The following is a 72,089-nucleotide window of genomic DNA, read 5'->3' as shown; positions in this document are numbered from 1 at the left end:
AAATTTCTTAATCATGCCCCCTACGTTTAAGTCCAAATCGTTAATGTGCACAAGAAAAAGCAAAGAGCCTAATACCGGAGCCCTGCGGCACCCCACTGGAAACAGCCTTCTAGTCACAAAAACACCCGTCGACGTTAACCCTTTCCTCGCTGCAACTGAGCCAATTTTGGATCCAATTTGCCACATTCCCTTGGATCCCATGGGCCTTTACTTTTTTGACCAATCTGCCATGTGGGACCTTGTCAAAAGCCATCCTAAAATCCATGTACACTACATCAATTGCGCTACCCCCATCGATCCTCCCGGTCACCTCCTCGAAAAATTCAATCAAGTCAGTCAGACGCAACCTCCCGTTAACAAATCCGTGCTGACTGTCCTTGACTGTCCTTTTAAATGACAGTTTATCCTGTCCTTCAGAATTGATTCCGATAATTTGCCAACCACGAGGTGAGAATGACTGGCCTATCTTTCGGTCCCTTTTCAAACAACAGTGCAACATTAGCAGTCCTCCAATCCTCTGGCAATACGCCTGTATCCAGTGAATTTTGGAAAACGAAAGCAGGAAGATATGAATGGACTGGTCAGGTGGGCAAATAGGTGGCAAATGGAGTTCAGTCCAGGGAAGTGTAAAGTTAATGCAATTGGGGAGGGCAAACAAGGCAAGGGAATACACAATAAATGGGAGGATACTGAAAGGTGTCGAGGAATTGAGGGACTTTGAAGTGCATGTCCACCGATCCCTGAAGGTAGCAGGACAGGTAGATAAGGTGGTTAAGAAGGCATACGGGATACTTTCCTTTATTAGAGGAGGCATAGAATATAAAAGCAGGGAGGTTATGCTGGAACTGTATAAAACACTAGTTAGGCCACAGCTTGAGTACTGCGCAGAGTTCTGGTCACCACATTACAGGAAGGATGTAATTACATTAGAGAGGGTGCAGAGGAGATTTAGAACGATGTTACCAGGACTGGAGAATTTTAGCTATGATGACAGATTGGATGGGCTGGGGTTGTTTTCCTTGGAACAGAGGAGGCTGAGGGGAGATTTGATTGAGGTGTACAAAATTATGAGGGGCCTTGATAGAGTGGATAGGAAGGACTTATTTCCATTAACGGAGGGTTCATTAACCAGGGGGCATAGATTTAAAGTGATTGGTAGAAGGATTAGAGCGGAAATGTGGAAAACATTTCCACCCAGAATGTGGTGGGGATCTGGAACTCACTGCCTGAGAGGGTGATAGAGGCAGAAACCCTCAACTCATTTCAAAAATACCTGGATGTGCACCTGAAGAGCCGTGACCTGCAGGGCAACAGACCAAATGCGGGAAGGTTGGATTCGGCTTGGTGGCTCGTTTCTCAGATGGCGTGGACACGATGGGCCGAATGGCCTCCTTCTGTGCCGCAAATTTTCTTAGATTCTATGATGGCTGTGTGTCTCATGTGTCTGTCTGTGTGTGTCTCACTTCTTCAAAGCTTTTCCGAGTGTCTCTCTATCGTTCTTTCCCTCTGTCACTCTTTCCCCCGCTCCCCACATCATTTCATCTTTACTGACAAAGAGATTGAAATGCGAAAGACAAGCCTTCTTTCAGCAGATTGTGTGCTCGCTGCCGAGAGTGCTCCCCACTGAGCGACGGCTGACAACTGGACCAGTTCTGCGGCTCTGTGTCATTTTTCATCACTTTGTCAGTCAAAGTCCTGACTAAAATGCTGTTGGGGATGAGGAAAGAGTGACAGAGAGAAGGAAAGACACAGAAGCACTCAGAAAACTGCAAGAGAAATGAATGCGAACCATTTAAAAGCAGCAAATGTATAATCTCCCCGTCGGGCGAATTGACCCGCGGTCCCCCGAGTGACAGGCGGGGATACTCAGCACTGTATTAACGAGGAGCCGACGTGGCCACAGAAAGGACACTCACCAGAGACGGCGTTAGACACGCTTCAAATTTCAGTGAACCTATTTTATCCATTTATTTGATGACCTTTCATCTCTGCGTTTCAATCTACGCGTGTGTGTCTGTCTCTCTGTCTGTGTACCTTTGTGTGTGTCTGTCTCTCTGTCTGTGTACCTTTGTGTGTGTCTGTCTCTCTGTCTGTGTACCTTTGTGTGTGTCTGTCTCTCTGTCTGTGTACCTTTGTGTGTGTCTGTCTCTCTGTCTGTGTACCTTTGTGTGTGTCTGTCTCTCAGTGTGTGTACCTTTGTGTGTGAGTATCTATCGGTGTATCAGTGTCTGCCTGTGTACATGGCTGTGTGTGTCTGTGCCTAAAATGAAAATGTTAGAATCCATTATTAAGGAAGTTATCTTTCCTCCCTCAACTAACACCACCAAAACGCAGATTGACTGACCATCCATTTCATTGTTGTATGTGGGATCTTTCTGGTAAACCTCCACTTGGAGATAAATTGCGAGAGAAATGAAAGTGAAGCTTTTAAAGGCAAAAAAACAATAACCTCCCGGTCGGGAAATTGAACCCTGGTTTCCACGGGCCACTGTTGAAAGAAGACTGACCTTTCACATTTCCATCTCTCTGTTCGTCAAGGTCCAGAATAACGTGATGTGGGGAGCGCGGGAGAGAGTGACAGAGAGAGAAAGACAGAGAAAGAGAGAACCACTCAGAAAACGTTGGAAAAAGTGAGACACACACACAAACAGGTATATTACACACACAGGAATGAACGTTAAATCTCTCCCCCCACCTTCATGTTTCAAGGTGTCTCTCAGGATCAGTCTTTGTCTCTCTCCCTCTCTCTCTCTGTATCTCTCTCTCTCTGTCTGTTTGTCTCTCCCCCTCCCTCTCTCTAATACCCGCAGATCTGAGAATCACATGGTCAAAGAAGGAAACAGATCGGATCACATTTGTGCTCTGCAACAGACGGGCCCCAAGAATTCAGTCCCCAAACAGTCTCCGCTCAATAATATTCTGAAAGTGACAATCACCTGTTTCATTCATTTTCTGTTCTATTTTTCTCTGTCGCTTTTGAAGACGAAGCGAGGCAAAGAAGTAAAATTTGTCGTTGGCGTCTTAAAAATGCTTCCTCCCCGTCGGGGAACTAAATCCCTGGCTGAGGGGGGATATCTCACCACGATGGAGAATATCCAATTGGAAATGATTTTTCCGAAGCCTTTTAATCGCCCCACGTCCCCGTGTCTCGCCATCTCAGGGAGGAGGTCAAACTTGCCGGAAAAACTTGGACCATTTAACGATTCAACCGGAGCCGTTTTCCTGGGAGTCGGTTTTGAAACAGGACACAGGCTCAATGTGTTCCAATCTGTTTCCTTCTTTGACCCTGTGATTCTCAAATCTGCGAGTATTGGACAGATGGAGGGAGAGAGACTGACACAGACTCAGACAGACCGAGAGAGTCTCTTTCTGTCCCAGTGTCTCTCTCTCTTTCTGAGTGTCTCTCTTTCCCACTCTTTTCCTCGCACCCCACATCACTTTATTCTGGATCTTAACCAACAGAGAGATGGAAATGTGAACGGTGAGTCTTCTTTCAACAGTGGCCCGTGGAAAGTTCAACAAACTGACATCAAATGGGTCATTTCATTAAAAATTGAAGCCGGCACGGACGGGGATCGCACGGACAGACACATCACACACTCACACATGGAGGTGTACCTGGCTGTGTGTGTCATGTGTCTGAGCGTGTGTGTCACTTCTTCAACGCTTTTCAGAGTTTCTCTCTGTCACACTTTCCCCGCTCCACACATCATTTCATCCTGGACTTTGACTGACAATGAAAATGAAGCAGTGAGACTCAAGAATATTACACACCACGCCAAACTGTGAAACGACCAGGATGACCGAGTGGTTAAAGCGTTGCACTTGAACTCCTATGGGTTTATACCCGCGTGGGTTCGTACCCCACTCCTGGTAGTTGTTGCATTTTGATACTGCTCACTTTAAATCTTCTTCAATTTGCATCAGAGAAACATGGAAAGGTGACAGCACGGAAGGAGGCGATTAGGCCATTCGGTCCGTGCCGGCTCCATGCAAGAGCATTCCAGTTATTCCCACTGCCCACCCCCCCCCCCCCCCCCGTAGCCCTGATTTTTTTCCCTCTGCAGCACAAAGACCATCACTCTCTGCAGCCCAAACACCATCACCCTCTGCCGCCGCCGACTCTCCACCTTCTGCAGCCCGAGTGTCCTCAGACGGCTGTGAACCTGTGGGAAGGAAGAACAAAATGTTCCACTGGTGAAGCATGTTCATCGGTCACATCACAGACGCCCACACGCTGCACGAGCATGGTCAGACTCGAATCTCCTTTTCCCATCCTTCAGACAACACGCAGGTTTTAAACATGCAGCTGGCCAATAGAGGAATGTGAAACTCACCTTTCCTCGCTCCAGTGTCTGATCGGGCACCAGGCACTAAACTGGAAGTGTTGCCCTGCAGCTGAGTGGCCCTTTCTTCATGCTCGGTCATCTCCCTCATAAAGGCTGAACCGCCGCCGGTCTTCGACCTCTCACGGTTGTTAAAAGCCATTTTACACGACAGGACATTGAACAACAAAAATCAGTTTGTGCTTGTTTGTGTGAGAGAGATAAGTTGGGGGTTTGGAGACAGGGTCTAATTCACTAATTGTAATTTAACACCTCAAATCTCTGGAGTAGGGATAAAAGATCTCGAAAAGCATTTAGTGAGGCCCGTCCACAATGGCAAATGAGTTTTACGACCAGTTGCCATTGGATTGAACCTTGATCACACCACCCAGAAACACCCTGTGTTTGTGCATTCGGAAAACTCAGCACAATTAAATCTGAACTTTTGAATTTCAAAAACGCTCTATACATCCTGGCCGACTGCATTAAATCATTGATTTTTTGCGGCCCTGTTCCGCTCTCCGTGACACGGTGCTGTTCGTGCTCAGAACCTGTGCCACCTCCTTCCACACCAACACGCTAACTTTCTGTGCCGCCCGAGACTTCCGTTCCCCAGAAGCCGCCGAAGCCTCACCTCAACCTCATTGAGGAGTGTGTAGAGGTCTTCATCACAACATTTGTTTCACCTCTTCTCATTCATCTTTTGCTGTTCCATCATTTTTCTCAGTGTAAAAACAGCCTTTTCAAAAACAGTTCATTTTATTTTACACTCCTTTTTAAAGACTGTTTATTTAAGTTTCCACTGCTTTTAGAAATGCATTTAAATTCGGCTTTTTATAAAAAGTTTATTTTGAATTTACAATTGCATGAAGAACACGAACTTTCAATGAGAAGTCTGTTCACCTCTTTGAGCAATGAAGGCTGGAGCTGTGGGCGTGACTTCACTTCCTGACAGATTTTGTGGGCGTGACTTCTCCTCTCACAGACATTTCCAGCCGCGGCAACGAACGCTGCTCAGAGGCTCGGGGGACAGAGCAGGATTGGATTCATGGTCCAATTCAAACAATTCGACGCCGAAGAGCCCGCCGGAAGGAATTTCGTTAATTTAAATCGAAGGAGCGGCGGTGAACTTTGATTCGACGCTCCGAACAATTTCTGGCAAGATCTGCCTCATGCTTCCTCACTGACCATTGTATTATCAGACTCCATGTATACTTACTGACCATTGTATTATCAGCCCCGATGTATCCTTACTGACCATTGTATTATCAGCCCCGATGTATCCTTACTGACCATTGTGTTATCAGACCCCATGTATACTTACTGACCATTGTATTATCAGCCCCGATGTATCCTTACTGACCATTGTGTTATCAGACCCCATGTATACTTACTGACCATTGTATTATCACTCCCATGTATCCTTACTGACCATTGTATTATCAGTCCCCATGTATACTTACTGACCATTGTATTATCACTCCCATGTATCCTTACTGACCATTGTATTATCAGTCCACGTGTACACTTACTGACCATTGCATTATCAGCCGCCGCGTATACTTATTGACCATTGTATTATCAGCCCCCATGTGTACTTACTGACAATTGTATTATCAGCCCCCATGTATACTTAAAAGACCATTGTATTATCAACCCCCATGTATACTTACTGACCATTGTATGATCAGCCGCCATGTATACTTACTGAGCATTTTATTATCATCCGCCATGTATACGTACGGACCATTCTATCATCACTCCCATGTATCCTTACTCACCATTATATTATCACTCCCATGTGTACTTAAAGACTATTGTATTATCAGCCCCCATGTATACGTACTGGCCATTGTATTGTCAGCCCCCGTGTACACTTACTGACCATTCAATTATCAGCCGCCGTGTAAACTTACTGGCCATTCTATTTTCAGCCCCCATGGACACGTACTGGCCATTGTATTGTCAGCACCCTTGTATACTTATTGACCATTGTATTAATACTCCCCGTGGATAATTACTGACCATTGTATTATCGGCCCCCATGTCTACACACTGACCACTATTATCGGCCCCCATGTATCCTCAGTAACCATTGTATTATCAGGCCCCATGCATCCTTACTGACCATTGAATTATCAGGCCCCATGAATCCTTCGTAACCATTATATTTTCAGGCCACATGCATCCTTTGTAACCATTATATTATCAGCCCCCATGTATCCTTGGTAAATATTGTATTATCAGCCCTCATGTATACTTACTGACCATTGTATTATCAGCCCCGATGTATCCTTACTGACCATTGTATTATCAGACCCCATGTATGCTTACTGACCATTGTATTATCAGACCCCATGTATACTTCCTGACCAGTATATTATCAGACCCCATGTATCCATACTGACCATTGTATTATCAGCCCTCATGTATCGTGACTGACCATTGTATTATCAGCCCCCATGTATATTGACTGACCATTGTATTATCAGCCCCCATGTATCCTTACTGACCATTGTATTATCAGACCCCATGTATACTTCCTGACCAGTATATTATCAGACCCCATGTATCCATACTGACCATTGTATTATCAGCCCTCATGTATCGTGACTGACCATTGTATTATCAGCCCCCATGTATCATTACTGACCATTGTATTATCAGCCCCCATGTATCGTGACTGACCATTGTATTATCAGCCCCCATGTATCGTGACTGACCATTGTATTATCAGCCCCCATGTATCCTTACTGACCATTGTATTATCAGACCCCATGTATACTTCCTGACCAGTATATTATCAGCCCCCATGTATCCTTACTGACCATTGTATTATCAGACCCCATGTATACTTCCTGACCAGTATATTATCAGACCCCATGTATACTTCCTGACCAGTATATTATCAGACCCCATGTATCCTTACTGACCATTGTATTATCAGCCCCCATATATCCTGACTATCCATTGTAATATCAGACCCCATGTATAGTCACTGAGCATTTTATTATCAGCCCCCATGTATACTTACTGACCATTGTAAATCCAGACTCCATGTATACTTACTGACCATTATATTATCAGTCTCCATGTATCCTGACTGACCATTGTAATATCAGCCCCCATGTATAATTACTGACCATTGTGTTGTCAGGCCCCATGCATCCTTAGTAACTACCGTATTATCAGACCCCATGCATCCTTAGAAACCATTGTATTATCAGCCCCTATGTGTCCTCACTGACCATTGTACTATCAGACCCCATGTATACTTACTGACCATTATATTATCAGCCGCCATGTATCCTTACTGACCATTGTAATATCAGACCCCATGTATACTTACTGACCATTATATTATCAGCACCCATCTTTACTTACTGACCATTGTATTATCGGCCCCCGTGTATACTAACTGGCCATTGTATTTTCAGCCCCCATGTATTTTCAGGCCCCATGTATACTTGCTGACCACTGTATTATCGGCCCCCATGTATACTTACTGACCACTGTATTATCAATCCCATGTATCCTGACTGACGATTGTATTATGAACCGTCATGTATTCTTACTGACCATTGCATTATCACTCGCATGTATTCGTACTGTCAATTGTAATATCTGTGTCCAATTATCTTTACTGACCATTGTATTACCACCACCATGTGTTCTTACAGACCACTCCATTATCAGCCCCCATGTCTCCTCACTGACCATTGCATTATTTGCCTAAAATATCCTAAATGAGCATGTAAATGTCAGATCCCATGTATTCTAACCGACTATTGAATTAAGGGCCCAATGTTTCCTTAATGAATATTGTATTATCACCCCCGTGTATTTTTATGGATCATTGTGTTATCACCCCCGTGTATTTTTACTGATCATTGTATTATTACCACCGATGTATCCTTATTGCCATTGCATTATCACACCCCATGTATAATTACTGACCATTGTATTATCAATCCCATCTCTCCTTACTGACCATTATATTATCAGCCCCCAAGTATCCTTACTGCCCATTGTATTATAACCCCCATGTATCATAATTGACCATTGTATCATCTGCATCCAAGTATCCTTATCGACCATTGCATTATCACATCTCAAGTATCCGTACTGACCGTTGCATTATCACCCCTACACATTATTAGTGATCATTATATTATCTGCCCCATTTGCAGTTGCTGACCATGGCAGTATCACACTCCACGCATCCTTACTGACCATTGTCGGATAAACCCCAGGTATTCTTCCTGACTGCTGTATTATCATTCCGCTGTGTTCATGCTGACCGTTACATTATCATACAAATGTGTTCTTTCTGACCATTGCATTAGCAAACCCCGTGTTTCCTCACTGATCATTGCATTATCTGCATTCAAGAATCCTTGAGGAACATTCAGTTGTCACCCACATGTATCCGTACAGGACATTGCATTATCACACCAAATGTATCCTTACTGACCATTGTATTATCAGTCCCCATGTATCCTTACTGACCATTGTATTATCAGCCCCCATGTATCCTTACTGACCATTATATTATCAGTCCCAATATATCCTGACTGACCATTACTTGATCTGCTTCAATCTATCCTTGTTGTCTTTTGCACTTTTGTTTACTCCACCCCAGAAAACGTATTTGAAACATTCTGAAATTGCCGGCTGAATTCATATCACAGAAATAATCTGAACTCTGTCAGTGAAGATGCTCTCTCTTCACATCAGCACTGCAAGACTGCGGGATTCAGATTTTCTTTTTTACGTCATTTTCTTTTACTAATATTCAGAACTTTCGGTAGCTTCACGTCACATCAGTAAAATGCTTGTTTATCTATAATTGTCAATATGGAGTGATGGTGTTGAGGGATTAAGCCGACCTGTTTGTTTACTGACCTTAATTAATGTCAATGTGTCGTTTAATTGTCTCACTGGAGAGTTCCCTCAGGCCATAAATAAGGACTGTTTCCAAGGCGTCACAGCAAATTGTTTGATGCAGCTTTGCCTCCAGAACAAACAGTGATCATTGGATCTCACAGATAATGAAATCATGTTCTTGTTTGTTCCAACTGAGCTTCGGATTCTGTGGGCAATTTATCATGTACAAAAGATTTACTATCCGCTCCTCGCTGCTGTTGGTGTTCCTGGTAAGTCATTATTTCAGCAATTAATTCTGTAAACCATATTTAACTGTATTTACTGTCCTTGTCCTTTAGACCCGGTTATTAATTGTATTCAGTGTAATCCTCTTGTTCAATGTCTGGTAATGCACCTTGTTTCCTTCATGTAACATGTGAACAGTTCCCGATTCATTGGTCCCAGTCCAATGAACAGTCTGTTCTTTTTATGACTTTCTTCAACTGATGGTCATTTTTTAGGATTTGCCTGTTATTTGAGTCTCGTACACAAGGAATGTTGGTGGACGATTCTCTTTATTGAACAGTTTGCCGTCTGCTCTCTGCACTGAACCCTAGTATCGGATCAGAAATATGTGTTCATAGAGTAAGACAGCTGCCTGGAGCTGAATCATTGTTGGATATTGTCCAATATTTCAGAGTGTATTGGTGACCTATCTGTTAGCGCTGCTTTCCACAGATCAGTGTCTTTAACTATAACCAGCAGACCTTAAAACTCCTGTTACCTGTGAACAAGTAACTTGAATTGTCTTTCCCAAGGGTTTCTAACTGTTTCAGCATTGTTTTTTCCAAGTTGCAATCTGTTAAGGTTCTGATCAGTTGTTTTGAGAAACAAAAGCCAGTTCGAAGCTTTTCGAAGCTTCTGCTCATCGTTACTTTCATTCAGATCAGTTGTTGTTGAAAACCGAAGCTTCTCAAAGTTTCTGCACATTGCTGCCTTTGCAGTTTAAACTTACAATGTCCAAATGTAATGTCCAAAGGGGCAAAGTTAACCCTTTCATTCACGGTTCTCTCTCGTCTCCTCTTCAAATCTGCCGTCATCACCCCATCCTCAAAAAAAAATCCATGACCCCTCGGTCCTTGTAAATTACGGCCCCCATCTCCAACCTCCCTTTCCTCTCCTTCAACGTGTTGTCGTTTCCAAAATCTGTGCCCATCTTTCCTGCAAATGCATTAGCAACCTCTCCAATCAGGTTTCCACCGCTGACGCAGCACTGAGACGGCCCGAATCAAAGTCACAAAAGACATCCCATGTGACTGACCGTGGAAAACTATCCCTCCTCTTCCTTCTCGACCTGTCTGCAGCCTTTGACACGGGTGCCCGCACCATCCTCCTCCAACGCCTCTCGTCCGTTTTCCAACTGGGTGGGACTGCCCTCGCCTGGTTCCATTCCTTTCGATCCAGGCTTGGCCAGAGAATCTCCTGCAATGATTCATCTTCCCGCCCACACACCGTTATCTCTGGTGTCCCACAAGGAACAATCCTTGACCTCCTCCGATTTCACATATTCAAGCTTCCCCTCGGTGACATCATCCGAAAACACAAAGTCAGATTCCACATGTCAATGACACCCAGCTGTCCCTCACCACCGCCTCTCTCCACCCCTTCACTCTCTCTGATTTCTCACACTGCTTGTCCGACATCCAGTACTGGATGAGCAAAAATTTCATCCATTCAAACATTAGAAAGACTGAAGCCATTGTCTTCGGCCCCAATCACAAATTCCGTTCATTCACAACTGATTCCATCCCCCTCCCTGGCCACAGTCTGAGGCTGAACCGGACCAGTAGGCGTTCTGTTTGACCCTGAGCTGAGCTTCTGACTCCATATTCTCTCCATCACCAAGACCGCCTACTTCCACCTCCCGAACATCGCCTGTCTCTGCCCCAGCCTCAGCCCATCTTCTGCTGAATTCCTGATCCATGGTTTTGTTACCTCCAAACTCGACTTTTCCAATGCTCTTCTGGCCGCCATCCCACCCACCACCCTCCATTAACTTGAGCTCATCCAAAACTCTGCTGCCCGTTTACTAACTGACATTAAATCCCATTCACCCATCACCCCTGTGCTTCCTGACCGACATTGGCTCCCGGTCGAGCAACGTCTCAATTTAAAAATTCTTATCCTTGTGTTACATAGAAATTACAGCTCACAAACAGGCCATTCGGCCCAACTGGTCTATGCCGGTGTTTATGCTCCACACGAGCCTCCTCCCATTCGACTTCATCTCACCCTATCAGCATATCCTTCAATTTATTTCTCCCTCATGTACTTCCCCTTAAATGCATCTATTCTATTCGCTTCAACTATTCCTTGTGGTAGCAAGTTCTGCATTCAAAACACTCTCTGGGTAAATAAGTTTCTCCTGAATTGCTTGTTGGATTGATTGGTGACTATATTATATTTATGACCCCCAGTGTTGACCGCCATCCACCTCAGCCCCCCGCGACAAATGGGAACATTTTCTCTAGGTCTACCTTACCAAGCCCTCAAAAATTTTCAAGATCTCTACAATGTCCCCCCTCAGCCTTCCCTTTTTTCGAGAAAAGAGCCCCAGCCTGTTGAGCCTTTCCTGATAACTATGTCCTCTCAGTTCTGGTATCATCCTTGTAATTATTTTTGCACTCTCTCCAGTGTATCTGAACCCTTCATATAATATGGAGACCACAATTGCGCACAGTGCTCCAAGTGTTGTCTAACCACTGGTCATAAATCACTGGTCAGGCCTCAGCTGTCCAATTGTGTCCAATTCTGGGCATCACGCTTCAGGAAGGAAGTCAAGGTCCTGGGGAGGGTGGAGAGGAGATTTACTAGAATGATACCAGGGTTAAGGGACTTCAATTATGTGGAGAGACTGGAGAAGCTGTGATTGTTCTCCGCGTGTTCAATTTCCAACAGAGCTACACCCCTCCCTGTCTCAGTAACTCTGCGTTCCTCCATCCCTGCCCCCTTGTATCATTGGTCTGGACATCTTTTGGGTCTATGCTGCTGGTGGGACAAGATGGAGATGGAGGAATCAGCGATGTTTGCTCATTGACATGATTCTGTGAGTACGATTATGTCAGGCTTGTGCTTAACTGGTCTTCAGGACAAATGTCCATCTTGAGAACTATCTCTCAGATATTATTGAAGAGAACTGTGAAATGCTGAACGGACTGAGATTGGTTTAGTCTTACCATCCCAAGGTCGCTGATGGCAGATCCATCTGAATTTATTGCAATCATTGAAACTTGGAGCGATTGTTTACAATTGGCTGCCTTGCTGGACAACATCAGAGGGCATCAAATGTCAATCACTCATTCGGGAATGGAGTTACATGTAGGTCGGTCTGGGTAGAGTGGGATGCAGTTAGGTTTTAGAGACCGTTTCGCAGTTTTGCATGGCTATTTTTGCGATAGAATTACCAGATTTCTTCAATTAAATTTCACGATTTACGTTGGTGGGATTTGAAGTACAGACCCCAGGGTTAGTTCCCCAATACCAGGACAAATAGCCTGCAGAAACCGCTTCTTTCCCACCGCATTTATTCCGCATCACAAAGACCGCCGCTGTGACATCACCTGCCTCCACCCTAACATCAACATTTGAAAGCCTCATTCAAATCTTTATCACCTCCAGACTCGATTATAAAAATACTCCCCCGGCTGGACTCCCATCCTCCATCTTCTGTAAACTTCAGTTCACCTAAAACAATGCTGCCTGGATCCCATCGTGCACCAACTCCGGCCCGCCCTTCAATCTCAACACTCTATTCCTGTGACTCCAGTCTCTTGTCCATCCTCCTCTCCCTTCACTCCATCAGTGGTGACCGTGACTACAGTCTCTTGTCCACCCTCCTCTCCCTTCACTCCACCAGTGGTGACCGTGACTCCAGTCTCGTGTCCACCCTCCTCTCCCTTCACTCCATCAGTGGTGACCGTGACTCCAGTTTCTTGTCCATCCTCCTCTCCCTTCACTCCACCAGTGGTGGCCGTGACTCCAGTCTCTTGTCCACCCTCCTCTCCCTTCACTCCACCAGTGGTGACCGTGACTCCAGTCTCTTGTCCATCCTCCTCTCCCTTCACTCCATCAGTGGTGGCCGTGACTCCAGTCTCTTGTCCACCCTCCTCTCCCTTCACTCCACCAGTGGTTGCCCTGACTCCAGTCTCTTGTCCACCCTCCTCTCCCTTCACTCCATCAGTGATGGCCGTGACTCCAGTCTCTTGTCCACCCTCCTCTCCCTTCACTCCACCAGTGATGGCCCTGACTCCAGTCTCTTGTCCATCCTCCTCTCCCTTCACTCCACCAGTGATGGCCGTGCCTCCAGTCTCTTGTCCACCCTCCTCTCCCTTCACTCGATCAGTGGTGGCCGTGACTCCAGTCTCTTGTCCACCCTCCTCTCGCTTCACTCGATCAGTGGTGGCCGTGACTCCAGTCTCTTGTCCATCCTCCTCTCCCTTCACTCCACCAGTGGTGACCGTGACTCCAGTCTCTTGTCCACCCTCCTCTCCCTTCACTCGATCAGTGGTGGCCGTGACTCCAGTCTCTTGTCCACCCTCCTCTCCCTTCACTCCACCAGTGGTGACCGTGACTCCAGTCTCTTGTCCACCCTCCTCTCCCTTCACTCCACCAGTGGTGGCCGTGACTCCAGTCTCTTGTCCATCCTCCTCTCCCTTCACTCCACCAGTGGTGGCCATGACTCCAGTCTCTTGTCCATCCTCCTCTCCCTTCACTCCACCAGTGGTGGCCGTGACTCCAGTCTCTTGTCCATCCTCCTCTCCCTTCACTCCACCAGTGATGGCCATGACTCCAGTCTCTTGTCCATCCTCCTCTCCCTTCACTCCACCAGTGGTGGCCATGACTCCAGTCTCTTGTCCATCCTCCTCTCCCTTCACTCCACCAGTGGTGGCCATGACTCCAGTCTCTTGTCCATCCTCCTCTCCCTTCACTCCACCAGTGATGGCCGTGACTCCAGTCTCTTGTCCACCCTCCTCTCCCTTCACTCCACCAGTGGTGACCCTGACTCCAGTCTCTTGTCCACCCTCCTCTCCCTTCACTCCACCAGTGGTGGCCGTGACTCCAGTCTCTTGTCCATCCTCCTCTCCCTTCACTCCACCAGTGGTGACCGTGACTCCAGTCTCTTGTCCATCCTCCTCTCCCTTCACTCCACCAGTGGTGGCCATGACTCCAGTCTCTTGCACTTCCTCCTCTCCCTTCACTCCACCAGTGATGGCCGTGACTCCAGTCTCTTGTCCACCCTCCTCTCCCTTCAGTCCACCAGTGGTGGCCGTGACTCCAGTCTCTTGTCCACCCTCCTCTCCCTTCACTCCACCAGTGGTGACCGTGACTCCAGTCACTTGTCCATCCTCCTCTCCCTTCACTCCACCAGTGGTGACCGTGACTCCAGTCTCTTGTCCACCCTCCTCTCCCTTCACTCCACCAGTGATGGCCGTGACTCCAGTCTCTTGTCCATCCTCCTCTCCCTTCACTCCACCAGTGGTGACCGTGACTCCAGTCTCTTGTCCATCCTCCTCTCCCTTCACTCCACCAATGATGGCCGTGACTCCAGTCTCTTGTCCATCCTCCTCTCCCTTCACTCCACCAGTGGTGGCCGTGACTCCAGTCTCTTGTCCACCCTCCTCTCCCTTCACTCCACCAGTGGTGACCGTGACTCCAGTCTCTTGTCCACCCTCCTCTCCCTTCACTCCACCAGTGATGGCCGTGACTCCAGTCTCTTGTCCATCCTCCTCTCCCTTCACTCCACCAGTGGTGACCGTGACTCCAGTCTCTTGTCCATCCTCCTCTCCCTTCACTCCACCAATGATGGCCGTGACTCCAGTCTCTTGTCCATCCTCCTCTCCCTTCACTCCACCAGTGGTGGCCGTGACTCCAGTCTCTTGTCCACGCTCCTCTCCCTTCACTCCACCAGTGGTGGCCGTGACTCCAGTCACTTGTCCACCCTCCTCTCCCTTCACTCCACCAGTGATGGCCGTGACTCCAGTCTCTTGTCCACCCTCCTCTCCCTTCACTCCACCAGTGGTGGCCGTGACTCCAGTCACTTGTCCACCCTCCTCTCCCTTCACTCCACCAGTGATGGCCGTGACTCCAGTCTCTTGTCCACCCTCCTCTCCCTTCACTCCACCAGTGATGGCCGTGACTCCAGTCTCTTGGCCACCCTCCTCTCCCTTCACTCCACCAGTGATGGCCGTGACTCCAGTCTCTTGTCCACCCTCCTCTCCCTTCACTCCACCAGTGGTGACCGTGACTCCAGTCTCTTGTCCATCCTCCTCTCCCTTCACTCCACCAGTGGTGACCGTGACTCCAGTCTCTTGTCCATCCTCCTCTCCCTTCACTCCACCAGTGGTGACCGTGACTCCAGTCACTTGTCCATCCTCCTCTCCCTTCACTCCACCAGTGGTGGCCGTGACTCCAGTCTCTTGTCCATCCTCCTCTCCCTTCACTCCACCAGTGGTGACCCTGACTCCAGTCTCTTGTCCATCCTCCTCTCCCTTCACTCCACCAGTGGTGGTCGTGACTCCAGTCACTTGTCCACCCTCCTCTCCCTTCACTCCACCAGTGGTGACCGTGACTCCAGTCTCTTGTCCATCCTCCTCTCCCTTCACTCCACCAGTGGTGGCCGTGACTCCAGTCTCTTGTCCACCCTCCTCTCCCTTCACTCCACCAGTGGTGGCCGTGACTCCAGTCACTTGTCCACCCTCCTCTCCCTTCACTCCACCAGTGATGGCCGTGACTCCAGTCACTTGTCCACCCTCCTCTCCCTTCACTCCACCAGTGGTGACCGTGACTCCAGTCACTTGTCCACCCTCCTCTCCCTTCACTCCACCAGTGGTGGCCGTGACTCCAGTCTCTTGTCCACCCTCCTCTGCCTTCACTCCACCAGTGGTGGCCCTGACTCCAGTCTCTTGTCCCCCCTCCTCTCCCTTCACTCCACCAATGGTGGCCGTGACTCCAGTCTCTTGTCCACCCTCCTCTCCCTTCACTCCACCAGTGGTGACCCTGACTCCAGTCTCTTGTCCATCCTCCTCTCCCTTCACTCCACCAGTGGTGACCCTGACTCCAGTCTCTTGTCCATCCTCCTCTCCCTTCACTCCACCAGTGGTGACCGTGACTCCAGTCTCTTGTCCACCCTCCTCTCCCTTCACTCCACCAGTGGTGACCGTGACTCCAGTCTCTTGTCCACCCTCCTCTCCCTTCACTCCACCAATGGTGGCCGTGACTCCAGTCTCTTGTCCACCCTCCTCTCCCTTCACTCCACCAATGGTGGCCGTGACTCCAGTCTCTTGTCCACCCTCCTCTCCCTTCACTCCACCAGTGGTGACCGTGACTCCAGTCTCTTGTCCCCCCTCCTCTCCCTTCACTCCACCAGTGGTGGCACTGACTCCAGTCTCTTGTCCCCCCTCCTCTCCCTTCACTCCACCAGTGGTGGCGGTGACTCCAGTCTCTTGTCCACCCTCCTCTCCCTTCACTCCACCAGTGATGGCCGTGACTCCAGTCTCTTGTCCACCCTCCTCTCCCTTCACTCCACCAGTGGTGGCCGTGACTCCAGTCTCTTGTCCACCCTCCTGTCCCTTCACTCCACCAGTGGTGGCCGTGACTCCAGTCTCTTGTCCACCCTCCTCTCCCTTCACTCCACCAGTGGTGACCGTGACTCCAGTCTCTTGTCCATCCTCCTCTCCCTTCACTCCATCAGTGGTGACCGTGACTCCAGTCTCTTGTCCATCCTCCTCTCACTTCACTCCACCAATGATGGCCGTGACTCCAGTCTCTTGTCCACCCTCCTCTCCCTTCACTCCACCAATGATGGCCGTGACTCCAGTCTCTTGTCCACCCTCCTCTCCCTTCACTCCACCAGTGATGACCGTGAGTTGAGCCGCGGACGTCTCACGCTCTGAAATGTTCTCCTTGAACATTTCATCCTCTCCACCTCCCTCTCCCCCTTTAAGACCCTCCTTCACACCCAAGCTTTCGCTCAGTGCTCCAAATCTCTCATTCTTTGGCTTGACGTCCATTTTCCTCACGCCTCTGTGAAGTTCCTTGGGATGTTTGTTGAAGCAGCTGTATGGTGCAAATTGCAGTGAAATTAATTATTGATTGAATCACACTTCAAAATTAACCCATTGGCTGTGAAGCGCTTTGGGACATTCTGAGTTCGTGAAAGGCGTGGTACAAATATAAGACTTTCCTGTTTTCAGGTGGTCATTTTAAAAATGGAACAATTTCCCCTCGGAGGGAATCACAGCCCAGTCCAAATATGTTCATCCATAGTCCAGACATGCGCAGTTCCCAGCAGGGTCACAGGACTGTGACCAGGACGAGGAACCCTGTCCGATTTCCCTCCAAACACAAGGTCATTGAGGCCATTGGAGCTTCGAACTGCCGACCCAGTACAGGCCCTGGATTGGAGCTGGGACCTGCTGGTGGTTTTGGTTTCCTGCTACACCAGGGCGGTGTTTTACAATAAACCCTCGACAGAGCAGAAAGTTCTTTCACAGGTAAAGGAATAAGATTCTGTCCCTGGATTCAATAATAATTGAACATTTCACCCTGAATTCGACCAGGCTGCTGCTTTTAATCTCAGTCTGAAGTATAATTCCCTGTTTTTCTTCCTTACAGTGAACTTAGTGACGATTGTGATCCTGTCTCGAGGAAGATGTGGTCTCTCCAAATGTGTCACCCGTTACCTGGTGTCCATGGCAGCGGCGGATCTACTGGTCGTTATCACTGATCTGATATTCAGGCAGATTCCTATTCTTTTTTGGACTCAATTTATGTTCATGTGGAACTTTAAAGTGTGTAATATCCACGCCGTCCTGCTTTACGCAGTCACAGACTATTCTGTCTGGTTCACAGTCACTTTCACCTTTGATCGATTTGTGGCCATTTGTTTCCAGAAGCTGAAAACAAAATATTGCACCGAGAAAACGGCGGCTGTGGTTCTGGGAACAGTGAGTGTGCTGTTCTGTGTGAAGAACACTTTCTGGTACTTTATGCTTGGAGGTGAATATTGGATTCGTAATTCTCCCTGGTTTTGTTTTGTATCATTGGATGTTCTTGATTCACAGGTATGGGCAGTAATTGAATTCCTTCATTATATTGTAACCCCATTTGTTCCATTTGTTCTGATTCTGCTGCTCAATGCTTTAACCGTCAGACACATTTTAGTGTCGAGCAGAGTCCGCAGGAAACTCCGGGCCCACAGCAGTGGGGAGAGTCCCAGTGACCCAGAGATGGAGAAGAGAAGGAAATCCATCATTTTACTGTTTGTTATATCGGGGAATTTTATCCTGTTATGGGCGGTGTTTCTGTTGTTTTTTGTGTGGTACCGATTATATGGGTTAGACTTTATTCCTGTGTATCTACCTCAATACGTACAAGAACTGGGATTTATGCTCCAGCTCCTGAGTTGCTGCACCAACACGTGTATTTATGCCGTGACCCAGACTAAATTCAGAGAGGAGTTGAAGAATGTGGTGAAATATCCCTTTACTGGAATTGTTAAATTCATTAAATAATGAGAAGACTTTCCATCATCACAAGGTGTTGGTCTGGTGTTCTGCCCAATCCCCTCATCTCTGGGATACAAACACAGTGAGGCCGGTTTTCATCTTTCACCGCCCTGATTTAGTGACTAACAGGGACGGTCGAGGTGGGGAAGTCCGCGGAGATCAGTCCCGCTTGATTCCTGCTGGTTTTTAGCCCCGCGAAGTCCTCTGGTGCGGGCTGGGGCGGGTGGATGAAGCTCCCGTCCGCCAGGCTCTTGTTTCATGTGTTCACACAAGGCGGGCGGGCGGGGCACACATTCAGCCCGTGGTGTGAGGACCAGAGAATCATATTTTAAGAATCATTTTCCGTCTCCTTAGGAACAGAGGAACAGGAGTCGGCCATTGAAACCCTCGAGCGTGTTCCCCCATTCTATTAGATCAAGTTCGATCTGTATATTAACTCCATTTACCCGCCTTGGATTTGAACACTTAATACCCGCCCCTAACAAAAATCGATCAATCTCAGTTTTGAAATTTTCAATTGATCCCCAGCCTCAACAGCTTTTTGGAGGAGAGGGTTCCAGATTTCCACTGCCCTTTGTGTGAAGAAATGATTCCTGACATCACCCCTGAACAGACTACCTTTAATTTTAAGGTTATGGCCCATTGTTCTGGACTCCCCCACCAGAGGAAATAGTTTCTCTCTATCTTCCCCATCAAATCCTTTAATCACCTTAAATACGACCATTAGATCAGCCCTTAATCTTCTGTACTGAAGGGAATACAAACCTCGTCTGTGCAGTCTGTCCTCATAATTTAAACTTTTTAGCCCCGGTATCATTCTGGTGAATCTGTGCTGTACCCCCTCCAAGGCCCATATATCCTTCCTGAGGTGCGCTGCCCAGAACTGAATTCAGTCTCCAGATGGGGTCTAACCAGAGCTCAGCACAGCTTTAACATAACTTCCACCCTTTGTGTTCCAGCCCTTTTTGATCAGGCTCAAAGTTCCATTTGTCTTTTCAATTATTTTTTGGACCAATTCTTCAGCTTTTAGTGATTTCTGGACTTGGACCCCACAATCTCTCTGCTCTTCCACAGTTCCCAGCATCTCACCATTTAGATACCCTGATCTATCTTTCTTCGGTTGAAAGTGGATGACCTCACACTTTCCCACATTGAACTCCACCTGCCACAGTTTTGCCCATTCATTTAATCTTTCAACGTCCCTTTGCAACTATCTGCTCCCATCTACAATATTTATTGTGCTTCCTAACTTACTGTCGTCAGCGAACTTCGATATACGGCTCTCTATTCCTTCATCCAAGTCATTTATAAATACAGTGAAAAGCTGAATCCCCAGTGCAGATCCCTGGGGACACCACTGGTCACATCCTGCTGATTTGAGTCCATACCCATTATCCCCACTCTCTGTCTCCTACCTCCTAACCAATTACCTGTCCAAGCCAATGGGTTGTCTCCAATTCCATGCACTCTCGATTTTGTCAACAGACTCTTATGTGTAACCTTGTCGAACGCCTTCTGGAAGTTCATATAAATAACATCCATAGACACTCCTAATCTACCACATTAATTAGCTCCTCAAAAAAATCAACTAGCTTCGTTCGACATGGTAGCAGGAGAGGTCGATAAGGTGGTTAAGGAGGCAGATGGAATGCTTTCCTTTATTAGCCGAGGCACAGAATAAAACAGCAGGGATGTTATGCTGGAACTGTATAAAACACTAGTTAGGCCACAGCTTGAGTACTGCGCACAGTTCTGGTCAACACATTACAGGAAGGATGTCATTGCACTCGAGAGGGTGCAAAGGAGATTTACAAGGATGTTGCCAGGATTGGAGAATTTTAGCTGTGATGACAGATTGGATAGGCTGAGGTTGTTTTCCTTGAAACAGAGGAGGCTGAGGGGTGATTTGATTGAGGTGTACAAAATTATGTAGGGCCTAGGTAGAGTGGATCAGAAGGACCTATTTCCCTGAGCAGAGGGATCAATAACCAGGGGGCATAGATTTAAAGTGATTAGTAGAAGGATTAGAGCGAAAATGAGGAAAATATTTTCAACCACAGGGCGGTGGGGGCCTGGAACTCACTGCCTGAGAGGGCGGAAGAGGCAGAAACCCTTAACTCATTAAAAAAATACCTGGATGTGCACCTGAAGAGCCGTGACCTGCAGGGCTACGGACCAAATGCAGGAAAGTGGGATTCGGCTGGGTGGCTCGTTTATCAGCCGGCGCGGACACGATGGGCCGAATGGCCTCCTTCTGTGCCGTAAATTTTCTATAATTCTATGATTCTAAGAGGTCCAGGATCAATTTACAGCTTATTGAGTTAGACTTGTCACTGTCCCGGAAACTCCCTGTCCCTCACTATCTGTGTCCAGGGAGAAGCTGATGGATTTGTGTTACTTTCTTCAGGTGAATCTTTGTGCTCATCGAGGTGATGGATGTCAGAGCCTGGAAATGGGACATTTAATCAGTCCGAGCACCTCTTGTCAGTATCCAGGACTCCCAGGTCAGGCACAGAGCAGTTTACATACAACAACAACAACTTGCATTTATGTAGCGCCTTTAACATAATAAAAGTTCCCAAGGCGTTTCACAGGAGCGATTATCAAACGAAATTTGACTCCGAGCCACACAAGGAGATATGAGGACAGGTGACCAAAAGCTTGGTCAAAGAGGTAAGATTTAATGTGCGTCTTAAAGGAGGAGAGAGAGGCGGAGATGCGGAGAGGTTTAGGGAGGGAATTCCAGGGATTCGGGTCAAGGCAGCTGAAGGCACGGCCGCCAATGGTGGAGTGATTTAGGACAAGGGCAGAAATCTCGGAGGGTTGTAGGGCTGGAGGAGGATACAGAGATCGGGAGGGGCGAGACCATGGAAGAATTTGGAAACAAGGATGAGAATTTTAAAATCGAGGTGTTCCCAGACCGACCAAAAGCAAGCACAGGGGTGATGGTTGAACCGGAATTGGTGCGAGTTGGAATACGGGGAGCAGAGTTTTGGATCAGCTCAAGTTTATGGAGGGTGGAAGATGAGAGGCCGGCCAGGAGATCATTGGAATAGTCAAGTCTAGAGGTAACAAATGCATGGATGAGGGTTTCAGCAACAGATGAGCTGAGGTGAGCTGGAGCTGCGCAATGTTACGAAGGTGGAAGGAGGCGGTCTTGGTGATGGAGAGGATATGTGAGTAAATCTCTCTACACTGTCCCATCAAACACTCCCAGGGCAGGTACAGCACGGGTTAGATACAGAATAAAGCTCCTTCTGCACTGTCCCATCAAACACTCCCAGGGCAACGACAGCACGGTTTACATTTTTTTTTCGTTCATAGGATGTGGGCATCGCTGGCAAGGCCAGCGTTTATTGGCCATCCCTAATTGCCCTTGAGAAGGTGGTGGTGAGCCGCCTTCTTGAACCGCTGCATTCCGTCGGGTGAAGGTTCTCCCACAGTGCTGTTAGGTCGGGAGTTCCAGGATTTTGACCCAGCGACGATGAAGGGACGGCGATATATTTCCAAGTCGGGATGGTGTGTGACTTGGAGGGGAACATGGAGGTGGTGGTGTTCCCATGTGCCTGCTGCTCTTGTCCTTCTAGGTGGTCAAGGTCGCGGGTTTGTGAGGTGCTGTCGAAGAAGCCTTGGCGAGTTGCTGCAGTGCATCCTGTGGATGGTACACACTGCAGCCACAGTGCGCCGGTGGTGAAGGAAGTGAATATTTAGGGTGGTGGATGGGGTGCCAATCAAGCGGGCTGCTTTGTCCTGGATGGTGTCGAGCTTCTTGAGTGTTGTTGGAGCTGCACTCACCCAGGCAAGTGGAGAGTATTCCATCACACTCCTGAATTGTGCTTTGTTGATGGTAGAAAGGCTTGGTGGAGTCAGAAGGTGAGACACTCGCCGCAGAATACCCAGCCTCTGACCTGCTCTTGTAGCCACAGTATTTATGTGGCTGGTCCAATTTGATTCTGGTCAACGGTGACCCCCAGGATGTTGATGATGGGGGATTAGGCGAAGGTAATGCCGTTGAATGTTAAGGGGAGGTGGTTAGACTCTCTCTTGTTGGAAATGGTCATTGCCTGGCACTTGTCTGGCGCGAATGTTACTTGCCACTTATGAGCCCAAGCCTGGATGTTGTCCAGGGCTTGCTGCATGCGGGCTCGGACTGCTTCATTATCTGAGGGGTTGTGAATGAAACTGAACACTGTGCAATCATCAGCGAACATCCCCAATTCTGACCTCATGATGGACTGTAGGGGAATCAACGGATATGGGAATCGGGCGGGAAAGTGGAGTTGAGGAAGAAGATCAGCCATGATCATATTGAATGGCGGAGCAAGCACGAGGGGCCGAATGGCCTACTCCTGCTGCTATTTCTTATGTTCTTATCTTCTTATACAAAATCACAGATGGCGTAATGAATGTTGATTTCAGACAGTAAGGATGGAGGGAGGAGGGAGAGTGTGTAGAATGGGGAATTTACAGATTAGGAGGGACAGGAGGGGACAGAATATTCGACAGAAACACCAACAACTTTTATTTATACAGAGCATTTAACAAAGTAAAACATCCCAAGGTGCTTCACAGGAGTGAAATCAAATAAAATTTGATGGTAGAATTTGAAACTGGAGATATGAAACGAGAATTGTCTGTTCTGAAATTCTATCCTGTAATTAAAGTAGGAACTTTGGTAAACTCCTTTTACAGGATGTTAGAAGGGGAGGATTTACAGATGGGAAACTCAAACCAAACATCACGTCAAGGTCTGACAGTCACTCGATTCATCAGGACCTGAATATCATCGGCCTTTGGATATAGAAGGAAAAATCACCAATCACAGCAGTGAGAAACTGTACACGTGTTCTGTGTGTGAACATCCTTTCAGCCAATCGTCGAGCCCATGAGACACAAACACAGACGTGCCGGGAATCAACAGTGTAAATGTGGGGACTGTGGGAAGGGGTTCAGTTGTTGGAAACTCATCGACCCAGTCACACGGGGAGAGGCCGTTCGCCAGCTGAGTGTTGGAATGGATTCACTCGCTCATCTCACCTACTGCCACACCAGAATCTTCGTAATGGGGAGAATCCGTTCACCAGCTCTGTGTGGAAAGGGATTCACTCGATCATCCCATTTACTGACACACCGGCACAGTCACACCGGAGAGAGACCGGTTAGAGAAAAAGTACGAGGTAAACTAATGGGTCTTAAGGCTGACTAGTCCCCGGGAACTGATGGCTTGCATCCAAGGGTCTTAAAGGAAGTGGCTGCAGAGATAGTGGATTGGAAAACCGCAAACGTAACGCCCCTATTCAAGAAGGGAGTGAGACAGAAAGCAGGTAACTATCGACCAGTTAGCATAACATCTGTCATTGGGAAAATGCTAGATTCCATTATGAAGGAAGTAGTAGCAGGACATTTGGAGACTCATAATACAATCAAGGAGCGTCAACGTGGTTTTATGAAGGGGAAATCATGTCTGACAATTTATTAGAGTTCTTTGAGAATGTAACGAGCAGGGTGGATAAAGGGGATCCAATGGATGCAGTATATTTGGATTTCCAAAAGGCATTCGATAAGGTGCCACATAAAAGGTTACTGCACAAGATAAGAGCTGATGGTGTTGGGGGTAATATACTGGCATGGATAGAGGATTGGCTAACAAACAGAAAACAAGGATAAAAGTGTCATTTTCAAAATGGCAATCTGTAACTAGTGGGGTGCCGCAGGGCTCAGTGCTGGGGCCTCAACTATTTACAATATATATCAATGACTTCAATGAAGGAACAGAGTGTCTTGTGGCCAAATTTGATGATGATACAAAGATAGGTGGAAAAGCAAGTTGAGATGAGGACACAAAGTGTCTGTAAAGGGATATTGACGGGTTAAGTGAATGGGCAAAAATTTGGCAGATGGAACATAATGTGAGAAAATGTGAAGTCATCCACTTTGGGAGGAAAAATAAAAAAACAAACGATTATTTGAATGGAGAAATACTACAGAATGCTGCGGTACAGAGGGATGTGGGTGTCCTTGTACATGAAACACAAAAAGTCAACATGCAGGTGCAGCAAGCAAACAGAAGATTGGCCTTTATTTCGAGGGGGATGGAGTATAAAACCAGGGAAGTCATGCTACAACTGTACAGGGTGCTGGTGAGACCATACCTGGAGTACTGCGCACAGTTCTGGTGCCCTTATTTAAGGAAGGACATACTTGCATTGGAGACAGTCCAGTCTGCCAGGATAAAGAGAGAGTTTTTGAAATACAAAAGTTCAGATTTAAATGAGCTGAGTTTTACGAATGCATGAACACAGGTTGTTTCTGGGTGGTGTGGTCAAGGTTCAATCTAATGGCAACTGGTCGGAAAACTCAGTTGCCATTGTGGACGGGCCTCACTGAATGCTTTTTGAGATCTTTTATCCCAACTCCAGAGATTTGAGATGTTAAATTACAATTACTGAATTAGACCCTGTCTCCAAACACCCAATTTATCTCTCTCACACAAACAAGCACAAACTGATTTTTATTGTTTCATGTCCTGTAGTGTAAAATGGCTTGTAACAACCGTGAGAGGTCGAAGACCGGCGGCGGTTCAGCCTTTATGAGGGAGATGACCGAGCATGAAGAAAGGGCCACTCAGCTGCAGGGCATCACTTCCAGTTTCGTGCCTGGTGCCTGATCAGACACTGGAGCGAGGAAAGGTGAGTTTCACATTCCTCTATTGGCCAGCTGCATGTTTAAAACCTGCGTGTTGTCTGAAGGATGGGAAAAGGAGATTCGAGTCTGACCATGCTCGTGCAGCGTGTGGGCGTCTGTGATGTGACCGATGAACATGCTTCACCAGTGGAACATTTTGTTCTTCCTTCCCACAGGTGCACAGCCGTCTGAGGACACTCGGGCTGCAGAAGGTGGTGAGTCGGCGGCTGCAGAGCTTGATGGTGTTTGTGCTGCAGAGAGTGATGGTGTTTGGGCTGCAGAGGGTGATGGTGTTTGGGCTGCAGAGGGTGATGGTGTTTGTGCTGCAGAGAGTGATGGTGTTTGTGCAGCAGAGAGTGATGGTGTTTGTGCGGCAGAGAGTGATGGTGATTGGGCTGCAGAGAGTGATGGTGTGTGTGCTGCAGAGAGTGATGGTGATTGGGCTGCAGAGAGTGATGGTGTTTGTGCTGCAGAGAGTGATGGTGTTTGGGCTGCAGAGAGTGATGGTGCTTGGGCTGCAGAGGGTGATGGTGTTTGAGCTGCAGAGGGTGATGGTCTTTGTGCTGCAGAGGGTGATGGTGTTTGGGCTGCAGAGAGTGATGGTGTTTGGGCTGCAGAGGGTGATGGTGTTTGGGCTGCAGAGAGTGATGGTGTTTGTGCTGCAGAGGGTGATGGTGTTTGGGCTGCAGAGAGTGATGGTGTTTGGGCTGCAGAGAGTGATGGTGTTTGGGCTGCAGAGGGTGATGGTGTTTGAGCTGCAGAGGCTGATGGTGTTTGAGCTGCAGAGAGTGATGGTGTTTGTGCTGCAGAGGGTGATGGTGTTTGAGCTGCAGAGGGTGATGGTGTTTGGGCTGCAGAGGGTGATGGTGTTTGTGCTGCAGAGGGTGATGGTGTTTGTGCTGCAGAGGGTGATGGTGTTTGGGCTGCAGAGAGTGATGGTGTTTGGGCTGCAGAGAGTGATGGTGTTTGGGCTGCAGAGGGTGATGGTGTTTGAGCTGCAGAGAGTGATGGTGTTTGTGCTGCAGAGGGTGATGGTGTTTGAGCTGCAGAGGGTGATGGTGTTTGGGCTGCAGAGGGTGATGGTGTTTGTGCTGCAGAGGGTGATGGTGTTTGTCCTGCAGAGGGTGATGGTGTTTGTGCTGCAGAGGGTGATGGTGTTTGTGCTGCAGAGGGTGATGGTGTTTGTGCTGCAGAGAGTGATGGTGTTTGGGCTGCAGAGGGTGATGGTGTTTGAGCTGCAGAGGGTGATGGTGTTTGAGCTGCAGAGGGTGATGGTGTTTTGGCTGCAGAGGGTGATGGTGTTTGTGCTGCAGAGGGTGATGGTGTTTGTGCTGCAGAGGGTGATGGTGTTTGGGCTGCAGAGGGTGATGGTGTTTCAGTTCCTGACTCCACCTGCCACCCTCAGGGTGTTTATGTGGGGGGAGCGCTTTACTATGAGGAGCCTCACCTCACCGCCTCTCCAACTCCCGGCCCCTCTGGCTCTGTGCGAGATACACACAATCCCTGAGTCCGACCTGTCGGGGTGTGAGGCACCGATGCGAGTTAGGGTGGATGCGCCCCAGTCCCACGTGAGTCGACGTTGACGTAATCCCCCCTTCCCCATCGCCCCCCATGTAGATGATGAATTGGGAGAGGACATCAACGGTCAACAAGTGAGACGATTGACGGCTGATGAGAGCGACAAGTGCCGTGACTGTTTCGTCTCCATGAGACAGGAGATCAAGGATGCTGGACACAACATTCGCGCCCAGCTGGCCCATACTGGACTGAACATTGCCCAGCTGGCCCATACTGGACTGAACATTGCCCAGCTGGCCCATACTGGACAGAACATTGCCGAGCTGACAAATATTCACAAGGCTCTCGTACATTTCATGGAGTTGAATACGAGTACGGCTATGCTGCACCCGAAGCCCGTGACACACCCCGTGCCACTTCCTGCCGCAGACAGAGTACAGGCCCAAGAGCCAGGAGCTGTTCCTGCACCTGACGCTACTTTTATTCATGTCCCCGTGGAACAGCAGCACTCCAGCTCCGAACTCCCTGATTACAGCCATTTTGTAAGGCACAGATTTCGTGCCCTTGGCTCAAGAGGGGCTCGATCACAGGGAGGGATGGGGGCCAGGAGGAAATAGGATGCTCCTCGAGTGAAGAGTTCGCCTCATCTTGTTCAGAGAGTCACAGCGACCCTCGAGCATGCCGCAAGGGGGCGTCTGTAAATCTCATTTCTGTTTGTTCGGTTGGTGTTTTGGTTGTTTGTTTTCATTCGCTTGTTGATATTTTGTGATGTATTGAATCTCTCCTGATTGTTTGTCTGATAATTTTTGTTGGTGCTGCTGCTGCCCTTCAAACTTAATCTGAAGTCATTTGTAATTGTTCGAAGATTTTCTGAATATAAACCATGTTAGCATCACAATTGCTTTCAAACAAGAAAATTAATGAGTTAACGTAATTTTTATTTAAAGTTTTTCAATACACACCTCAATGTTCACAATAAAGTTTTACAATAATTAACTGCCTCAAAATGTTAATGTAAAGTTTTGCACTAATTTTTTGATGCTGCAATTAAAGCTCACTGTTTCACTTTCAATCTTGCTTGTCCTGTTATCTGCTTTCCTGGGAGGGGGCGAGGAGGTAATTACCCATTTTCATCGATGTCAAAAGCATCAGCCAGTGGGTGCTCTCCCGCTGCCCTGTCCCCTGCAGCCACGGTTTCCTCGGGGGTGGGGGTGGGGGAACCAACAATGGCCTCAGCAACATCCGGGTTGTCATCATGCATCTCATCCATTCCCAGAGGCATCTCGTCTTCCTGGTCAAAGGTCAGTCCTTCCCGCAGGGTAAAGTTGTGCAATGCGCATCGGACAACCACAACCCTGGACACCTTGACAGGTGAGTACGGCAAAGATCCCCCGACCTGTCCAAGTCTCGAAAGCGTGATTTCAGCTCCCCGATTCTCCTCTCCATTACTTGGCGTGAGCACACGTGGGCACGGCTGCACCTCTCCTAAGCTGGACTATTGGTCCTGTGGTCGGGTGTCATCAGCCACGGCTTCAGCGGGTAGCCCTTGTCACCTGATATCCATCCAGATCCTTGCTGCTCTCCGGTGAAGGTATCATTGCAAGTCTGAGAGGCGAAGGACGAAGGCATCATGGGCACTTCCCTTGTGATCTGTATTTACACTCATGATCCACAGGTCGGCATCGCAAAGGATTCTCACATTTAAACAATTAAACCCCTTCCTGTTGTTGTTAGTGACAGGTGCCTCATTGGGTGCCTTGAACGTCACATGGAATCCGTCGACAGCCCCCTGTAATCTGGGAATCCAGCGATCCTGTGGAACGCGGTAAACCTTTCCCTTTGAGAATCCAGCGATCCTGTGGAACGCGGTACACCTCTCCCTTTGGGGAAATCAGCGATCCTGTGGAACACGGTAGATCTCTCCCTTTGGGGAAATCAGCGATCCTGTGGAACGCGGTAGACCTCTCCCTTTGGGGAAATCAGCGATCCTGTGGAACGCGGCAGATCTCTCCCTTTGGGGAATCCAGCGATCGTGTGGAACGCGGTAGACCTCTCCCTTTGAGAATCCAGCGATCCTGTGGAACACGGTAGACCTCTCCCTTTGGGGAATCCAGCGATCCTGTGGAACACGGTAGATCTCTCCCTTGAGGGAATCCAGCGATCCTGTAGAACGCCGTAGACCTCTCCCTTTGGGGAAATCAGCGATCCTGTGGAACACGGTAGATCTCTCCCTTTGGGGAATCCAGCGATCGTGTGGAACGCGGTAGACATCTCCCATTGGGGAATCCAGCGATCCTGTGGAACACGGTCGACCTCTCCCTTTACCGCGCTGGGGACATGTCAAGTTTGATCAACTGGGAAACCGCGCGGAATATCGCGCCCGTGACCTCATGAATCCACTCTCGCAGGGCTCTGGGTGATTGTGTATCTGTGACCTGATGAATACAGACTCCCGCAGGGCTCTGGCTAATGGTGTATCTGTGACCTGATCAATTCAGACTCCCGCAGGGCTCTGGGTAATGGTGTATCTGTGACCTGATGAATTCAGACTCTCACATGGCTCTGGGTGATGTTGCACATGTCACCAGGGCGTGACTGAATTGACCCACATGCCACTGACGAGGCCCTGCAGGAAGTAGAAGGTGGCTGAAGCTCCTCTTGTAACATCTCACAGAGGCGGCCGATTGCCTCCTTGCAAAAACGAAGTCTCCACACAGATATCTCTTCCCATACCAATGCAGTTGGTGTGGTGTGTTTGGACTTTCAAAAGGCTTTTGATAAATTGCCGGTAGGCTTATCATCAAGATTGCGGCCCCTGGAATGAAGAGGGCAGTAGCAACATGGATACAGAATTGACGAAGGGACAGCAAAGAGAGATAACTGGTGAACGGTTGTTTTTCACACTGGAAGGAGGTGTACAGTGGTGTTCCCCAGGGGTCGGTGCTGGGACCACTTCTTTTCTTGATATATATTAATGACTTGGACTTGGATTTCCAGGGCACAATTTCTAAATTTTCAGATAACACAAAACTTGAAGGAGTCGTAAAGAGTGAGGAGGATAGTGATAGACTTCAAGGGAATATGGACTGGCTGGTGGAATGGGCGGATGCATGGCAGGTGAAATTTAACGCAAAATAATACGAAGTCATACATTTTGGGAGGAAGAATGAGATGAGGCAATATAAACTAGAGGGCAAAAGTCTAAAGGGGTGCAGGAGCAGAGAGATCTGGGGGTGTATGCGCACAAATCGTTGAAGGTGGCAGGGCAGGTTGAGAAAGTGGTTAGAAAAGCATCCTGGGTCTTTGGCTTTAAAATAGAGGCATGGAGAACAAAAGTATGGAAGTCATGATAAAGCTTTTTTAAACACTGGTTCGGCCTCAACTGGAGTAATGTTTCCAGTTCTGGGCACCGCACTTTAGGAAAGATGTGAAGGCCTTAGAGAGGGTGCAGAAGAGATTTATTGGAATGATTCCAGGGATCAGGGACTTTAGTTATGTGGATAGACTGGGGGAGTTGGGATTGCTCTCCTTGGAACAGAGACGGTTGAGAGGAGATTCGATAGAGGAATTCAAAATAATGAAGGGTCCAGTCAGAGTCGATAGAGAGAAAGTGTTCCCATTGGCGAAGTGTCAAGAATCTGAGGACATAGATTTAAGGTGATTGGCAAAATAACCAAAGGTGACACGAGGGAAAACTTTTTTGCACAGAGTGGTTGTGATCTGGAGTGCACTGCCCGAGGGGGTGGTGGAGGCAGATTCAATCATGGCTTTCAAAAGGGAACTGGAAAAGTACTTGAAAGGAAAAAGATTGGAGGGCTACAGGGATAGGACGGGGGAGTGGGAATAACTGGAATGCTCTTGCATGGAGCCGGCACGGACCGAATGGCCGAATCGCCTCCTTCCGTGCTGTGACCTTTCCATGTTTCTCTCATTCAAATGGAAGAGTGAAAATGAGCAGTATCAAAATGTAACAACTACCAAGAGTGGGGTTCGAACCCACGCGGGTATAAACCCATTGGAGCTTAAGTCCAACGCCTTAACCACTCGGCCATCCTGGTCTTTTTGCGTTTTGGTTTGGTGTGTAATATACTTGAGTCTCACTGCTTCATTTTCATTGTCAGTCAAAGTCCAGGATGAAATGATGTGTGGAGCGGGGAAAGTGTGACACAGAGAAACTCTGAGAAGCGTTGAAGAAGTGACACACACGCTCAGACACATGACACACACACACACACACACAGCCACGGACACCTCTCTGTGTGAGTGTGTGATGTGTCTGTCCGTGCGATCCCCGTCCGTGCCGGCTTCAATTTTTCATGAAATGACCTATTTGACAACAGTTTGTTGAACTTTCCACGGGCCACTGTTGAAAGAAGACTCACTGTTCACATTTCCATCTCTCTGTTAGTTGAGATCCAGAATAAAGTGAAGTGGGGTGCGAGGAAAAGAATGATAAAGAGAGACACTCAGAAAGAGAGAGAGACACTGGGACAGAAAGAGACTCTCTCGGTCTGTCTGAGTCTGTGTCAGTCTCTCTCCCTCCATCTGTCCAATACCCGCAGATTTGAGAATCACAGGGTCAAAGAAGGAAACAGATTGGAACACATTGAGCCTGTGTCCTGTTTCAAAACCGACTCCCAGGAAAACGGCTCCGGTGGAATCGTTAAATGGTCAAAGTTTTTCCGGTGATTTTGACCTCCTCCCTGAGATGGCGAGACACGGGGACGTGGGGCGATTGAAAAGGCTTCGGAAAAATCATTTCCAATTGGATATTCTCCATCGTGGTGAGATATCCCCCCTCAGCCAGGGATTTAATTCCCCGACGGGGAGGAAGCATTTTTAAGACGTCAACTACAAATTTTACTTCTTTGCCTCGCTTCTTCTTCAAAAACGAGAGAGAAAAATAGAACAGAAAAAGAATGAAACAGGTGATTGTCACTTTCAGAATATTATTGAGCGGAGACTGTTTGGGGACTGAATTCTTGGGGCCCGTCTGTTGCAGAGCACAAATGTGTTCCGATCTGTTTCCTTCTTTGACCCTGAGATTCTCAGCTCTGCGGGTATTAGAGAGAGGGAGGGGGAGAGACAAACAGACAGACAGAGAGAGAGAGAGAGACAGAGGTTGAGAGGGAGAGAGAGGCAGAGGGAGAGAGAGAGGGAGAGACAGAGGGAGAGAGAGGCAAAGACTGATCCTGAGAACCCTTGAAACATTGAGGGAGTGGGAGGGCGAGGCAGAAATTTAACGATAATGCCTGTGTGTGTAATGTGCCGAATTGTGTGTGTCTCACTTTTTCTAAGCTTTTACGAGTGACTCTGTTTCTCTGTCTTTCTCTCTCTGTCACTCTCTCCCGCTCTCCCCACATCACGTTATTCTGCACCTTGATTAAAAGAGAGATGGAAATGTGAAAGGTCAGTCTTCTTTCAACTGTGATCCGTGGAAACCAGGGTTCAAATTCCCGACCGGGAGGTTACAGTTTTATTGACTTTAAAAGCTTCACTTTCATTTCTCTTGCAATTTATCTCCAAGTGGAGGTTTACCAGAAAGATCCCACATCCAACAATGAAATGGATGGTCAGTTAATCTGCTTTTTGGTGGTGTTAGTTGAGGGAGGAAGGATTACCGTCCAGGTTTCCAAATTCGTGCACAGCAAGATCCCATTAATATCAATGAGAATGTACCATGTACATAATGGAGATGTAAAAAGAGTGTCACTGAACAGTATGAAAGTGTAAATTAAAAAGCGACCAGGAGTGGGCTTCAAACCGCAGAACTGGTCGAGGTGTCAGCAGTCGCTCAGTGGGCAGCACTCTCGGCAGCCAGCACACAATCTGCTGAAAGAAGGCTTGTCTTTCACATTTCCATCTCTTTGTCAGTCAAAGTCCAGAATCGAAAGGTGTGGGGAGCGGAGGAAAGAGTGACAGAGAGAAAGCGTTGAAGAAGTGAAACACACACACAGACACAATACACACACACTGACACAGCAGACACTGATACACATGCGGACTCTCACACACACCGATACACACACTGACAAACAGACACACACGTATAGGTTGAAACGCAGACGTGAGGGGTCTGAATATAAAGTTCTGAACCATAGTCGGCAGGAATTCGAATCTGCCTGGGGAGACCCCAATGAATTTTTTTATCCATCGCCCGAAACAACTCGGCCACGACTGCTTGAGTTTAGCTCAATTTTGCTCACTTAAAATTGCCACGATCCATCGCTCTGCAACAGACGGGCACCAAGAACGACCGTGTCTCTGTGTGTAATGTGTGTGTCTCATTTTTTCTCAGCTTTTCTGTGTGCGTGTCCGTTTCTCTGTCTTTCTCTCAATAGTCCAATATTCCGTTTGCCTTTGGATTACCTGCTGCACCTGTATGGTGACTTTTTGTGTTTCGTGTACGAGGACACCCGGATCCCTCTGTACCGCAGCATTTTGTAGTATTTCTCCATTGAAATAATATTTTGCTTTTATACTTTTCCTCCCAAAGTGGATGAATTCACATTTTCCCACGTTATATTCCATCTGTCAAATTTTTGCCCATTCGCTTAACCTGTCAATATCCCTTTGCAGATAATTAGCGCCACCCTCGCAACTTGCTTTTCCACCTATCTTCGTATCATCAGCAAATTTGGCCACAATACATTCATCCAAGTCATTGATATATATTGTAAATAGTTGAGGCCCGAGCACTGATCCCTGCGGCACCCCACTAGTTACAGATTGCCATTTTGAAAATGTCCCTTTTATCCCGACTCTTTGTTTTCTGTCAGCCAATCCTCAATCCATGAGCTCTTATCTTGTGACTGTTATTCTCTGCGAGGTAAAGGCCAGAAGCAGTGGCTGCAGCGTGGCAGGAAGCGGCAGAAGGCACGGGTGGGTGCAAGTGTGGAGAATAACAAGCAGCGGGGATACCACCTTTTATGTGGCACCTTATCGAATGCCTTTTGGAAATCCAAATATACTGCATCCATTGGTTCCCCTTTATCCACCCTGCTCGTTACCACCTCAAAAACTCGAATAAAATTGTCAGACACGATTTCCCATTCATAAAACCATGTTGACTATTCGAGATTGTATTATGAGTCCGCGAATGTCCTGCTCCTACTTCTTAAAAATGGATTCTCGCATTTTCATTTCACACACACTCGGATGGGTTGAAACGCAGAGATGAAAAGAAAACGCTGAACCGTAGTCGGCAGGATTCGAACCTGCGCGGGGATATCCCAATGGATTTCTAGTCCATCGCCTTAACCACTCGGCCACGACTACTTGCTCGAATTATGATGCTGCTCACTTAAAATCGCAATAATCCAGCGCTCTGCAACACAGAGCCACAGAACTGGTATTGGTGTCAGCCGTCGCTCAGGTGGATCGGGTGCTCAGGCGAGTCACTCGTTAGTATCGTGATGAATAACACAACCTATCAGACAATTAAACCTCGATTCAAATCCACGTGGGACAATGAATTTCTACTGCCTTCAAAACCTTCGTTTTCATTTATCTCCAACATTGGATGTGTGAAAAAACACTGATAAACGAACTCGGACAATCCCACTTTCCACAATATAATTTCACTGATATTTCAGCGATTTTAAATCTTGCTCTCTGCGTCATCTCGATGTCAGAACCACAATAATGAGCAAGAAATGAAAGGCAGAGTCGCGTTGTGAACAGACCCGGGCTAATTCAGCACCCCGAGGGGGTGATGGAGGCAGATTCAATCATGGCTTTCAAAACGGAACGGGAGAAGGACTTGAAAGGAAAAAATTGCAGCGCTCCAGGGATACGGCGAGGGAGTGGGACGAGCTGGATTCGTCTTGCATCGAGCCGGCACGGACTCGATGTGCCGCAAGGCCTCCTTCCGTGCTGCAACCTTTCCATGATTCTGTGATGCAAATGGAAGGAGAGTCAATGAGCAGCAAAAAAATGTCACGGGAAAAACAGCTACCAGGAGTGGTGTTTGAACCCACGCGGGTATAAACCCATTGGATTTTAAATCCAACGCCTTAACCACTCGTCCATCCTGGTCCCTCCAGACGTGCGTTTTATGTGTAATGTACTTGAGTGTCACTTCTACTACGCTTTTCTTTGTCATCAAATAAATGCTGAAAACAGATTCACTGAAATTCGAAGAATGTCCAACGCCACCTGTGGAGTGTGTTCATCACCAGACGACACCAGCTCCTCGTTTGTATCGTGGTGAGTCTCCTCGCCTGTTATTCGGACACCCGTTAGTGTCGTGTTGAGGGACAGAGAGAGTCAGGCATCGGAAAGGGCGCAGAGGAGGTTTATCAGAAAGATCTCACATGCAGCAATGAAAAGGATGACCAGTTCATCTGCTTTTTGGTGGTGTTGATTATCGTCCAGGTTTCGAAATTTGAGGAAAGCAAGTTCACACAAACAGCAATGACAGAGTGACAGGTGCATGAGGCAGATGGAACAAGAGTGTCAATGAGCTGTATCAAAATGTGACGAAAATAACATTTACCAGAAATGGGATTTGAAACCTTCCCGTTACAGAACCAGATGGATTTTGAATCCAATGCCTTGACCACGCGGCCATTCTATCCGTTGAGTTGACGGAATCGTGAGTGTCCCCGAGTGGTTCAGGCGATGGACTAAAAATCTATTGGGATCTCTCCGCGCAGGTTCGGAACCTGCCGACTGGGGATCCCATTATCTGCATTTCAACATGCAGCAAACTTCTTGTAGAATTACTCATTCTTTCGTGAATTAAAAATGCCCGGCTTTTAACACCTCGAGATTTATACTCATTGGAATTGATCTGCAAGATTTCACGGAATCTACGATAGAAATAGAAAAAAAAGTGCCAAATGATCGATCGTCTGTCTCTCTCTGTCTGTTTGAGTCACTCGATGTGTGTCTGTCCGTGTGTGTGTGGGCCTCACATTTTCTCCGTTTTTCTGAATGGGTCTCTGTCTCTTTCTTTCTCTCCCTCACTCTCTCCCGCGTTCCTCACATAATTTGACTCTGGACATGGTCCAACAAAGAAACGGAAAAGTGGTCGCTCAGTCTTCTTTCACCAGTGGCCCGTGGAAAGTTTAATAAAATGTCATGAAACACCAGATCGAGTGGTTAAGGACTTAGATCCAATTGGTTTACACCCGGGTGAACCCCACCCCCGGTAGCTCTTTAATTTAATCCCGATACACGTTCATACTGCTCAGTTCCACTCGTTTTCCATTTGCATTCTGTACCTGTTATTTTGTCATTGTTGTTTGTGGGATCTTGCTGTGCGCATATTTGGAAACCTGGACGATAATCCTCCCTCAATCAACACCACCAAAAAACAGATTAACTAGCCATCCTTTTCATTGCTGTATGCGGTATCTTTGTTCTCAGAACGACAATAATAAGCAAGAAATTAAACTCTTTAATTTAATCCCGTTACACTTTCATACTGCTCAGTTCCACGCGTTTCCCATCTGCATTATGTACCTGTTACTTTGTCATTGCGGTTTGTGGGACCTTGCCATGCGCATGCTTGGAAACCTGGATGATAATCTTTCCTCAAACAACACCACCAAAAAACAGATTAACTGTTGGTTCTGACATCGAGGTGAAGGGTGAGGCAGAGAGCAGCTTTTAAAATCGCTGGAATATCAGTGAAATTAAATTGTGGAAAGTGGGATGGTCCGAGTTTGTCTTTCAGTGTATTTTCCGCATCCAATATTGCAGATAAATTGCAAGAGAAATGAAAGTGAAACTTTTAAAGGCAGCAAAAGCGTAACCTCCCCGTCGGGGAATTGAATCCCGGTGTCCCACGTGGATTTCTCTCTCTGAATAAACAGATTTCAATGCTGAAAAGGTAACAGAACCATTCTCTCCAACTCGAATTAAAGATAAGAAACTTGGAAATCCATGAACACACATTGATAGCCTCATGGTAGCACTGGGGCTGGATATGGAATGGCCGGTTCAAATCACTGGAGAATGACAAGAATCCCATCGTTTTAATTCTGTTTGGGAAATAACACCCTTCTTTAACATTTGAAAAATATAGTATCGAGCAACATAGGAACATAAGAAACAGGAGCAGGAGTAAGCCATCCGGCACCTCGAGCCTGCTCCGCCATTCAATAATATCATGGCTGACATTCGACCTCAACTCCACTTTCCCGCCCGATCCCCATATCCCTTGATTCCCCGAGAGTCCAAAAATCTATCGATCTCAGTCTTGAATATATTGAATGAATCAGCATCCAGAAAGACCTCTAGGGTAAAGAATTCCAAAGGTTCACAACCCTCTGAGTGAAGAAATTCCTCCTGATCTCAGTCTTGAATGGCCAACCCCTTACCCTGAGACTATGCTCCCTCGTTCCAGACTCTCCAGTGGGGAAAACAGCCTCTCAGCATCGACCCTGTCTAGCAACCTCAGAATGTTATATGTTTCAATGAAATCACCTCACATTCTTATAAAATCCAGAGTATAGTCCCATTCTACTGAATCTCTCCTCACAGGAGAATCCTCTCATCCCAGAAATTAATCTAGTGAACCTTCATACACCGCCTCTAAGGCAAGTATATCCTTCCTTAGATAAGGAGACCAAAACTTTCGCAGTACTCCAGGTGAGGTCTCACCAATGTCCCATACAACTGCAGTAAGACTTCTTTACTGTTGTACTCCAACCCCCTTGCAATAAACGGCAACATACAATTTGCCTTCCGAATTGCTTGCTGCACCTGCACACTCACTTTTTTGTGTTTCTTGTTACAGGACACCCAATTTTCTCTGAACACGAACATTTAATAGTTTCTCACCATATGAAAACATTCTGATTTTCTATTCTTCCTACCGAAGTGAATAACCTCACATTTCCCCACATCAGACTCCACCTGCCACCTTCTTGACCATTCACTTAGTCTGTCTATATCCCTTTGCAGACTCTTTGTATCCTCTTCACAGCTTACTTTCCCACGCAGCTTTGTATCATCAGCAAAGTCGATACAATACACTCGGTCCCTTCATCGAAGTCGTTGATATAGATTATAAATAGCTGAGGCCCAATCACCGATTCATCAGGGATCTCATTCGTTACAGCCTGCCAACCTGAAAATGACCCGTTTAACCTTATTCTATTTTCTGTCCGTTAACCGATCCTCTATCCATTATAATATGTTACCCCTACGCCATGAATCCTTATATTGTGTAACAACCTTTTCGGTAGCACCTTATTGAATGCCTTTTGAAAATCCAAATATACGACATCCACTGGTTCCCCTTTATTTCCCTTCTCGTTGCATCCTCAAAAAACTCTGATAAATTTGTCAAACACGACTTCCCTTTCATAAAACCATGTTGACTCTGCCTAATCACATTATGATGTTCGAAGTGCTCTGTCGCCACTTCCTTAACAATGGATTCCAGCATTTTCCCGACGACCCAGGTCAGGGAACTGGCCTGTAGTTCCCTGTTTTCTCTCTCCCTCCCTTCTTGAATAACGGGATAACATTTGCTGCCTTCCAATCCACTGGGACCGTTTCGGAAGCTGGAGAATTTTGGAAGACCATAACCAATGCATCCACAATCTCTGCAGCTACCTCTTTTAGATCCTTCGGATTTAGGCCATCAGGCCCAGGGGATTTGGCGGCTTTTAGTCCCATTAGTTTGTCCAGTACCTTTTCTCTAGTGATATTACTTGTTTTAAATTCGTCCTTCTCATTTACCCATTGGAACCCCCTTATTTTTGGGATGCTTTTTATGTCTTCTACTGTGAGGACAGAGAAAAAATACTTGTTTAACGCATCTGCCATTTCCTGATTCCCGATGGGAATTTCTCCTGTTGCAGCCTCCAAGGGACCAACGTTTACTTTTGCTGCTCTCTTCCTTTTTACATAGAAAGATATAAACATAGAAAATAGGAGCAGGAGTAGGCCATTCGGCCCTTCGAGCCTGCTCTACCATTCAATATGATCATGGCTGATCCTCAGTCTCAATACCATATTCCCGCTCTTTCCCCATACCCCTCGATGACTTCTTTGTCTAGAAATCTGTCTATCTCCTTCTTCAATATATTCAGTGACTTGGCCTCCACAGCCTTCTGTGGTAGAGAATTCCACAGGTTCCCCACCCTCTGAGTGAAGAAATTTCTCCTCATTTCAGTCCTAAATGTCTTACCCTGTATCCTGAGACTGTGACCCCTCGTTATGGACCCCCAACCGTGAAAAACATCCTCCCTGCATCCAGTCTGTCTCGCCCTGTCAGGATTTTATACGTTTCAATGAGATTCCCTCTCATTCTTCGAAACTCTCGTAAATACAGGCCGAGTCGGCCCAATCTCTCCTCATGCCACAGTCCTGCCATCCCAGGAGTCGGTCTGGTGAACCTTCGCTGCACTCACTCTGTGGAAAGTATATCCTTTCTTCTGTAAGGTGACCAAAACGGCACACAATACTCCAGGTTTGGTCTCATCAAGCACCTAATTAACTGCAGTAAGACTTCCTTGCTCCTGTACTCAAACCCTCTTGCAATGAAGGCCAACATTCCATTAACCTTCGAAAGACTTGATGCACCTGGATTCTTGCTTTCAGTGACTGGCGTACAAGGACATTCAGGTCCCTTTGTACATCAACATTTCCGAATCTATCACCATTTAATTAATACTCTGCCTTTCTGTTTTTCCTTCCGAAGTGGATAACTTCACATTTATCCACGTTATACTGCGTCTGACATGTATGTTCCCACTCACTCAACTTGCCTAAATCGCCTTGAAGCCTCTTTGCATCCTCCACACAACTCACAATCCCACCTAATTTTGTATCGTCAGCAAACTTGGAAAAATTACATTTGGTTGCCTCATCCAAATCATTGATATATATTGTGAATAGCTGGGGCCCAAGCACTGATCCCTGCGGTACCCCACTAGTCACCGCCTGCCACCCAGAAAAAGACCCATTTATTCCTGCCCTCTGTTTCCTGACTGTTAACCAATTTTCAATCCATGCCAGTGTATTGTCCCCAATCCCATGTGCTTTTATTTTTCACACGAACCTCTTTTGTGGGTCTTTATCAAAGGCATTCTGAAAATCCAAATGTACCACATCCACTGGTTCTCCCTTATCTATTCTACCAGATACATCCTCAAAAAACTCCAGTAGGTTTGTCAAACACGATTTCCCTTCATAAATCCATGTTGACTTTGTCTAATCCCGTTGATATTTTCTATGTGTCCTGTTATCACATCCATTATAATGGTCTCCAGCATTTTCCCTACTACTGATGTTAGGCTAACTGATGTTAGGTTCAGTGTTTTCTCTCTCCCTCCTTTTATAAATAGTGGGGTTACATTTCAAAGCCTCCAATCTGCAGGAACTGTTCCATAATCTATAGTATTTTGGAAGATGACAACCAGTGCATCCGCGATATCCATGGCCACCTCTGGGATGCAGATTATCAGGCCCTGGGGATTTATCGACTTTCAGTCCCATTAATTTCTCCAGTACTACTTTTTTTTACCAATACTAATTACGATTTTTATCTCCTTCTCATTGGACCCTTGGTTCCCTCCCATTTCTGGGAAGTTATTTGTGTCCTCTTCCGTGACGTCAGAACCAAAGTATTTGTTTAATTGCTCTGCCATTTCCCTGTTCCCCATTATAAATTCTCCCGTTTCTGACTGTAAGGGACCTTCTTTTGTCTTCACTAATCTTTGCCTTTTTACATAGAAGCTTTAACAGTTCGCTTTGATATTCCTTGCAAGTTTACTCTCATACTCTATTTTTCCCCTCTTAATCAATCTCTTAGTCCTTTTTCTATCAATTCTAAACTGTTCCCAATCCTCAGGCTTGCTGCTTCTTCTGGCAACTTTTTTTGACTTCTCTTTGGATCTAATACTATCCTTAATTTCTTTTGTTAGCCATGGTTGGGCCGCTTTTCCTTTTGTGTTTTTGCGCCAGAAAGGAATGTATAACTGTTGCAATTCATGCATTCGTTCCTTAAATGTTAACCATTGCCTATCCACCGTCATGCCTTTTCATGAAGCTCACCAATCTATCATAGCCAACTCACTCCTCATACCTTCGTAGTTTCCTTTATTTAGATTTAGGACCCTAGTGTCGGATTGGACTACTTCACTTTCCATCTGAATGAAGAATTCTATCATGTTATGGTCATTCTTCCCTAAAGGACCCGCACAACAAGATTATTAATTAACCCCTTCTCATTGTACCATACCCAATCTAGGATAATCTGTTCCCTCGTTGGCTCCTCAACGTGCTGGTTTTAAAAAATCCATCTCGTGCACACACCAGGAATTCATCCTCCACAATATCATTGCAAGTTTGGTTTGGCCAGTCTATATGTAGATTAAAGTCACCCATGATTACTGTAGCATCCTTGTTACACGCATCTCCAAATTGCTGTGTGTTGCCGTCCCCTACATTACAACTAGTCGCATTGATTCATGTTATTAAGAAGGATCTCTTTTTTGATTTTATTCCGTTTAGCTTCTTTCTGTGGACACTGTACAATTGGCGGATGAAAATAAAATCAGCAATCATTTTGAGAGAAATGTTGGAACCTGGAGTCCAGGTTGCACAAGCTGGTGTCTGATTTCTGAAGCCTTAAATTTAATATATTGATTGGTAAACTTTATTTAACCAAGTCATGGTCCTTGCCTGGGCACAGTTTACACTCCAGGGATTTGAGCTGAAAATCTAGGCTGACAATCCAGTGCTGTACTGAGGGAGTGCTGCACTGTCGGAGGTGCCGTCTTTCGGATGAGACATTAAACTGAGGACCTCACAGGGGGATGTAAAAGATCCCATGGTACTATTCGAAGATGAGCAGTGGCGTTCTCTCCCATGTCCTGGCCAATATTTATCACTCAACCAAGACCTGAAACAGATTATCTCATCATTTTCTTCATTGCTGTTTATGGGAGCTTGCTGTACTCAAATTGGCTCCCTGCATTACAACAGTGAGTACAGTTAAAAATATTTCATTGATTATAAAGAGCTTTGGGACGACCTGACACTGTGAAAGGTGCTTTAGACATGCACGATTTTCTATCCTTCTTATTCTGCATGCGGTCATTTGAATGAGATAATCTGATACACCCCTCTATCCATGATTCCTCTCTTGCTTTGTGTTTTTCAAACAAAAATACAGATTTTTTATATGTATAGATACGTGCAGATATCCCACGCCTTTTCTGATTGGATGATTTTTTGCTGAACACAATTCTCCATGCCCGGAGCGATAAGCTTTGTTCTTTCAGATTTAGAATATTTTGCTTTTTGTTACAGTGCTGTGGGACCCTGACCAGTTTACTAACACAACAGAAGGGGTAAGAGTACAGGCTGATTTATTACAGAATACAGCAGGTCAGTGGGAAAGTTGCACACTCTACAGAGCAGCTGGTAAAACTCCTGCTGTAAATAAAGGGCAGGGTCAGTTATACAAGACTGAGAGACTTTATTGTGCAGCCTCCAGGCATCATATTTACAACTGTCAAAATTAAACCCGAAATCTGTTCCCCCAGAACAGACATTAACTGGCTCGCCTGCTTCATCTGCTGCTGTTCTGCTCGTCTGCACTCACCCACTCCAAGCCGATTACAATGAGTTGTTTTATGATAATTTCGTGCTCTCTGTGTGTTAATCACATTCCTGTCTCTACCTTGCTGGTTTTTTTGTATCTGCCTGTCTTTCATTGGTTCTGTCTCTCTGTCAATATATTTATCTTTCTCAGTCTCCTTTCTGGCATTTTTCTGTCTTGTTGCTTCACCCTCTTTTAATTTCTATCTCTGTATCGCTGTTCCATCTGTATATTTTTTCTCTGTCACCCGTTGCTTCTCTCTTTATATCTCTATGTTTCTGTCTTTCATCTTTCTATCTTCTTCCCATTTGCCTCGCTGTCCCTCTCGCTCGTTCTCTCCCCACTCTCTCTGTCTATCTCTGTCTTTTTTGCATTCTCAGCACCAATTCAACTCTTTCTCTCTGCCTTTCACGCTCTTTGTTCTGTCTCTCCTTTTCTCCATTTCTCTCTTCACTTTCTCCGCCTCTTTCTTTTTTATGAATTCACAAACAACTTTAATTTCGTTGTACGCAGACTACGTAAATGCATCATTAATTCTTGCACATTAGTCCAACATTATCTTTTATGCAAATGAGAAAAAATTAACAGTACAATTGGATGTTTGGATAGCAACATAAACACACCCGCTTCTTCTGTTCAGACATATATATAGTAATTATATTCATTTACACGTGTGTTTACATAGCTGTCTCCGCAGTTCAGAAGTAATTCATTGCGTGAAGTGTTTTGAGATGTGTTAATATAAAGGGCACTGTACTAATTCCGTTTTGATGAATTACATTGTCCATTTGTAGACCAGAAAATATCCGCCTCTTTCTTTTGTTGTCTCACTTTGTCACCTTTGCTGTCTGTCTCTCTCCCGCACTGATTCTTTCTGTGTCTCCAATTACCCTTGTTTCACTTCTTTTGTCTCTTTCGCCCTGTTTCAATCTCTCTTTGTAATTTTCCCTGTGTGCCTCTCACTTTCTGTCGACTTTCCATCTGAGTCTCTTTCTCCATTTGTCTACCTGTTTCTCTCAACTTTCTCTCACTGGTAAACTCCCTCTCTTTCTCTTAATCTGTGTTATTCACTTCCTGTCTCTGTTTTCTAATTTATACTTGCTCCTTTCCTGTTTGTACTTTTTCTCCGTTTATTTCTTTCGCATTATATTTTTCTCCTTCCATTTTATCCATCTCTCTTCTCTTTTCTATTTATCTTCCTGTCCCATCTCTGTTTCTGCACTTTATTCTTTCTCAATCTCTTGCTCTCTTTTCTGTTTATTTGTTTTTTTATTGTTTCCAGCTGTTTCTCCATCAAAATCTCTTACTCTGTTTATTTACACCTTTCTTTAACTTGTTAACTGTTCTTTTCTCTCTGCCCCTTTCGGCTCTTCAGTCACTTTCACTTTTTTTTCTCTAAGTCTTCCTTTCTTTCACTTTTTTCACGATTTCTTTCTCAATTATATGCTTTTCTCTCAGTTTATGGCTCTAACTATCTCTCATTTCCCCTTTCTATCTGTCTCTAAATGTAAGTTTATCTCTATGTGTCACCATGTCTCTTCCTCTCCTTGCCTCTATCTATCTATCTATCTATCTATCTATCTATCTATCTATCTATCTATCTATCTATCTATCTATCTATCTATCTATCTATCTTTCTATCTGTTTGTTGATCTGTCTGTCTGTCTATCTATCTCTGTCATGCGATCTCTCCATTTATGTGGAGTGCACCCATTCTGATCAGGCCCACAGCAGCTCATTTGATTGACAGGTTTGCCCATTTTGCAGGGCGGCCATTTAGTTGAAGTCCAGCTGAGCTCTTCAGTGCCGCCTCTTTGAGCAACAATTCAATTCATGTGTTGTCTGCAGAGCGAATCACGCCTCAATAGGTCAGATTATCAATTAAATGCAATATTGGAATCAGATTTAAGATTATTTCAGCTGATATAAAATATACTTTCCACCCGGTGGGAAGTGCAGGAGGTGGAGTATGAAATGGCTAGAAATAGTTCTAGTGCATGAAACCCTTCAGCTCTTTCTATGATTTCACTAATTTAACAATTAGATTGAGTGGGTATTTCACCGCGTTCTTCAGCTCCTCTCTGAATTTAGCCTGGGTCAGGACATAAATACACGTGTTTGTGCAGGAACTGAGAAGCTGCAGCATTCCTGATGTGGCTTGTGTGATAAAACGAGGGTCAGTGTAGGAATTATAATACCGAGTGTCTGTCATTCGCCGATAAATGTTATTGACAACCTGGGTCACCCATAATAGGATAAAACTGCCCGATATACTGAAGAGTAAAATGATGGATTTCTTTCGGTTCTCCATCTCTGGATCCTTGTGATTCTCTCCATTACTGCGGCCCCGGAGTCCCCTGCGGACTTGACTGGCCACCAAAATGCGTCTGACCGTCATAACATTGAGCAGCAAAATCAGAAAGAACGGGACACAAGGGGTTAAAATGAGGTGAAATAACTCAAATGCAGCCCATACTGGGGAAGTGCGGAAGTTCAGTTTAAAGATACAATGCCGGGGAACATTATCAATTATAACGTAAGGTTCATATATAAAGTACCAGGGAACACTCTCTAAACAGCCCAACACACTCACTGTTCCTATAACTACAGCCGCCGTTTTCTCGGTGCAATATTTTGTTTTAAGATTCTCACAACAAATGGCCACAAATCGATCAAAGGTGAAAGCGACTGTGAGCCAGACAGAAACCACCGTGGCTGAATAACCCAAGAACATAATGGGACGACACACGGGAGTAATGAACACGAATGAATCTGGGAAATAAATTTTGCCAACCCGTGTCAATATTGGATCTGTGATGACGACCAGGAGATCGGCCGCTGCCATTCCCAGCAGATAGCGACTGATACATTTGGAGAGACCGCACTTTCCTCGGGACAGGATCACAATCGCCAACAAGTTAACTGTAAGAGAGAGAAAAGGAAGCAGAGAAATTACTGATCAGACCTGGAGCCAAAGCAGCAATTTGACAGGATCTGGGGTTAAATTTCCAGCTTTGTTGCTGCATCGAACGGTGGAAACTGATTAATTCACCTGGACAGCGCTTTCGGGCAGAGAGATGTTTTTAAACTCAATTATCAATCATGAATTGTGAAATCGATAAAGAAAGGGAATAAATGAGCACCGGATCCACTGGAAGAGCCGAGTGAGAGCGCAGTGCCGGTGGGGAAGGGAGATGGAGTTTTACCGAGCGCGAATCCAACGTGCTGAAGCCGGATTTGTCTCCAGACTGACGGGAAAGAGAGCGAAGGCCGGGAAGGTGAGGGGACTGGGGGAGGTGCAGCTGGTTTGTTGCTCTGGGTGAAGAGAGCCTACAGGGGCTGACACAAAACGGGGAAAGGCCGAGAGACGCACCGGCAAGCTTGAGATTTTGGATCGGATTGGAAGAGGCAGCTGGAGACCGAGCCAGTGAGTGAGATTAGGAGGTAGACAAGGAAAAGGACATGTCGGAGCTGGAGGGGAGTCAGGAGCAGATAGTTTGAGAAAGCGGATAAAATGAAGCAATGGATGAGGAGACACAGGTTTCAATGTGGTGGTTGGAGAGACTGGGATTCACAGGGAGAGACTGCAGCAGAGTGTGAGATTAAATCTAATCTATAGACCCCACAAACACAATCCAACTAATACATTGAACGGTTCATTTCAGTGGTTATTGGTGCAGAGCTCGTTGGTTATAAAATGTGTTCATTAAATTTACTTTGCACATTCAATTAAAATTAAATTAAAATGTATTCATTAAATCAACCTCGATCTTCATTGAATTCCGCTGATACCGAGTTTTCAGAATACAGTATCCTAATAATTCATTAGGATCAAGAAGTCATTGATTCTATGCTTTAAATACATTCGAATTATGTTTATTTATTCAGTCAGTGAATAAGGAAAAGTAACAATCACCAAAACAGACTGAGGCCCTGATAACGATAAACACACCCAGCTCTCACAATCTGACAACTTCCTATTAACATCTTCAAGTCACATTTCCTCTGCATAATTGTACTGGAAGTTTCAACAGTTCATTCCGATGAATTATTCACCCTGCTGTCGCTCTCTCACGCATTCTCTCTCTCTCTCTCTCTCGCTAACTCTCTCTCCCTCCCTGTCTCTCCCGTTTTCTCTCTCTTTCTCTTCTCGCACTACTCCTCCCCCCTACTCTCACTTTCCCTTTCCGTCTCTGTTTCTGTTTCTATCGCTCCTCTATCTATTATTCTCCACTCTCTACTCTCTTTCTCAATGTCCCTATTTCACATCCGATTCAATCCTAACATCCTGCCGTGCATTCCGTTCACCAGCCCCGTGTTCCACCGATCCCATTCTCAGTGTCAATTTGTTAAATAGTGAAGCTTCTGTGGAATAGTTCAATGTTACTACAGATTTCCAAGTCTCCACCTGTTCGCCTACACTGTTTGCTTCATCTGCAAATCATGGAAGAAACAGAATCAAATGCATCTTCCAGACAAACTTCACAATAATTGAAATTCCTTCTCCTGTAATTATAAAGTACATCATTAGATGGCGGTGTTGTTCAATTAACAAAACGCCAACGTCACCGCTGCAACTTCGAATCGACGGATAAACAGAGGGCTCAGGATCCCAACAGACTCAGTGCAAACTGACACAGCACAACACCAAAACATTGTATTTTAGAATGAACCCATCCACAGTGAAGTAGAAAAGGAGATGTGAAAGAGTCAGCAGCAAACTCAGTTCAATAACCAGACCTCTGGAGCCGTGTCAGATGAACATTATGAAATAATGTTTCATAAGTGATAATCAATAAATACACTGAATCCCCTGTTAAACTGAACCATGATATTGGGGAGGGGAGACATTGCTCTGCCTCCTTGTAACACTGAGACCGTGAGCTGTTTCATTATCAATCACTGAAAACACATTCATGAAAACATATTCCAGGACACGTTGGTTCCACAACATGAAACTGTTAACAGCTCCTGATGGTCTGATACCAGCTCTTAGCCCAGACACCTGATTCCAATACATTCAGTACAGAGATTTATCCAGTAACAATGCCAGTTTGTGATATTCAAAGGTCACTACAGATATAATGGAATTGCGACAAGTCTGAACGTTTAGAAGTGAAGGAGATACCATTATTGAACAGTACATTCAGTACAGAGAATTGTCCAGTAACAATGCCAGGTTTGGATTCACAAAGATCATTACAGACCAGCTCCTACAAGACCAACTTAACACATTCCATCATTCAACTGATAGAACAGAACAGGACACTGTGTAAAACATGCAGGGAGAAAAAATATTTTGCAAAGTACAGCAGCACAGTAAACACCGATTTACACCATTAACCGCCGAAATAACTGCTAACCTGGCACTCCAACGGCTGCAAGAGCAGGATAATAAATATCTTCTATCTGAAACATTACTGGATATCCCATTGATGTGAGAAGCAGTCACTTCTGTTGGTCTGGGAACCATAAATCCAGAAGACACTCTGAACTGATCAATTCCAATGAACCCTGATTTATACAGGAGACAAGTTTCCACTGACACGGTTATACTCCTGATCATTGCTATTAGTTACAGTCACTTGAACAAACACATTACATCAGCAGCTTTGACTCCGATATAAATCATATGGTGGATGTAACACAAACATCTCAAAGTCCAGGACATTATCTTAATGAGACCTCTCTCAGGAATAAAGTTAGAATCTGTGCTCATACAGGACTGATCCAACAATAATGAGCGGCTTCATTTACAGTTTTCATATAATTGTATTGATCATGTTCACTCTTGGCGATTCATTTATAATGTATACCGATTTATCCGCAGTGCACATTGAATCCAGGGACTCAACCAGACCCGTTTCACTCTGTTCCTGCAGTTTCCCAATCAAAAAATGAATTTTGATTCCTTAACACGCGGAGAGTTAAAGGGCAGGTTGAGGATTGCAGCCGAGAAATGACTGTGGGTGATATTAGGGGACGGAGACTGAAAGTGCCCCATTGAGATTCCACTCTCCGCTATTTTACTGCAGGGGTTTACCCGTTTATTCTGCATTGGTGAACGTGTCCAGTAAAGTTAGCCCCGTGTAACGCCGAGCTGAGCTCATGACCTGATTTGACCTCCATCACAAAGGCCCCCTGTTTCCCTCACCCGCCTCCTTCCCTTCCTCTACCCATTGTCATTGAAACCCTCATCCATGCCTCTGTCCCTTCCAGACTCCATTCCTCCAATACAGTCCTGGCCGGCCACCGATCCTCCACCTTCCATAAACCTGAGCTCGTCCAAAACTCTGTTGCCTGTGACCAACCAGCACCAGGTCCCGCTCGGCCTCACTGACCCTCACTGGCACCCACTCCCATATCACTGAAATTTAGAATCCTCATCCTTGAATTTAAATCCGTCCATGACCCACCCCTCTGCATCCCCCTCCTCTCCTCCACAAATAAAATCATAGAATTTGATGGAGGCCATTCGACCCATCGTGCTTGTGCCGGCTCTTTGAAAGAACTATCCAATTCGTCCCACCCGCCTGCTCTTTCCCCATAGCCCTGCACATTTCCCTATGCACCGACAGCAAATCCACTCATGACCTCCTCGCTCATCAGACATTGGCCTCTTTTGGTGGGAAGACCCTCGCTTGTTTCCACTCACCTATCTGATCGTAACCAGGAGAAGCTTCTCTTCCCACCCGATCACCGTTACCTCTGACGTCTCTGAAGGTTCAATCCTTGGCTCCCTCCTTGTCCTCATCTGCATGCTGCCCTTTGGTGACTTCGTCCGCAATCATGGACCTCCTTTCAGATGAACACTGACAAAACAACCTCCTCCCTCGACCTTTGCAATGTCTTTGTGTTTTCAGATCGACATCCTGTTTTAAATTTCCTCCAATTTCCTTGGAATGTCATGATCTTTGGTCGCACAATCTCCACATCCTCGGCACTGATTCCATCCCCATGCCTGGCTTTAGTCTGAGGCTGAATCTGAATGTTCGTAACTTTTACGTCCCATTCGACCCCGTGCTGAGCTTCTGACCCCATATCCTCTCCATCACAAAGACCGCCGACTTCCAGGTCCTTAATAACGCCCGTTCCACTCACCCTGCTAAGCTTCTACAACCGTTAGCCATGCCTTTCTACCCTCTATGGCCTTCCATCTCCTCTCCGGCATCTCCAAAAACTTCAACTCATCCAAAGCTTTGCTCCCTGTAACGTATCCGTCATTAACTCCTTCACCAATCTTCCAAGCCCCGACTCATCTGCATTGGCTTCCAGTCTCCTAAGTCTTTATTTTTTTTCTTTCTTACGCTGAATTACATAAAAGCCTCACCCCTCCCTATCTCTGCAATCTCCTCCATCTTTACAGCCCCTCGCCCTTCTCGTCCACCTCTGGCTGCTTGTGTATCCACAGTCTCTTTGCCCTACTTTTGGCAGCTGATCGTTAAGCCACAGCCACGCCCCAGAATGTGCTCCCTAAGCCCCTCCATCTGCATTACTCCCTTTCAATGTCAGCTGTGATTCAGTGGGTGGCACTCTTGCCTCTGAGTTAGAAGTTGAGAAGGTTGTGGGTTCATAGACCCACTCCAGAGACTTGAACACAATATCTTCATTTCAGTGCTGTACTGAGGTAATGCTGCACTGTCAGAGGTGCTGTCCTTCAGATGAGACGTTAAACCGAGGGCCAGTCTGACCCCTCAAGTCGATGTACAAGATCCCATGGCACTATTCGAAGAAGAGCAGGGAAGTTCTCCCCGGTGATCTGGGCCAATATTTATGCCTCAACCAACATCACTAAAACCAGATGATCTTCTCAATTTCATATTACGGTTTGTGGGATCTTGCTGTGTGCAGTTTGGCCGCTGTGTTTCTTACATTATAACAGTATTTCATTGGCTGCAAAGCACTTTGGGACAGACTGAGATTGTGAAATGCGCTGTATGAATGCAACTTTCTTTCTTTCTTTCTATCCATCTCTTGCTCCAATCTTTTGTCATTTCTACGAATATCTCCTTCTTTGGCTGGGGTCCATTTTTGTCTGATTATCTCTCTGTGAAGCACCTTTAATTTTTATCCATGTTGAAGGCGCTTTATCAATCCAGGTAGTTATTGTTATACTTTTCCATCCTCCTCTGTCTTCATCCCACCATTGGTGGCCATTCCTTCACACAACTAAAACCAACCTTATCCCCTCCGTCTCTCGTTTTACACCCCCCTTAAACCCTCCTTGCCAAAGGATTTCATCATACCTCCCGATTCCGTTTGTGCCTTTTACTTCCAGCCCCTGTGAATCCCCTTGGGAATGTTTATTACATTAAAGGCGGTCTGTGAATGCAAGTTGTTGTTGATTTTCATTGGAATGTGTTCATTAGTTGTCCACAGTATGAGCAAAAGTAATTTCTGGGCTAATATTCTTGTATCAGAAAGAGATTTCTATAATAGGCGGATTTGATGAGATACATTAACATCGGCAGCTACTCGGAGAAATCTTTTTGTTCGAACAACATAAATTGGTTTGTCCACAGACAGCACATTGAAATAGGTTTGTCCCACTGTGAGGCAACCTTTAGGGAGTCTGCTATCTAAGATGAAACCAGCTGCAGTTACTAAGATGATGTTTTATTAATTATTTGTCTTTTTTCTCTTTGGTTATAACTCATTTTACTGCACCCTGGCTGATGACTCGGATGAAGCTTTAATAGTTATTCTCTTCGGTTAGGGGCTGTTTCACTTTTTGCCATCCAATCTACGATATCACTGCTCCCTGGGGCTGATTGATAAAGGCCCCGTATGTTCTGACATTGTGGTGTCTTGGTATGAAATTAGATTGTTGTTTTTGGTACGGGAGGGACAGAGAAATCCATTGGATACGTGTAGACCAAAGGTTCCAATCTTGTTTGTGGAGAAACTCTTCGAATCCATCATTAGATCTAAAACTGTGGAGCAGGTAGCAGTGCTCGGGTTAATCAAGGAATGTCCATGTGCCAAACCCCACTAACTCCCACTGTTTCTAGAGATGATTTAGACTTAGACAATCTCTAATTTTGCTGAGAAGCAAAAGCAGGGTTTGGCAAAATATGAGGAAGACTATAACAACATTAAAGAACGATGCAGGCAGCTTGGCTGGATTGAGCAGACACGAGGCAGTTGTATGTTAATGTAAAGTGATAGATATTGGAAGCAAATCAATGAATTTGTGTATACAGTTAATGAAAAGACGCCGAATGATGTTGAGTAAAAGTGAGAATTAAGTACTTAAATGTATAATTCCATGGAATTGTGACGGCAGCTCCATAAATCATAAACAAATGCAAACAGCATTTTGAATTTTATAAGTAGGGTCACACAGTCCAAAAATAAAGAAGCAATGACAAATTTGTACAAAACATGGGTTGGCCCACAATTCCAGAGTATTGTGTGCAGCTTTGTGCATCCCATTATATAAACTACATTAAAGCCATAGAGAGCACAGTGTAGATTCAATCGAATGAAGCCCAGGAAGGGAAACTGTCTTCGGGTTAGATATTGGAACTATTTCCACAGAAACAGAGAAGAGTGGGGGGAACAACATCGTAAAGGGCAAGGAGGGTGAAAAATTCCTAAAATGTGTTTTGTAGAACTTTCTTAATCAGTATGTTTCTAGCCCAAAGAGGAAGGAGGCGGTGCTGCTTCCAGTGTTATGGAATGAAGTAAGGCAAGTGGACTGAGTTTCATTGGGAGAACATCTGGGTAATAGTGATCATAATATAATTTGGATTAAAGTAGTTATAGAAAGGGGCAAACGAAATTCAGCGGTGAAAATACCTAACGGGAAGAGAGACAAGATCAGTGCTTTGAAAAGGGATAGAACCATAGAACCATAGAAAAGATTCAGCACAGAAGATGGCCATTCGGCCCATCGTGTCCGCGCCAGCTCGAAGAACAACCATGTGCCCATTCTAATCCCACCTCCCAGCACCTGGTCCATCGCCCTGCAGCTTACAGCACTTTAGGTGCAGATCCAGGTACTTTTTAAAAGAGTTGAGGGTCCCTGCTTCTACCACCAATTCGGGCACCGAATTCCATACACCCACCGCCCTCTGGGTAAAAAAAGCTTTTCCTCATGTCCCCTCTAATCCTTCCGCCAATCAGTTTAAATCTTTTTCCTCTTGTTCTTGAACTCTCCGCTAGGGGAAACAGTTACTTCCTGCCGACTCAACCTGGGCCCCTCATGATTTTGTACACCTCAATCAAGTCTCCCCTCAGTCTCCTCCGCTCCAAGGAAAACAACCCCAGCCTATCCAATCTCTCCTTGTAGCTGCAATTTTCAAGCCCTGGCAACATTCTTGTAAATCTTCTCTGCACTCTCTCCAGAGCAATTACGTCCTTCCTGTAATGTGGTGACCAGAACTGCGCACAATACTCCAGCTGTGGCATTACCAGCGTTTTATATAGTTCCATCATTACATCCCTGCTTTTGTATTCTATACCTCGGCTAATAACGGAGAGCATTCCGTGTGCCTTCTTCACAACCTTATCTAACTGTACTGCCACCTTCAGGGACCTGTGCACATGCACTCCAAGGTCTCTCACTTCCTCTGCCCCTCTCAATATATTCCCGTTTATTGCGTATTCCCTTTTACTGGTTGCCTTCCCTAAGTGCATTACCTCACACTTCTCCGGGTTGAACTCCATTTGCCACTTTTCCGCCCACACCACCAACCCATTGATATCTTCTTGGAGTCTACAGCTATCCTCTTCACTATCAACCACACATCCAATTTTTGTGTTGCTTGCAAATCTGCCAATTATGCCCCCGACATTCAAGTCCAAATCATTGATATATACCACAAACTGCAAGGGACCCAACACTGAGCCCCGTGGCACACCACCGGAAACGGATTTCCATTCGCAAAGACATCCATCGACTTTGACCCTTTGTTTCCTGTTACTGAGCCAATTTTTGGATCCAATTTGCCACATTTCCCTCTATCCCATGGACTTTTACCTTTCTGACCAGTCTGCCATGTGGGACCTTGTCAAATTCCTCACCAAATTCCATGTAGACAACATCCACTGCACTACCCTCATCAATCCTCCTTGTCACTTCCTCAAAGAATTCAATCAGATTTGTCAGGCATGACCTTCCCTGAACAAATCCATGCTGACTATCCCTGATTAAACCATGTCTTTCCAAGTGACAGTTTATCCTATCTCTCAGTATTGATTCTAATAGTTTGCCCACCACCGAGGTGAGACTGACCAGCCTATAATTGTTCGGACTTTCCCTCGTACCCTATTCAAAGAATGGTACTACGTTTGCAGTATTCCAGTCCTGCGGGAGCTCCGCTTTATCTAGTGAGGTTTGGAAAATGATCCTGAGAGCATCCGCTATTTCCTCCCTGGCTTGAGTCAAGAGCTTCGGAAACAATCCATTCGGCCCTGGTGACTTATCAACAATCAAGGATTCCAGCCCTTCCAGTACTTCCTCTCTCGTTATGTTCACCTTATCCAATATTTCACACCTCTCCTCTTTAAAGTTTACCGCAGGATCTAGCACAGGGGCAAATTGTTGTTGAAACAAGCTGTTGTGGGGGGCTGGGTCGACGCTATTAGACCCCACTTGTGGTGCTTGCCAGACCGCTAACATTAATCACTCATGAGCATAGGAACAGGAGGAGGCCATTAAGACCCTCCAGCTTGTTCCACCATTCTATTAGATGGTGGCTGATCTGGACCTCAACTCCATTTACTCGCCTTTGTTCCGTATCCTTTGATCCCCTCACCCAACAAAAACCTTATCAATCTCAGTCCTTAAAGCTTCAATTGACGCCCAGCATCCATAGCCTTTTGGGGGAGACGGTTCCAGATTTCTACTACACTTTTTGAGAAGAAATGCTTTCTGACATCTCCCTTGAACAGCCTAGTTATAATTTTAAGATTAGCCCCCTTGCTCTGGATTCCCCCACCAGAGGAAATAGTTTCTCCGTATCGACCCTATCTAATCCCCTTATCCTTTTAAATGGCAGATCAGAACTCCCCACAACCTTCTAAACTAAAGGGAATACAAGCAAATTTTATGCAACCTGTCCTTATAATGTAGCGATTTGAGCCCCTGTATCATTCTGGTGAATCTGCGCTGCTCCCCCTCCAAGGCCAATATATCCTTCCTGAGGTTCGGTGCCCACAACTGAAGACAGTCTCCTGATGGGGTCTAACCAGAGCTCCAAACAATTGAAGCATAATTTCCACCCCTTTGTATTCCAGCCCTCTTGAGATAAAGGCCAACAGCCCAATAGGCTTTTGAATAATTTTGGTGATTTGTGTACTTGAACCCCAAATCTCTCTGCTCATCCACGGTTCCTAATCTCTCCCCATTAAGACAATATTCTCCTTTGTTTTTCACTGACCCAAAGTAGATGGTCTCACACTTGCCCACATTAAATATAAATTCTGCCCCAGTTTTGCCCACTCACTTAGTCTGTCTGTTTCCCTGGTTTCTAGTTTCTGAACAGGATCAGATTCTGTTTTCAGTACAAAGTAATAAGTCATAAAACCTCCCCTTTTATTTGGTCTGGGGATCGAGGGATATGGAGCTAAGGCGGGGAAATGGAGTGAGATACAGATCGGCAAAGATTTAATAAAGTGGCGGGAAAGGCTCGAGGGGTAGAATGGTTTCCTCCTGTTCCTTTGTAACAGGCTTGAGAGGCAGAATGGACTCCTCCAGTTCCTGTGCAATGGGCTTGAGAGGCAGAATGGACTCCTCCAGTTCCTGTGTAAAAGGATTGAGAGGCAGAATGGACTCCTCCAGTTCCTGTGTAATTGGCTTGAGAGGCAGAATGGACTCCTCCAGTTCCTGTGTAACAAGCTTGAGAGGCTGAATGGACTCCTCCAGTTCCTGTGTAATGGGCTTGAGAGGCAGAATGGACTCCTCCTGTTCCTGTGTAAAAGGATTGAGAGGCAGAATGGACTCCTCCTGTTCCTGTGTAAAAGGATTGAGAGGCAGAATGGACTCCTCCAGTTCCTGTGTAATGGGCTTGAGAGGCAGAATGGCCTCCTCCTGTTCCTGTGTAAAAGGATTGAGAGGCAGAATGGACTCCTCCAGTTCCTGTGTAATGGGCTTGAGAGGCAGAATGGACTCCTCCAGTTCCTGTGTAACAAGCTTGAGAGGCTGAATGGACTCCTCCAGTTCCTGTGTAATGGACTTGAGAGGCAGAATGGACTCCTCCAGTTCCTGTGTAATGGGCTTGAGAGGCAGAATGGACTCCTCCTGTTCCTGTGTAATGGGCTTGAGAGGCAGAATGGACTCCTCCAGTTCCTGTGTAATGGGCTTGAGAGGCAGAATGGCCTCCTCCTGTTCCTGTGTAAAAGGATTGAGAGGCAGAATGGACTCCTCCAGTTCCTGTGTAATGGGCTTGAGAGGCAGAATGGCCTCCTCCAGTTCCTGTGTAACAAGCTTGAGAGGCAGAATGGACTCCTCCTGTTCCTGTGTCACAGGCTCGAGGGGATTAATGGGCATCCTCCTGTTCCAATGTAACAGGGACGGGATCTGACGAGGCTTCCTACTGTTCCTGTGTTACAGATTTGAGGGGCTGAATCATGGAATCATAGAAAGTTACGGCACAGATGGAGGGCATTCGGCCCATCGTGTCCGTGCCGGCCTAAAAAGAGTTATCCAGCTTAACCCCACTTTCCAGCACTTGGTCTATAGCCGTGTAGGTTACGGCACTTCAAGTGCAAATCCAAGTACTTTTTAAATGAGTTGAGGATTTCTGCCTCTCCCACCCTTTCAGGCATCGAGTTCCAGACCCCACCAACCTCTGGGTGAAAAAGATTCTTCTCAGCTCCCCTCCAATCCTTCTACCAATCACTTGAAATCTATGCCCCCTGGTCAATTGCACTTCCGCTAAGGGAAATAGGTCCTCCCTGTCCACTCTGTTTCGTCCAGTCATAATTTTATACACCTCAATTAAATCTCCCCTCAGCCTCCTTTGTTCCAAAGAAAACAACCCCAGCCTATCCAATCTTTCCTCATAGCCAAAATTCTCCAGAAGTGGCAACATCCTCGTAAATCTCCTCTGCACTCTTTCGAGTGCAATCACGTCGTTCCTGTAACGTGGTGGGCAGAACTGTCCGGAGCACTCAAGCTGTGGCCTGACCAATGTTTTATACATTTCTGGCATAAACTCCCTGTTCTTCTATTCTATGCCTTGGCGAATGAAGGAATGTATTCCACATGCCTTTTTAACCTTTTTATCGACCTATCCTGCTACCTTCAGGGGTCTGTGGTCATTCACTCCAAGGTCCCTTTGTTGCCCTAAACCTCTCAGTATCCTCCCATTTATTGTGTACTCCCTTGCCTTGTCTGTCCCGAAATGCATTACCTCACAATTCTGTAGATTGAATTCCATTTGCCACTTTTCTCCCCATCTGACCAGTCCGTTGATATCTTCCTGCAGTCTACAGCTTTCCTCCTCACTGTCAACCACACGGTCAATTTTTATATCATCTGCAAACTTCTTGATCAAGACTTTCATGTAGAAAAACGACCCAAGGCGCTTCGCAGATGCATAATCAGATATAAATGGACACTGAACTACAGAATGAGGTATTATGAGGATCGGCCGGAAGCTTGGGCGAAGAGGTGGGTTCCACGGTGGGTCTTGAAGGAGTTGGAGCGGTTTAGGGAGTGAATTCCACAGCTTGGGCCCGAGACGGCTGGAGGCACGGCCGCCAATGGTTGGAAGAAAAGTGTGGGGGTGGATAAGACGCCAGAATTGGAGGAGTGCAGAGATCTCGGAGGGTTGTAGGGCTGGAGGATGTTACAGAGATAGGGAAAAGTGAGGCCAGGGAGGGTTTTAAAGACGAGGATGAGAATTTTAAATTGGAGGCGTTGGGGAACTGGAAAACAATGTGGGACAGCGAGGACAGTGGTGATGGGTGAGCGGGACTTCCTCTGTGTATTCCAAAGCAAATGTAAGGAATCTTACAACATCAGGTTATAGACCAACAAATTTATTTTAAAATCACAAGCTTTCGGAGATTATCCCCTTCGTCAGGTGAATGAGTGAAAAGGTTCTCAAATCGCATATCTTATACTAGGCTGGGACAGCATCACACCAATCAAAAGGTGTCGTTGTTGTTCAAACAGGCCAGTCACGGAGAACAGCACGTCCCAGTACACTGGATATACATTGTGTCAATTTAACAGACAGACAGAAAGAAACCCAAATGGCAGAGAGAGAGAGAGAGAATATTAAAAACATAACTTTTTTTTCCCCTTTTTGCTGGTGGGGTGACGTGTCGCGTGACATGAACCCAAGATCCCGGTTGAGGCCGTCCTCATGGGTACGGAACTTGGCTATCAACTTCTGCTCGACGATTTTGCGTTGTCGTGTGTCTCGAAGGCCGCCTTGGAGAACGCTTACCCGAAGATCGGTGGCTGAATATTCCAAAGCAGACATGTTCATTGTGATTTTTTAATGTTTTTTTTTACTTACATGGTTAAACACCTCCTTCAAGACCCTCCTCGGAACCCACCTGTTCGCCCAAGCTTTCGGCCGATCCTCATAATACCTCATTCTGTAGTTCAGTGTCCATTTATATCTGATTATGCATCTGTGAAGCGCCTTGGGTCGTTTTTCTACATGAAAGTCTTGATCAAGAAGTTTGCAGATGATATAAAAATTGACCGTGTGGTTGATAGTGAGGAGGAAAACTGTCGATTTACAGTTTGCATGTTAATATGCACAGAATCATCAAATTTGAGCCGAAGAAGATCATTAACAATGTCATTGTACCACATTTAGAATGGGAAACGCCAATGCAACTTGGCATGATGCAGTTGCATTCTCTTGCCAGTGAAGGCGCTGCATTGCCACTGCTGGTGGGAGGGTGTAATTGCAGCGTGACAAGTTACAGACGCGGTTCCCATTTCAAAAGCGGACTTGTGCTTTTTGGAACATAGGAATTCCAAAAGGAAAGAAAGACCAAGGTCCATCTAGTTGATCTTCTACTATCCTGGGTAGTCACATGATATAATGATAATGGAGTTGTTGACTTATCATGACAATCAATCTCTATCAATTAATCTACATCAGACCCAGGCATGAGGGGAGGGAAACCCCAGTGGTGGAGAGCTTCAGGAACCATAGGTCCAAAGTTACCTGTTCCTCCAAACCATGTTACACTAACCACATGTCATGTCCCATATCACTCTTATACTGGATCCTATATTTTCTGAAAGAAATCGATCCAACTGCTTCCACTGTCTCCCGAAGGGAATCTGTTCCACACATTGGCCACTCGCTCACTGAAATATTATTTCTGCAGATTAGTTTTGAATTTATCCCCTTCAAGTGCAGACCGTGCCCGCTGGTCCTACTGTTTTGGACAAGGTAGAATAGCTTGCCATGGGAATGTAATTGTAAACAATTTTACAACACCAAGTTATAGTCCAACGATTTTATTTGAAATCTACAATCTTTCGGAGGCTTCATCCTTCCTCTGGTAAATGTCAGGAACTCCTCGAAGCCTACGCATTTATAAATCACAGAACAATACATGGTGATTACAGACAGCCTTTGCAACTGCCCGTTGCCAAGGCAATCACCGTGTTCAGCCAGAGAGGTGTTACCAACAGAACCCCCGAATATACATTCAACAAAAAAAACAAACAGGAAAAAAAAACAGAGAGAGGCAGAAACATCCGGAAGGCACAGAAAGACAGCAAATGACCCGTTATATTAAAAACAGATAGATATTGTTCGCTGGTGGGCTTACGTGTCGCGTAACATGAACCCAAGATCCCGGTTGAGGCCGTCCTCATGGGTGCGGAACTTGGCTATCAATTTCTGCTCGACGATTTTGCGTTGTCGTGTGTCTCGAAGGCCGCCTTGGAGTACGCTTACCCGAAGGTCGGTGGCTGAATGTCCCTGACTGCTGAAGTGTTCCCCGACTGGGAGGGAACCCTCCTGTCTGGCGATTGTTGCACGGTGTCCGTTCATCCGTTGTCGCAGTGTCTGCATGGTCTCGCCAATGTACCATGCTCTGGGGCATCCTTTCCTGCAACGTATGAGGTGGACAATGTTGGCCGAGTCACAGGAGTATGAACCATGCACCTGGTGGGTGGTGTCCTCTCGTGTGATGGTGGTATCTGTGTCGATGATCTGGCATGTCTTGCAGAGGTTACCGTGGCAGGGTTGTGTGGCGTCGTGGACGCTGTTCTCCTGAAAGCTGGGTAATTTGCTGCGAACGATGGTCTGTTTGAGGTTGGGTGGCTGTTTAAAGGCGAGCAGTGGAGGTGTGGGGATGGCCATAGCGAGGTGTTCGTCGTCATTGATGACATGTTGAAGGCTGCGGAGAACATGGCGTAGTTTCTCCGCTCCGGGGAAGTACTGGACGACGAAGGGTACTCTGTTGGCTGCGTCCCGTGTTAGTCTTCTGAGGACGTCTATGCGATTTTTCGCTGTGGCCCGTCGGAACTGTCGATAGATGAGTCGAGCGTCATATCCCGTTCTTACCAGGGCGTCTTTCAGAGTCTGTAGGTGTCCATCGCGTTCCTCCTCGTCTGAGCAGACCCTGTGAATTCGCAGGGCCTGTCCACAGGGGATGGCCTCTTTGACGTGGTTAGGGTGGAAGCTGGAAAAGTGGAGCATCGTGAAGTTGTCCGTAGGCTTGCGGTAGAGTGAGGTGCTGAGGTGCCCGTCTTTGATGGAGATTCGTGTGTCCAAGAAAGAAACTGATTCTGAGGAGTAGTCCATGGTGAGCTTGATGGTGGGATGGAACTTGTTGATGTTGTCGTGTCGTCTCTTTAGTGATTCCTCACCGTGGGTCCATAGAAAGAAAATGTTGTCGATGTATCTGGTGTATAGCTTGAACTTGTAGTTCGGGCTAAAATGCATCCACGATTGGAGCCAGAGGAACATAAACAGTGGAAGAGAGGAGATTGGGGGAGAAAGGGCAAAGGATGGCAACGGATGGTCAAGGATAGAGATGCAGAGCAAAGGAGCTCCCCAGGGAGCAGCCAAACCTGGGCAGGATCTTAGCCTCAAGAATGTCCGGGTAATAGAGGAATAGGTGATCAATGTATCTTTACTATACCCCAGGTGATTGGTGAATGGGACAGAAATCCAGGCACCACAGTCACAAGGATGTATCTGCAGTTTTAGACTTACTTCCCATTGGTTTGAACTTCTCATCGAGGCGACTGCACGGAGTCACAGACAATGCCTCGCGCCTCTTTGTGGAAGGCGGCAGACACTTGTATTCCTGGTAAATTTGGAGGAAGATCATTTAAAATGGGATTAATCTGTCCGTCAGACTCATCTTCATGGACACAGAGGGCGGCTGGTGGGCGGTGACCAATGATGGGAGAATAATGGGCGGTCAGTGTGTGTCCCATTTCAAAGACAATCGTTCGTTCAAGAGGAAAACCATTCACCAGGGTTAAAATAAGTTACCATTGTTGGAAAATAACTGTGGTTCTATATGGGTTTTAGCATTAAACAATGATAATATAGCTTCGGAACATGGGAACATGAGGAGGCCATTCAGCCCCTCGAGCCTCTATTTTTTTTCTTTTCCAGTATTTATCCAATTCACTTTTGAGAGTTACTATTCAATCTGCTTTCACCATCCTTTCAGGCCGTGCATTCCACATCATTACAAAGATCTGCATTAAAACAATGTTTCTTCATGTCGCCTCTGGCTCTTTTGCCAATCACCTTAAATCTGTGCCCTCTCGTTACCGACCCATCTGCCAATGGAAACAGTTTCTCCTTGTTTATTCTCTCAAAATTGTTCATGATTTTCAATACCTCAATCAAATCTCCTCTTCACCTTCTCGGCTCGAAGGAGAACAATCCCACCTTCTCCAGTCTGTCCACATAACTGAAGTCCCTCATCCCTGGTACCATTTTCGTAAATCTCTTCTGCACCCTCTCTCAGGCCTTCACCTCCTTCCTCCTGTGTGGTGCACATAACTGAACACAATTGTCCAGCTGAGGCCTAACCAGTGTTTTATAAAGGTTTAGCTTAACTTCCTTGCGTTTGTACTCTATGCCTCTGTTAATAAAGCCCAGGATCCCATGTGCTTTTTCAACAGCCTTCTCAACTTGTCCTGCCATCGTCAAGGATTTGTGTACATAATCCCCAGGTCTCTCTGTTCCTGTACCCCCTTTAAAATTGTACCATTTCGATTATATTACCTCTCCTCATTCTTCCGAACAAAATGGATCACTTTACATTCTCTGCATTAAATTTTATCTGCCATGTGTCTGCCCATTTTACCAGTCTGACTCTGTCCTCCTGAAGTCTGTTACTATTCTCCACATTGCTTATTGCATTCCTGAGTTACGTATCATCCGCAAACTTTGAAATTATACCCTGTATACCTAAGTCCAGGCCATTAATGTAGATCACATAGAGCAATGGTCCTAACACCATCCCCTGGGGAACACCACTGCAAGCTCCCCTCCGTCCTGCAAAACAAGCGTTCACCACTACTCTCCGCTTTCTGACCATAAGCCAATATTGTATCCACAATGCCACTGTCCCTTTAATTCCATATGCTTCAATTTTGTCTATTAAGTGGTACTTCATGAAAAGCCTTTTGAAAGTGCATATTTACAACATCTACCACACTGCCCTTATCAACCCTTTCCATTACTTCATCAAAGAACTCAATCAAGTTAGTGAAACGTGATTTTCCGTTGACAAATCCGTGCTGACATTCACTTATTAGCCCATACTTTTCCAAGTGCAAATTAATTTTGTCCAGGATTATTGTCTCTAAAAGTTTCCCCACCACTGACGTTAGGCTGATTGGCCTGTAATTGCCGGGTTTATCCCTGTCCCCTTTATTGAACAGGGTTATAGCAATTGTGTTCCTCCAATATTCTGGCATTGCCGCATATCTAAGGAAGATTGTGGCCAGAGCCTCTGCAATTTCTACCCTGACTTCCCTCAGTCACATAGGATGGATCTGGTTCGGATCGGGTGATATTTCTATTTTGAGAGCTGCCAACCTTTCAAGTACCTCCTCTTTATCTATTTTTGCCCTATCTGATATCGCTACTACCTCCTCCTTTACTGCGACAGTGGCAGCATCCTCTTCTCTCTTGAAGACTGATGCGAAGCATTCATTTAGTACCTCAGCCATGCCCACTGCCTCCACAAGAAGATCTCCTTTTTGTCCCAAATCAGTCCCACGCTTCCTTTGACTGCCCTTTTACTCATTGTTTTATCAGCCCCAGGTATCCTTACTGACCATTGTATTATCAGCCCCAGGAATCCTTACTGACCATTGTATTATCAGCCCTTATGTATCGTGACTGACCATTGTATGATCAGCCCCCATGTATCCTCTCTGACCATTGTATTATCAGCCCCCATGTATCCGTCCTGACCACTTTATTATCAGACCCCATCTATTCTCACTTACAATTGTATTATCAGCATCAATGTATCCTTAATGACCATTGTATAATCAGCCCCCATTTATCCGTACTTACCATTGTATTATCAGTCCCATTTACCCTCATTGACCATTGTCTTATCAGACACCATATACCCTTATTTATCATTGTATTATTAGCACCCGTGTACCCACACAGACCACTGTATTATCAGTCCACAGGTAGCATTACTGACCATTGTATTATCAGTCCCATTTGAACTGAATGCCCATTGTATTATCAGCCCCATGGATCAACATTGGCCATTGTATGATGAGCCCCAAATATCCTTAATGTAGATTGTTTTATCAGACCCCGTTTATCCTTACTGACGAATGTATTATCAGCCCCATATATCCTTCCTGACCATTGTATTATCAGCTTACTGTATCTTTACTGACCAGAGTATTATCAGCCCCCATGTATCCTTACTGACCATTATATATTCAGCCCCACCTATCCTTCAGTACCATTGCATTATCAGCCCCATGTATCCTCACTGAACATTGTATTATCAGCCCAATGTATCCTCACTGAACATTGTATTATCAGCTCCATCTATCCTTAATGACCATTGTATTATCATCCTTCGGTATCCTTAGTTCCCATTGTATTGTCATCCTCTTGTATCCTTCCTCACTATTCTATCATCAGAGTCATGTATCCTTGAATTATCAGCCCCCATGTATCTTTACTGACCATTGTATTATCATCCTCCGGTATCCTTACTGACCGTTGTATTATCAGCCCCCATGTATCCTTACTGACCATTGTATTATCAGCCCCCATGTATCCTTACTGACCGTTGTATTATCAGCCCCCATATATCCTTACTGACCATTGTATTATCAGCCCCCATATATCCTTACTGACCATTGTATTATCAGAACCCGTGTATCCTTACTGACCATTGTATTATCAGCCCCCGTGTATCCTTACTGACCATTGTATTATCAGTCCCCATGTATCCTTACTGACCACTGTATTATCATCCTCCGGTATCCTTACTGACCATTGTATTTTCATCCTTCGGTATCCTTTGTTACCATTGTATTATCATCCTCTTGTATCCTTACTCACTGTTCCATTATCAGAGTCATGTATCCTTGAAGACCGTTGCATTATCATCCACCTGCATCCTTTCTGACCATTGTATAATCAGCCCCGTGTATGCTAACTGACCATTGTATTATCATTCTCCTGTATCCATACTGACAATTGTATTATCAGACCCCGTGTTTCCTTAATGACCATTGTATTATTATCGCTCATTTATCCGTACCTACCATTGTATTATCAGCCCCATTTATGCTTACTGACCATTGAATTATCAGCCCCATGTATCTTTACTGACCATTGTATTATCAGCCCTCATGTATCCTTACTGACCATTGTATTATCAGCCCCCATGTATCCTTACTGACCATTGTATTATCAGCCCCCATGTATCTTTACTGACCATTGTATTATCAGACCCCATGTATCCTTACTGACCATTGTATTATCAGCCCCCGTATACCCTTACTGACCATTGTATTATCCGCCCTCATATCCTTACTGACCATGACTTGATCTGCTTCTATCCATCCTTTTTTGTCTTTCGCACATTTGTTAAGTCCAACCCAGAAACTGATTTGAAAAATCCTGAAATTGCAGGCTGAATTCATATCACAGAATTAATCTGAACTCTGTCAGTAAAGCTGCTCTCTCTTCACATCAGTACTGTAAGACTGCGGGATTCATATTTTCTTCCTTCACGATGTTTTTTGAAGTAATATTTCGAATTATCGATACCATCACTTCATGTCAGTAAACTACTTGTTTAACCTTAATAGAGTGATGGAGTTAAGGGATTAATCTAACCTGTTTGTTCAGTGACTGTAATTAATGTCAGTCATTGTGTCGTTTAATTGTCTCACTGGAGAGTTCCCCCAATATATAAATAGGGACTGTTTTCAAGGCGTCACATCAGAGTGTTTGATGCGGCTCTGCCTCCAGGTCAAACAGTGATCATTGGATCTCAGAGATGATGAAAGAATGTTCTGGTATATTCCAACTGAACTTCGGATTTTGTGGGCAATTATTGATGTACAAAAGATTTACTATCCGCTCCTCGCTGCTGTTGGTGTTCCTAGTAAGTCATTATTTCAGCAAATCATTCTGTAAACCATGATTAACTGTATTTACTGTCCTTGTCCTTTAGACCCGGTTATTAATTGTATTCAGTGTAATCCTCTTGTTCAGTGTCTGGTAATGCACCTTGTTTCCTTCATGTAACATGTGAACAGTTGCCGATTCCCTGCTCCCAGACCAATGAACAGTCTGTCCTTTTCATTACTTTTCATCACTTTCTTCAACTGATAGTCATTTTTATAGGATTCAATGCTAATTTGACTGTTGGCTGTAAACAAGGAAGGTTGTTGGAGGATTCTCTTTATTGAACAGTTTGCCCTCTGCTCTCTGCACTGAACCCTAGTGTCGGATCAGAAATATGTGTTCACAGGCAACAGGAGTTTTAAGGTCTGCTGGTTATAGTTAATGACACTGATCTGTGGAAACCAGCGCTGACAGTCAGATCACCAATACACTCTGAAATATTGGACAATATCCAATAATGATTCAGCTCCAGGCAGCTGTCTTACTTTCAACCGTCTCTCGCTCTACCTTATGGTCACTGGTGGTGGATGGTCAGGACAGGCTTTAAACTATAGTATATATTCCAGTAAATTATTTATTCAGTTATGTTTGAGTTGATTTATTTCCACTGTTTTCATTTCGTCCCGTTCCCGTGGGCCACATTACAGGAGATCTCAGTGAGGTCCACATGGACTATCCAACATCTACTGTTGATGCGCATTGGGATATTTTACGATGTTAAAGGCGCTATATAAATGCAAATTGTTGTTGTTTGTTCCGTTATGTTTGAATTGATTTATTTCCTTTGGTTTTGATTTAATCCCATTCCTTCAGATCACTTTGAAATTCCCAACTGTTTCTCCTTTGACCCTCCATTCGCCACGGTACTTCTGCAGCTCAATCTCACCCTCACCTCCACCTTTGATACCCTTGACCCCAGTAAACCCCTTACTCTCTCTCACCCTGTTCGTTCTCCTTGGCACGACTTCCATCGTTGCTCCTTAAGGTCCAAGGGACGCAGATTTGAACACTTATGGCGCACATCTGGATAAGCCATTAATCGCCAGATCTCGCTCGACCTCATCAAGCACTATCGGAACCTGCTCTCCTCTGTTAAAACTGCTCACTATTCCAGGATCACCCTGGAATGCAAAGATGACCCGGCTTCTCTTCACTACAAACCGTCTTCTTAAACCCCTCTCCCCTGTCCCCTCCACCCTCACTTCCTTCAAGTGCGAGGAGCTCATGGATTTCTTTGTCACTAAGATTGAGATCATTCATTCAGCTGCCTCTGCCGCTTCTCTACCTTCCTCCAGTCCACCGAGCCAATCTTCCCGAAGGTCCCCGCCCCCCATCCCTAACCCTGAAGCCACATCTTTCTCTTGTTTCTCTTCTATCTCCCCTCATGCCCTCTCCGAGCTCATCTTGACCATGAAACCAATCTGCTGCTCCCTCGGCCCTTTTCCCACTGAACTGCTGACCACCCAACTTCCCTTCCTGATCCCCATGCTAGCTGATATTGTAAACGATTATAGGGCCTGGACAATAGTCAGTCAAAGATGTATGTTGTAGGTTCGTTAATCAAAGTGATTATTTAATGATTTACATAATTCTCACAAGCATCAAACAAATCAAACAATACATACAACCTTTAAACCAAGGATTTCAGCCTCAAGGCAGAAGATCGATCAGCTCTCTCTCTCTCTCACTTGTAGTTTTCTTCTTTTGTTGTTGGACGTCCTTCCTCCAGGCGAAGCTTCTTAAGGTTCCTCCAACGACATTAAAGAGTCTGCCACGATGTCCCATCTTTATATGATTTTGCCGGTTGTGGTGTGAGTAAAAGTTAAGAGAAGTCCCATTTTGGCCACTCACCCACGATTGCATTGATGATGGACTGTTGGCTGGGCCAATAAAAACCATGTGACCCCAGGTGCGGCCTTTCCACCGTGTGAAATCACCGAGTGAAACCACTGTGTGAACCCACCGTGTGAAATCACCGAGTGAAACCACCGTGTGAAAACACCGTGTGAAACCACCGAGTGAAACCACCGTGTGAAAACACCGTGTGAAATCACCGAGTGAAATCACCGTGTGAAACCACCGTGTGAATCCACCGTATGAAATCACCGAGTGAAACCACCGTATGAAATCACCGAGTGAAATCACCGTGTGAAACCACCGTGTGAAATCACCGAGTGAAATCACCGTGTGAAATCACCGAGTGAAACCACCGTGTGAAATCACCGAGTGAAATCACCGTGTGAAACCTCCGTGTGAAACCACCGTGTGAAATCACCGTGTGAAATCACCGAGTGAAATCACCGTGTGAAACCACCGTGTGAAACCACCGTATGAAATCACCGAGTGAAACCACCGTGTGAAATCACCGAGTGAAACCACCGTGTGAAATCACCGAGTGAAACCACCGTGTGAAATCACCGAGTGAAATCACCGTGTGAAATCACCGTGTGAAACCACCGAGTGAAACCACCGTGTGAAATCACCGAGTGAAATCACCGTGTGAAATCACCGTGTGAAACCACCGAGTGAAACCACCGTGTGAAATCACCGAGTGAAATCACCGTGTGAAATCTCCAACAGCCTTTTCCCCGTGTGAAACCAGGTGTAAGTAACTTGAATTGTCTTTCCCAAAGATTTCAAACTCTCTCAGCACTGTTTTTCCAAGTTGCTGTTTGTTGAGGTTCCTATCAGTTGTTTTGAGAACCAAAAGCCTGTTCGTAGCTTCTCGAAGTTTCTGCACATTGCTGCCTTTGCAGTTTAAACTTACTATGTCCGAATGTAATATCTAAAGGGGCAAAGTTAACTCTTTCCTTCCCGGTTCTCTTTTGTCTGATTCTGTCACCTTCCTTTCAAATCTGCCGTCATCATCCCATGCTCAAAAAAACCATCCATGACCCCTCTGTCCTTGCAAATTACCGCCCCCGTCTCCAACCTCCCTTTCCTCTCCTGAAACTTGTTGTCACCTCCCAAATGCATGCCTTTCTTGCCTGAAACTGCACCAGTAACCTCTCCAATCAGGTTCCCGCCCCTGCAACAGCGCGGAATCGGGCCGAATCAAAGTCACAGATCACATCCTATGTGACTGACCGTGGTCAACTATCCCTCTTCATCCTTTGACACGGGTGACCACACCATACACCTCAAACGCCTCTCATCCGTTGTCCAACAGGGTGGGACTGCCCTCGCCTGGTTCCATTCCTATCCATCCAGGCTTCTTCAGGGAATCTCCTCGATCGGCATATCTTCCCGCTCCCGCACCGTTATCTCTGGTGTCCCCCAACGAACAATCCTCCTATTTCACATCTGCAAGCTTCCCCTCGGCGACATCCTCCGATAGCACACTGTCAGATTCCACGTGGACACTCACACCCAGCAGTACCTCAGCACCGCCTCTCCCGGCCCCTTCACTGCCTCTGATTTGTCAGACTGCTTGTCCGACGTCCAGTCCTGGATCAGCAGAAATTTCGGCCATTTAAACATTGCGAAGACTGAAGCCAATGTCTTCGGCCCCTATCACATATTCCGTTCCCTCGCTATTGATTCCATCTCCCTCCCTGGTCACAGTCTGAGGCTGAACCGGACCAGTAGGCGTTCTATTTGACCCTGAGCTGAGCTTCTGACCCCATATTCTCTCCATCACCAAGATCACGGACTTCCACCTCCCGAACATCGCCTGTCTCTGCCGCAGCCTCAGCCCATCTTCCGCTGAAATCCTGATCCATGGTTTTGTTACCTCCAGACTCGACTATTCCAAAGCTCTTCTGACTGGCCTTCCACCCACCACCCTCCATAAACTGGAGCACATCCAAAACTCTTCTGCCTGTATCCGAACTCGCACCAAAGTCCCGTTCACCCATCACCCCTGTGCTTGCTGACCAACATTGGCTCCCGGTCCAGTAGGCGTTCTACTTCATCTCCGAACACAAGGTCACTGAGGCCATTGTAATTTCCAACTGCAGACCAACGACAGGCCCTGGATTGGAGCTGGGGCCTGCTGGTGGTTTTGGTTTCCTTCTACACCGGGGCGGTCCTTAACAACAAACCCTCTCCGCAGCAGAAAGTTATTTTACAAGGAAAGTACATAAGAACATAAGAAATAGGGGCAGGAGTTGACCATCCGGCCCCTCGAGCCTGCTCCGCCATTCAAGAAGATCATGGCTGATCTTCGACCTCAAATCCACTCGTAATTAGATTCTGTCCCTGGATTCAATAATAACGCTCAAGATTTCACCCTGAATTCGACCAGGCTGCTGCTTTTGCTCTCAGTCTGAAGCAGAATTCCCTGTTTTTCTCTTCCTTGCAGTGAACATAGTGACGATTGTGATTCTCTCTCGAGGAAGGTGCGGTCTCTCCAAATGTGTCACCCGTTACCTGGTGTCCATGGCAGCGGCGGATCTACTGGTCGTTATCATTGATCTGCTATTAAGACAGATTCCCATTCTTTATTCGGCTCAGTTTCAGTTCATGTGGGCCTTTAAAGTGTGTAATATTCACGCCGTTCTGCTTTACGCAGCCACAGACTGTTCTGTCTGGTTCACTGTCACTTTCACCTTTGATCGATTTGTGGCCATTTGTTGCCAGAAGCTGAAAACAAAATATTGCACCGAGAAAACGGCGGCTGTGATTCTGGGAACAGTGAGTGTGCTGTTCTGTGTGAAGAACACTTTCTGGTACTTCATGCTTGGAGGTGAATATTGGATTGGTAATTCTCCCAGGTTTTGTTTTGTATCAGATTATGTTATTTACTCGCAGGTGTGGACAATAATTGAATTCCTTCATTTTATTGTAACCCCATTTGTTCCATTTGTTCTGATTCTGCTGCTCAATGCTTTAACCGTCAGACACATTTTAGTGTCGAGCAGAGTCCGCAGGAGACTCCGGGCCCACAGCAGTGGGGAGAGTCCCAGTGACCCAGAGATGGAGAAGAGAAGGAAATCCATCATTTTACTGTTTGTGATATCGGCGAATTTGATCCTGTTATGGGCGGTGTTTCTGTTGTATTTTGTATGCAACCGATTGTATCTGTTGCGCTTTATTCCTGTGTATCTACCTGAATTTTTACAAGAACTGGGATTTATGCTCCAGCTCCTGAGTTGCTGCACCAACACGTGTATTTATGCCGTGACCCAGACTAAATTCAGAGAGGAGTTGAAGAATGTGGTGAAATATCCCTTGACTGGAATTGTTAAATTCATTAAATAATGAGAAGACTTTCCATCATCACAAGGTGTTGGTCTGGTTTTCTGCCCAATCTTCTTATCTCTGTGATACAAAGACAGTGAGGCCGGTTTTCATCTTTCACCGCCCTGATTCAGTGACTAACAGGAACGGTAGATGTGGGGAAGTCCGCGGAGTTCAGTCCCGCTTGATTCCTGCTGGTTTTTAGCCCCGTTAAGTCCTCTGGTGCGGCCTGGGGTGGGTGTATGAAGCTCCCGTCCGCCAGGCTCTTGTTTCATGTGTTTAACCAAAGCGGGCGGGGCGAGGCACACATGCAGCCCATGGTGTGAGGACCAGAGAATCATCTTTTAATTATCATTTCACTTCTCTTTAGGAACAGAGGAACAGGAGGAGGCCATTCAGCCCCTCGAGCCTATTCCTCCATTCAATTCGATCATGGCTGATCTGTACCTTAACTCAATTTACCCCCTTGGTTTTGTAACCCTGAATACCCTCGCCCAACAAAAATCTATCAATCTCAGTTTTGTAATTTTCCATTGAACCCCGGCATCAACAGCTTTTGGGGGAGAGGGTTCCAGATGTCCACTCCCTTTGTGTGAAGAAATGCTTCCTGACATCACCCCTGAACCTCTCATTTTAAGATTATGCTCCCTTGTCATGGACTAGCCCACCAGAAGAAATAGTTTCTCTCCATCTCCCCTATCAAATCCTTTAATCATCTTAAACATCAATTAGATCACCCCTTAATCTTCTATATTCAAGGGAATACAAGCCTAGTCTATGCAACCTGTCCTCATCATTTAACCGTTTAACCCCGATAACAATCTGGTGAATCTGCGCTGCACCCCCTCCGAGGCCAAATATCCTTCCTGAGATGCGGTGCCCAGAACTGAACGCAGTCTCCAGCTGGGGTCTGACCAGAGCTCTGTACAACTGGAACATAACTTCCACCCTTTTGTATTCCAGCCTTTTGTGATCAGGCCCAACGTTCCATTCGTCTTTTCAATTAGTTTTTGTACCTGTCCATCAGCATTTAATGATTTCTGTACTTGGACCCCTAAATCTCGCGGCACTTCCACAGTTCCCAGATTTTCGCCATTTAGAAAATACCCTGATCTATCTGTCTTGGGACCAAAGCGGATGACCTCACACTTTCCCCCTTTGAACTCCATCTGTCACAGTTTTGCCCATTCACTTAATCTATCAATGTCCCTTTGCAACTATCTGCTCCCATCGACAATATTTATTGTGCTACCGAACTTGATGTCGTCAGTAAACTAAGATATACGGCTGTGTATTCCTTCATCCAAGTCATTTATAAATACAGTGAAAAGCCGCGGTCCCAGTACAGTTCACTGGGGACACCACTAGTCACATCCTGCTGATTGGAGTACAGACTCATTAAACCTACTCCCTGTCTCCTAACTCCGAACCAATTCCCTGTCCAAGCCAATAGATTGCCTCCAATCCCATGCACTCTCGATTTTATTAACAGACTCTTATGTGGAACCTTATCGAACGTCTTCTGAAAGTCCATATAAATAACATCCAGAGACACGCCATTGCCGACCACATTAATGACCTCCTCAAAAAATTTAACGACGGGTTCATTCGACATGACTTAACCTTTACAAATCCATGCTGCTCTCTCTGATCAGCTCCAATTTCTCCAGATGCTCAGTCACTCTGTCCCTAATAACAGATTCCACCAACTCCCCCACAATTGATGACAGACGAATGATTTTATGATTTCCTGCTTCATCTCTACTGAATTGAAAACTATTTGAACAATGCG

The 72,089-nt window shown here is 45.9% G+C and overlaps 1 protein-coding gene and 3 non-coding genes across 4 annotated transcripts; all 4 read right to left on the bottom strand.

Annotated features, from left to right (window-relative positions):
- Positions 1 to 30,934: 30,934 nt before the first annotated feature.
- trnal-uaa (transfer RNA leucine (anticodon UAA)) lies at positions 30,935 to 31,017 on the bottom strand. The gene has a single exon. It is a non-coding gene; the product is annotated as a tRNA-Leu (tRNA).
- A 3,138-nt stretch (positions 31,018 to 34,155) lies between these two features.
- trnas-aga (transfer RNA serine (anticodon AGA)) lies at positions 34,156 to 34,237 on the bottom strand. The gene has a single exon. It is a non-coding gene; the product is annotated as a tRNA-Ser (tRNA).
- A 676-nt stretch (positions 34,238 to 34,913) lies between these two features.
- trnal-uaa (transfer RNA leucine (anticodon UAA)) lies at positions 34,914 to 34,996 on the bottom strand. Its single transcript has one exon. It is a non-coding gene; the product is annotated as a tRNA-Leu (tRNA).
- Positions 34,997 to 44,544: 9,548 nt separating this feature from the next.
- Positions 44,545 to 47,960, bottom strand: LOC137315770 (probable G-protein coupled receptor 139). The gene is made up of 2 exons (XM_067980260.1): positions 47,891 to 47,960; positions 44,545 to 45,449 (listed from the first exon to the last, which is right to left on the bottom strand). The coding sequence occupies exons 1-2, from the start codon at positions 47,958 to 47,960 to the stop codon at positions 44,545 to 44,547; spliced, it is 975 nt and encodes a 324-aa protein (XP_067836361.1).
- Between the last annotated feature and the right edge of the window lie 24,129 nt (positions 47,961 to 72,089).

Source organism: Heptranchias perlo, unplaced genomic scaffold (assembly GCF_035084215.1).
Source record: "Heptranchias perlo isolate sHepPer1 unplaced genomic scaffold, sHepPer1.hap1 HAP1_SCAFFOLD_56, whole genome shotgun sequence".
NCBI classification, from domain to species: Eukaryota; Metazoa; Chordata; class Chondrichthyes; order Hexanchiformes; family Hexanchidae; genus Heptranchias; species Heptranchias perlo.
This window is presented reverse-complemented; position numbering and strand designations above follow the sequence as displayed.

Bases quoted from the DNA above. Each gene is read 5' to 3' on its own strand.
- LOC137315770 (XM_067980260.1), bottom strand. From the start codon at position 47,960: ATGGGATATCCAGTAATGTTTCAGATAGAAGATATTTATTATCCTGCT. The intron at 45,450-47,890 runs GTTAGCAGTTAT...TCTCTCTTACAG, and splicing joins TGCAGCCGTTGGAGTGCCAG to TTAACTTGTTGGCGATTGTG.